The sequence below is a fragment of the Peromyscus maniculatus genome, chromosome 3 (assembly GCF_049852395.1).
Source record: "Peromyscus maniculatus bairdii isolate BWxNUB_F1_BW_parent chromosome 3, HU_Pman_BW_mat_3.1, whole genome shotgun sequence".
Classification (NCBI taxonomy): Eukaryota; Metazoa; Chordata; class Mammalia; order Rodentia; family Cricetidae; genus Peromyscus; species Peromyscus maniculatus.
In genome coordinates, this window is record NC_134854.1 from 144,348,812 (window position 1) to 144,420,867 (window position 72,056).

The 72,056-nt window shown below is 41.3% G+C and overlaps 1 protein-coding gene across 1 annotated transcript; it reads left to right on the forward strand.

Moving 5' to 3' along the window:
• Positions 1-586: 586 nt before the first annotated feature.
• Positions 587-53,992, forward strand: LOC143272504 (alpha-1-inhibitor 3-like). The gene is made up of 36 exons (XM_076567884.1): positions 587-861; positions 2,030-2,213; positions 2,923-3,082; positions 3,196-3,248; positions 10,257-10,277; positions 10,520-10,688; positions 11,061-11,145; positions 12,138-12,249; positions 19,314-19,428; positions 19,584-19,693; positions 20,343-20,504; positions 25,725-25,952; positions 26,135-26,198; positions 29,534-29,682; positions 30,789-30,938; positions 34,955-35,104; positions 36,145-36,229; positions 38,547-38,718; positions 39,337-39,565; positions 40,296-40,422; positions 40,674-40,795; positions 41,265-41,316; positions 43,593-43,676; positions 43,939-44,115; positions 44,323-44,410; positions 45,208-45,364; positions 45,597-45,671; positions 46,171-46,351; positions 47,100-47,323; positions 48,717-48,935; positions 49,083-49,210; positions 50,596-50,686; positions 51,326-51,394; positions 52,199-52,301; positions 53,493-53,534; positions 53,849-53,992. Exons 1-36 carry the CDS (start codon positions 776-778, stop codon positions 53,863-53,865), a joined length of 4,440 nt encoding a protein of 1,479 aa, XP_076423999.1. The 5' UTR covers positions 587-775; the 3' UTR covers positions 53,866-53,992.
• The last annotated feature ends 18,064 nt before the right edge of the window (positions 53,993-72,056 follow it).

Here is a 72,056-nt window from a genome sequence, read left to right on the forward strand (position 1 = left end):
GTCCTTCCAAAGGAACTGAGTTGCATCCCAAATATTGATGTATTTAAATCATTTAAAGCAATCACCTTATATTTGGCTTCCTAGTAGACCACAGAGATAAAGTTTCTCAACTGCACCTGTAGATGAGCTTGGTGAACTTCTGTTCTAACAAAGAAGGGTCAGGCATGGTAAATTGTAGTAGGTGAGTTTTTGAGCTTGCTCAGTATCCACTGTCCCCCTTTTACACACAGCACCCATGAAGGCAGATACTTGAATGACTAGAGACCGAGAACTGAAAATCTCCAACCTGAACTACTCTAGTGACTCTCGCATGAGGAAACAGAGAAACTGGAGTTGTCACCTCCCAGGGAGTGCTGCTAGATTCCAGGGGACCAGAAGCAGTGAGGTAGCAAATGTCACACAACCATAGCACAGCCACACACTGCAAAGATTTACAGGCGGGTAGTAGGAAGACTGAGAAAGTCTGCTCTAATTCAGACTAAGTAGATTCTGTGCCCTTGATCCTACACCAACACCATGCAAGATTCTCTGGCACCATTCCTGAGACTGTTGCAACTTATTTGAGTTGTGCAGAGGCCACCACTCCACTGAATACAGTGACACTAACAGAAAACTCTTGCAAAATTCCACTTGTCTGTTTGGACACCTAGAGTGGAGGTTTCTGTTTACACAGAGCACTCATAAATAAAGCACTGTGTATCGGGGATGTCTCTAAAAACCCTAACAGGGAAAAGGACATTATAGGCCCTGTCTTCTTGTCCTTCCTTCCTACACCATGTGGAAGGACAGACAGACTCTGCAATGTCTGATTTCAGTTCTTCTTGCCTTCCTGGCCTCTGCTTCCTTATCACCTGGAAAACCGTGAGTACCACCAAGATCCTCTGTGTATTGTTCCTCCTCCAATCAAAACCATCCATTTCCTTTCACAGTTTCTTCTCCCAAAACCCTCCCTATATCATTTTGCTTTTCAATTAACAAATAATAATTGTATGTATGTTTTCCAACTTTAGTATTACATGATTCTATGTTATCATTTTTTCAGTTCTAAAGCAATCTGTGTTACTAAACTGAGGTGTGATGTGATTTAGAATAGCATTCTTCTTACAACTGTACCACTAATATCTAAAATCCCAGAGACACTCTTCTGTGTTGAAACCATTTAATCTCTTTGAAGATAAGTATTTACATTGTTGGCACTTTGGGTTGGAAATGTGTAGCCTATAGTTTAACCTTGGGATGGGTAAGGATTCAGGCTCACTGCAACTCTGTGAATGTTTGTGTCTTAAAACAACACTCTTGTTAGGATCAAAGACTTTGGACTAAACTGCAAGTAGAACTTGTTATTTGGTGCCCAAATAACCACATTATCAGGATTATATTGTTGAGTGACTTTTTCTTGTCATTTTTTGATGAGAAAAATATGTTTGATGTGGTAAAAAATAAAAGCAACCTTTTGATTTTTTTTTTCATTATGTGATACAGTGGTGACAGTCTAGATTTTGGGCTGGTTTGGGTACAAAAAACTCTAATGCCAGAAAAAGGTAGAGAACAATTCCTACAGATAGCCTTTGGTACTTGTTCAAGCATAACATATGTGAATCATGCTGTTCTGAATTGCACAGTCACATTATAAGTATTAGGTTTAAGGGTACCCCCCCCCAAAAAAAAACAGGGTACTGTTATTTTTCGAGAATTAAAAATGGTGATCAAGAACAATCTTGATAAATTTTTATGAAAAGAAAAATTTATCCTCCCAGATTTTATTTAAAATATTTAAAACTTCCCAGCACTTGAATGCTCCCTGCTTCAGTGACAGTAGTGCATGCCATGTGAAGCTGCCTTGATAGATATCACTGCTGAAGCTGAGTGATTACCATTACAAACACTGATAATTGACCACTCTGGGGTATCATGCTGTCACCTGCCATCTCAGGCTGGAGAATCTTGGATGGTGATGATTATTGTGAAGAAACTACAGCCATGGACAATGATATCTGTCCCCAGCTGGGCTCAACTTTTCCCTTTCCAGGAAGTATATGGTGCTGGTCCCTTCCCAGCTCTACACTGAGACCCCTGAGAAAATCTGCTTCCATCTATATGATCTGAATGAGACAGTGACTGTCAGGGCCTTCTTGCAGTCTAGCTGGGGAACCAGAAGTCTTTCCAATGAGTTTGTGGTCGACAAGGACATGTTCCACTGTGACTCCTTCACTGTGAGTACTGGATACCTGTCCCTGTTTGTTTTCTATATTTATGTACATATGTGTGTAGATGCATTTATAATATACTTACATATTTCTAAAAGAGATTAATCTAGAAACACAGCTACTACTTCATAACAATAGACACTTAGAACATTTACCCAATAAACAAATAGCATAGATTATCCCACCCCAGACAGGGAGAGCCAATACTTGTGCATGTGCTGCTTTCCCACTGAAGTTCCTCAAAGAACCTAGTACCCAGAGAAAGAAGGATTTGCCACTGTGTAGTACTTGCTGCTAGTAAGTTATAAACTTCCAGTTAGCACTCCAGCTAATCAGAACCACATCTCCTATGTGTAATTGCTATCCTGAATAAGTGCTGGGTTTCTTCTTCTGTACCTGTCCTCAAGATGCAATTCCTACCACTATCAATGTGTTAGTTTTCACTCTACCTAAGTTCCAGAGTTCTATCTAGTTTTCAATCAAGATTATATTTACTCCATAAAAATGACTGAGTCTTTGTTCCTTCCATTGACTCATGAAATGTTGTGTTTTTCTTTTCATACTTTGTTTCTGACATACCCTCCTCACATAATACTTAAACAGAAACTGAGGGACCCTGATCTCCTTCCCATGGTGTGGAAGGACAGGAGGTAAAAAAGAAATTTAAGAATTCCAAAGATTCTGATGGTGAAGGGTCTTGTTTACCTTTTTTCAGCTCCCCAGAGTCTCAGCTTCAGATGAGAAGGTATCGCTCTCTGTCCACATCAAAGGACCGACACACGAATTCAACAAAAAGAGTATGGTGCTGGTGAAGAACAAAGAAAGTGTTGTCTTTGTCCAGACAGACAAACCTGTGTACAAACCAGGACAGTCAGGTACGAAGGTCCATCACGGACTATGGAGTCAAGAAGCCATCATGAACATGGCACAGAGAAGGCCTGGCTCTCTGGACCTCACTAGAAAATTCTCTCTCTCTCTCTTTCTCCAGTCAAGTTTCGGGTTGTCTCTATGGATAAAAACCTACGCCCCCTGAATGAGTTGGTGAGTCTTTTACATGTGGGTATTGGTGGGTTTGTGAAGACATAATGTGACTGAAATATTCTCATTTCTAGCCCCTTGCTAAGGTATGAGTTGGTCTTCTCTACTCTGCTCATTTGACTATTTCTACCCCTTGCTCAGTTACCATTGGTCATGCAATGTCTTCCCTATATCTTGCACTCCATTACTGGTGAAGCGTCTCTGGGTTTCTTTATACTTCATGGAAACTGTTACTGTACAGAACCTTTGGGCTTAGTCACATTTTTCAATCATTTATTTTGTAGTTTCTGTTACTTCAAGCCATCCTTAAGAAATCCATTTCTAGTCTAACAGGGGTATTTCCCACCTATAACTTGGTATTGAACATTTAGATCCTTCCCTAAATGGACTCCCTAAAGAATAAACTAGCAGTTCGAGTCTCTTGTCCTCTGCACTTCAACAAGTGGTGGGGTCTGTGCTAATCACCCTCTGCTGCAAGGAGAGGCTTCTCTGACAGGGGCTGAGAGATGCTTTGATCTGTGAGTATAAAGATACATCAATATCAGTTGGTTTAACACTACGTCCTTTAGCAGCAGAGTAATAATGGGTTCTCCTCTGGCATGTTTAGCCACAGATTCTTGGCCCTATAATGATGTCTAATGTGGGTTTCATCTTGGGTAGTAGGACTTAAATCCAGTCAGAGAGTGGTTAGTTCCTTCCGTGACATCTGTGCTACTACTGCACCAGTGGGCGTGTCCTGCCAGGCCAGTGGTCCTCACAGTTTATAGGGTTCACGGCTGGGTGAGATTGACGATCCCCGTCCTTCTGGTAGTGGGCATAGCACCTTCTTGCTCTGTGAAACTTATTCAGTAGTGATGGCTCCAGTCATCAGCAGCTTAACTGTAGAATGTGAAAGCCCAAATTAGACATCTAAATAACATCTTCTCCAACCAAGGAACATAGATTATTGTGTCAGAGAGGAAGAAATGACTGTAAGAGCCAGAGGTAGTGAATGAATACAAGGAGACAGTCCTCTAGACTCAGCATGGCAGTCACACATATGAACTCATAATTGTGTTAACATGCACAAACCAATGCCAGACCAGGCCAGACCGAACCTTACCATGGAGAGGGGATATGTACATGAAATCCCACCCTTAACTGAGGCGCTATTGCTAAGTGATAGCTACAGGCAGAAACTCAGTTTTCTTTAGAGTATAGATGCAGGTAAGTCAACTAAACTCCAGTGGAAGCCCACATATCCCAGAATATATAGGAAGCACAAATTAGAGTTAATGTGGAAAAAAAAGAGGGAAAACTCTAAGTCAGGTGGGTGAGGAAGGAAGGTAGTTCTGGTATGAGTTAGGGGAAGGGGTGAACATCATCAGAAAACACTGTACAAAGCTCTCAAAGAACTAGCTAAAAATTAAAACAAGCAGTAAAATAGCCATCCCATTTTACTCAATGTGTTCTATATAGATAACAATTTACAATAGACATAATTTGGTAGAGAGTAGAGATTCTATCTTACCACAATAATCTGTTATATAATTCTATCAAGGATATGTTATCTTTTTCTTTATTGTTCTCTCACACAGTATATCATGACCATATCCTCCCCTCCCTCCACTCCTTCCAGTCTCCCTCATCTAGATTCACGTCCCTTCAGAAAAGAGCAGGCCTCCCAGGGATATCAGCTGTACATGGCATAACAAGATGCAATAAGCCCAGGCACAAACTTTTCTATCAAGGCTGGGTGAGAAAACCCAGTAGAAAGAAAAAGGTCCCAAGAGCAGGCAAGTTAGTCAGAGACATGCCCACTCCAACTGTTAGGAGTCCCACAAAAACCCCAAGCAAACAACCACATCCCGCATGCAGTGGACCTAGCTCAGACCCACAGAAACCACAGGCTCTGTGATTTCTTCTTCAGTCTCTGTGAGCCCCTATGAGCCCTGCTTAGTTGATTCTGTGAGCCATGTGCTCCTGGTGACTTTGACCCCTCTGGCTCCTACCATCCTTCTTCCTGTCTTTGCGGGGTTCCCTGAGCTCTGCCTAATATTTGGTTGTGGATCTCTGCATCTGCTCCCATCAGTTTCCAGAGGAAGCCTCTCTAATGACAATTGGGCTAGGCACCAATCTTGTGAGTATAGCAGAATATCATTAGAGATCATTTCATTTATTTGTTTGTTTGTTTGTTTGTTTGTTTATTGTTTGGGGTGGTCGGTCATGTTTGATTCTACCCTAGATCTCTATCTGGCTTCCAGTTACTGGCCATCCAGACAGCGGGCCATGGGCTGCCTCTAGTATCTTTGCCCTCAAGTTAGACCAGTCATTTGTTAGGTCATTCTTTTTTTTTTTTTTTTTTTTTTTTTTTGGTTTTTTGAGACAGGGTTTCTCTGTGTAGCTTTGCGCCTTTCCTGGAGCTCACTTGGTAGCCCAGGCTGGCCTCGAACTCACAGAGATCCGCCCGGCTCTGCCTCCCGAGTGCTGGGATTAAAGGCGTGCGCCACCACCGCCCGGCTGTTGTTAGGTCATTCTTATAAGCTCTGGGCCACCATTGCCTCAGCATGTCTTGCAGGCAGGACAAGTTGTGGATTGAAGGTTTTGTGTCTAAGTAGGTGTTCCTGTCCCACAACTGGAAGCCTTGCCTCCTTATAAGACGGCCAGTTCAGACTCCATATACGTCATTACTAGGAGTCCTCAGTAGGATCGCCATCATAGGTTCCAGGAAATTTCCACTGCGCTAAGTTTCCACATTGCTCTCCAATGCCCCCTATTCCAGCTATCTCTTTCTGTACTCTCTCACTCCATTCCTCGCTCCTGACCTGATCCCTCATGCTCCCATCCCCACTGGCTGCCAGTCCACTTGTAAAATCTTCCAAGGGAGATCCATGCATCCCTCCTAGAGCCCTCCTTGCTGCTTAGCCTCTCTGGGTCTGTGGAGTGGAGTGTGATTATATTTTACTTAGCAGCTAACAGTCATTTATAAGTGAGTACATGTCATATTTGTCTTTCTGAGTCCGGGTTGCATCACTCAGGATGATTTTTTTCTAGTTCCCTCCTTCATTGTATACACACACATGTGTATGGTTCTGGTGAGCAATCTGTTCATCCCTTTACCTATCTCTGTTGTCTGTTGACACTAAAGTTTCCAGTGCAGACTGTTGATTCACTTCCTAGCTCTTTGTGTGTCTCTGTGTAATACATGTTCATTCTGTGTGTGTGTGTGTGTACATGTATGTGCTAGCCAGAAGACAATCTTAGATTTCATTTCTTGGGTGCCAACATCATGGGTTTTGAGTCAGAGTCTATGGCTGGCCTGGGGCTTGATGATCAGGCTAGGCAGCCTGTCCAGTCATCCGGTGAGAGCTGTGTGTCTCTGCTTTCCAGCTGGGACTACAGTGGGAACATGTACCTTCTTTTTGTGTGGATTCTTCAAATGGAACCCAGGTCTTTCTGCTTGAGCAGCTAGCATTTTACCAACTGCTTCTCCTTCCTGTCTTTAATCCTGGTTTCATAAGGATTACAGCACTTTCATTTTTATTTAGGTTAAATTCACTTCCTTGAATTAATCCTTGCTTCAGTATTTCAAAAACTACTCCTGGATGTTTTATTTAGATTTTACTATCAGGTTGCAGTTCTACAATCAGTCTTGGAAATGTGATTGAAATATTAATAATATATATATATATGTATATATGTATATATGTATATGATTTTGAAAGAGTATAAATCATTTCATGACAAATGTTTCTGTCTAGTGCACATATATCTACCCATTATTTTAGATTTTCTTTTATGTAGTTCATAATGGTTTGCAATGTTCTTTGTAGGCCTACTGAGTTTCTTATTTGACTTATTCCTAATATCATAGTTTTCCTTAATGAATTGTGTTTATAGAATTTATAATTTGTTGCCTTCATTTATTAAGATTTTTTCTATGTACTCTATCACTTTTTATCATATTGATCTTGCTGAATTCATTAGCAAAAATGATTTATCTAGGATTCCAATAGGTTTTGTGTACCAGTTATAAAGTGATCTTGCTACTGCTGTATAGGGATCATTTTCTCTGACAGCTAAAAATTAAAAGGCAAGAAAAATCTTGAGCACAGCAGACTGAGTCAGCCAGTAAAGAAAGGCTTTTATTAGAGTTGAGAAAACACACACCGCAGGCACATGGGTGGGAAGACACTCTGCAGAGGGAGATTGGGGAGCCCTGCCACTCTCTGGGAGCTGGGGTCTTTGAGGATCATTGTGGGGTCTTTCTTCCTTAAATTAGGGTGGATCAGCTTGAACAAAGTCAGAGAGGCAGATACAACTGCAGGGTGAACTCATCTTGGTCTTGTCCTTGAATGTATCAGGCTGGTCCATTGCAGAGGTGTCCTGGTATTAGAGGGAGAGACCTACTGTAGCCTTTAGACCGGTGTCATAGGTCAGGAGTTTGAGGAGAAAGCCAGGATTTCACTGTTTGTATTATCTGTCTGTGGCTTTTCTTCCTGTCTGTTTACCTACCAGGCTTGTCTAAGTATTAGTCCCTCAGCTGATAGAAACAATACTCCTTCTTTACTCACAGATTTTATAGCTTAGTTTCCTTTGCTGGTTGTTTAGACTAGGTCATCCAGGATGATATTAAAAGAAATCATATGTAGAACTTTTGTGAAATTTTCTTTTTTCACAACTTTTCTTACTCTGCAATGTCAATTGAGTTCTTTTTAAAAACAAACAAACAAACAAACAAACAAACAAACCCGATTTCTCCATGTAATTCTGTCTTGCTTGAAACTGTCTATGTAGACCAGGTGGGTCTCGAAATCACAGAGATCTGCCTACCTCTGCCTTCTGAGTGCTGGGATTAAAGGATGTGCTACCACTGCCTGCCTGGCCCAGTTGATGCTTTTAAAGTCTGTTAAGTCAGCAGACGGCTCTTGCTTTTCTTGGTTCATCCTGATCTTGGAAATTGAAACCGCAGTAGTTGTTTCCAAAAGGGCAGTGTCTGCACCCTCGTCTTCAGTGTTTAAATTGAAAGTGGGTGAAAATAAAGACATGGCATTTGAAAAGAACAGGAAAGAGAAGCTTTTGTCCTGAGTACCCCTTAGTTCAAAAGGTGAGGAATAAGACACACAAAGAGAGATCAGAAGAAAATGGAGAGAGCCTAGTCTCATCAACACAGGTCACAAAGCCAAGAGAAGCTTCCCTCATTCAAGCTGCGTGTAGTATTTGTCCGTGACTATTAGCATAAATTAGAAAGGCAACTTGGTACCATGACAATTCACCTAAACTGAAGAGTCATCTCTCCACTTGGACTAAGACTTCCAGAGTCATAGGCTGTTGATGGGGTTTTCAGTACCCAGTATGAATTCCGTCCTACAGAACAGGATTCAAATCTATCAGAGGCGAGTTTTATACTTGCATACAAGTTGTGCCACTCTTACACCAACGGGCACATCTTGCATGGCAGGTTGGTGTTAGACATCCTAGGGTTCTCAGATGGATGAGACTGTTGACATCTCCTCTCCTGCAGCAATCTGCACAACACCTTGTGGCAGTGTGACTGCTGATCAGCAGGGGGGATGTTAGCAGAGCACCAGCTTGATTTCTCTACACCTTCCACCAAGGTGTGTGGTGTCTTCCACACTAGAATATTATCAGCCAGTTACTGTGGGCAATCAGAAGAATGTCAAGATTCTGTATTATTTTGGGGGGTCTCTAGGTCCTCCCTGGCCAGAAACTCATAAGGCGCTATCTCATGCCTAGAACTGGGGCATTTGTTTAGAGACCCTTGACCTTCAGGAGCAGCATTATCTACACATGCACTACCTCTTCCTTTTGACTCTCCTTTTAACTTAAGTTTCTTAATAAGCTTAGAAAGCAGTAAGTTTCCACATGGCTTTTTCATGGGTCCTTAGAGTGGGTTAACCCTCCCACCCTCCCCTCTTGTCTCTCCCATCCCACACCCTCATCCCTGTTAAATGTTCTGTCCCCAAAAGTGCACCTGTGCTTTGACATCTCCTATGTCATGCTGTGTCCCCTGCCTTGAGGGATTCCCACCAGTGGTCCTCTTCTAGGTACCATGAGTCCCCAGTACTCTGGGTTTGGAGTGAGGAGCCCCACATGAGAAAGAACTTACAACAGTTATCTTTCTGAGCCTGGCTTACCATTATAATTTTTTCGAGTTTTATCTATTTGTCTACAGATTTTGTGATTTCATTTTTCATAGCTAAATAAACTTTTACCGTATACACATGAACCACAGTTTCATCATCCATTATCATGATTTATTTTTCTAGACTTTCAGAAACAAGTTCTATCTCACTAAAATTCCCTTACAACTGCCACTGACTGCTCTCTCTTCAACTGCTAGAAATGGTTATATTTTCCTCAAGCTGATACTCACCTGAGGAAATTCGCCTCTTCAGAAGGCTCAGTTATTACAGAACCTTAAAGGACCTTGTCACTGTCTGTCTTTACTGTGTTCTCCATCTGCTCGATCAGAAGCACTTTGCCTGTGAAACCTCTGAACATGCAGCCCTCGCCTTAGTCAGCAGCAATTCTCCATTGAAGTGAGAGCAGCTATTGACCCTTTCTTTCTTCGGATTTCTGGGGAATGTTTAGACAGTGGTTTGCTCTGTCGCACTACGTCCAGGAGGTGTATATTGAGTTCGTGTGCTAATGCCTTTGTGTCTCCTTAGATGAGGAGGGGAAGCTAGGGCCCTGGGTAGAGTGGCATATATAGCTTGCCCAGGACCCCCCCCCCAATTTAAGTATTTTGGCTGGATATAATATTTAAAACTAGTAACCCATTTCACTCTAAAAATTTCCTGATTTGAACAATTATTCTGTAATCTCCATACTGCAAAGGCTCAGGATGGGTCTCCATAAAATTATTTTCATTATTTCATAACTATAATTTTGTTACTGTTATGAATCATCATGTAAATACTTTTGGATATAGAAGTTTGCCAAAGTGATAATGACCCATAGGTTGAGAACCGCTGTTCTAAACTGACACTGTTTTCTCTTCTGTTTCAGTTTCCTCTGGCTTACATTGAGGTAAGAAACTTAACTGTTTCATATTCAGAGAGAAATCAATCCGCTGAAAGTAACTTGATGTTGCAATGTTGTAGTAGTACTGTGGGTCAGCAGCCTTCCACCACTGTGGATAATTGCTTCATTATATCGCACTAACCTTTATTCCTCCTTACCCTGATGCTTCCATCATGAACACATGGTCTTAGATGTGTTGATGTAATTAGAACTCTATTTACTTACAAAGTTTACAACCTGTCTCACAGGATCCAAAGACGAATCGAATTATGCAGTGGCGGGATATTAACACAGAGCATGGGCTAAAGCAGCTGTCCTTCAGCCTGTCATCAGAGCCTATTCAGGGCTCCTACAAGATAGTGATAGTGAAACAATCAGGAGTGAAGAAAGAGCACTCCTTCACTGTGGAGGAATTCGGTATGGCTTGGGAAGATTGAAAAGGGAAAGTAGATCTTGTAAGTTTCTGGTTATCATAGGATAAATTGCTTTGAACATGTTGAGTTCAATGGGTAAGGCTGAGATTCATCTGGCTATCCACCTAGCAACATGGAACTTCCAGAAAGTTCAGGGATTTTCAGAAGCAAATTACTTGGCTTTTCTTATTTAAGTAGATACCTCTGTGGTTTTCATATCCTGATACAATCTATCACCACTCAACATTCTAACTTTACTGGAGGGAGGGAGGTAACCTTAATAATGTGAAGTCACCATTTCTTGGCAGAGGATGATCATTAAGGCAACTAGAAAAGTTATTTCCCTCCTGAATTTCTCCTCTCTCTCTCCCAATAGTGCTTCCCAGATTTGAAGTTCAAGTAAAGGTCCCAAAGGTCATCTCTGTGCAAGATAAAAAAGTAAACGTGACTGTGTGTGGAGTGTGAGTACCTGTGTTTAATCTTCCATCCTTTGGAATGTACATGGACACAAAAACTACCTGGGATAACGTGTCATTGTAGAATACGTAGAAATGCTAAGGTTGTCCTTCCTCCTAGGATGTTTCCCTTATGTTGTTCATTTCTTCCTCCCGTCCCCACTGCTCTGCATCCATTACTGCTTGATCATTCATTGCATATGTTGATGATGTCAATTCTGATGACACCAGTGATAAATCAATTGTATGAGGCAGTAGAGAGTTCCTGCCTTTGGTACAGGAAGGTACCTACAAAGATCGCCCGACCCATGTGAAGAGAGCCCAGGCACTAAACACAGCATTCTGCTGACCTGTTATGGCTTGAGAGAAAGAACAGAGAAACAAGAGCTCCCAATCCGGTTGTTGTTCCAGCCTCTGCTGCCCAAGTTTAACTTTTAAACATCTCGCTTTTCTGTTTGCATTTCTGTACCTGATAAATGTGGATCCTGTGTCACAGCAACTGAAATCACTATTAAAGTCTAGAACCCCAGTAAGTCAAACCATGCTAGAAGGAATTTGCAAATGTGCCTGAATCAAACAGAAGAGACACACCTGGCTCACATCTGCTTGTCATTAAAACAAACATGCTTAAAAAATTGATAGGAAGAAGGCAAAAGATTGAGGACGTCTGTTAGAATGGTTCTGAGTCATTTCACCATGGTCTCCATTCATCACAGCCCCATCATTTACTAGCTGAGGATCCTGATTGGGTCACTTAATCTTTTCAGAACTATAAAAGGGAGAAAATCATGTCTCCTGGAGGTTCTTAACAGGGATAAATTGTTAATTTTTCTAGATAGAACATGTCAATTGGTAGTAATGGGCCCTATTTGTTGTCAGTGTGAAAATACACAGTGCCAATCTACTGTTACAGATTGACAGTGTGGACTATGGGTGGGACGACTGTGAGTCTCTGCTTTAGGATGACCCTTGGTTTCTCTGAATCTGTCTTGTAACAGATATACCTATGGGAAGCCTGTACCAGGACAGGTAAAGATGTATATATGCTGTGACTATAAGGATTCCAGTGGGAAGGGACAGGGTGTATGCCTACTACCACTCAGTTACCAGGTGAGTAAAAACTGCTCAAAGTTCCATTTTTAATATTGAGGGTTAACTAACATGGAAATACAGATAGCAAAGCTGAAAGGAAATGCACACCCAGTTACTGAAAAGAGGATGTTCTGGGACCTTGGGATGTCATGGCGTAGCTTTGTGCTGGAACACTAGCCAAGCATGTGTACAATCCCCAGCATGACCGCCCCACCCCACCCCACCCCACACCCACACAAAAGTGATAGTCCTGGGACCCACCGTTATTAAAGGTATATTTCAGCAATTTTACAGCTAAATTTGGCCACCAAATATATTTTCAGTATATATTCATTGTACAAAGTAATAGGTCTATGACATTTCATATCATATATTTTGACCATATTCCCTAGTCCCATTGCCACCTCAGCTCTCTTGTGTCCTCAGTCCTGTGCCCTTTTATTCCTGTATATCCCTCACTACTTTCATGACCTGTAGACTATTTTTTGAAATATTCTTTGAAATATAATTGGCACATAGAGGCTGTGAGTAAATTGCACAAAACACAGGCTTCTTTACAGTGTGTTCATACACGTGTATCATGTACTTGATCATCTCCTCCACTACCTACCCTGTTCTCTCCATCCGTTCTCCTGCCACACCCTTCCTCTTCCCAAAAGGAACAACATCTACTCGGCAGTGTTTCTGTTTTCCCTTACACGTGACAGAAACCGTGCCCTGCTGTGTCTCTGAGTTTGGTATTCTTTGTGAAAGGTGACATTCTCCATGCCCATTACATTCTCCGATCCAATTATGATTATCCATTCATGAGCTGATGGACTCATTTGATTGAGTCACATAAATGACCAGCATGCCTGTGAACACATGGGTTGTGTACTGACACAGATTCCTTTTATGTATCCCTGACGGATGATCATATGGTACTTTGACCTTGTAATCTATGAGGAGCTTCTTGTGCAGTGCCTGTACTAGGTTGTAGGTTCACCCACAGTGTATGAGGTGTAGAGAGCACAAGGTCCTTGTGCTCATAGATAAGCATTAGGGAAACCAGGAATGTTAATCATGAAAGGGTTGTCTCCTAAGTGGAGGAGGTGTTTACCTGTTTTCCACCCAAAAAGCTGGGAATGGATATAGTTAAAATTCTGGTGATCTGTGTTATCTGTAGGGCCAGGACACACCTGAATCTCCCAGACTACTACATTCATCCCAGACTCTTCCTCTCTAGACCTTTATCTTGAGCCTTACTTCTCAGTCTATGGAACCCATCCTTATGGACGATGTCATGTGGACTTTACAACACCCTAGGTGACCTCTGTGCTATCTGTAGGGCCAGGCCACTCCTGACTCCCACAGACACTTATGTTTGCCTCATTCATTCTCCCCAGACCCTTAGCTGAGCATTGTTTTTCAGTCAATAGAACCCATCTTTATGGGAGATGTCCACATACTTAAGAAATGAGCAGAGCCTAGGTGACCTCTGTGCTACCTGTAGGGCAGGTCACACTTGACTCCACAGACTTTATGTTTACCTCCCTCATTCTCCCCAGACCTTTATCTTGGGCATTTTTTTTTTCAGTCAGTAGAACTCATCTTTATGGAAGGGGTCCCATGTACTTTGTGAAGAGTTTCAAAGTAAACATGTTTGAAGCTTTGTTGTATGCACATGAGATTGAGTTAATTTCATCAGGAAAGTTTTTTTCCCCAAAATTATGCTGTGTTTAAATATGCCTAAAATAAACTGTCCAGTATCAGGCTCTAGCAGTTTGAGCCAATGGGGCTACTGAGTCATGTTAAACTGGATTTCCTTCTTGCCTCACACAGATTGTTACTCTGATGGTCCTGGTGTTTACAGAGACTCCCACATTGAGGTTTTACTCCTCACAACATCACCAGCATTGAATTTTGCTTTCTTTACAGTAGTCACTCTGTCTATGATGAGGAAGATCTCTGTAGTTTGAGGGTTGCATTTTCCTGTGTCTATAGATGTTAGATTCATTTTTTCATCTATTTTAAGAGGTTCATATTGCTTTTGCAAACTGTTTCTTCAAATCACATCATTTGCCATGGAATGAATTTGTTTTATTGGTTTTAGATATTTTAGTTTTTATATACATTTTTCTTAATTTTTAAATATTTTTGAACATTTCATAGGAAATGTGTTTATGTCATTTATGCCTCTCTTTCCCCCTCTCCAAGGCCTCCCAGATCTCCCCCAACTCTCTCTGAAATTCATGACCTCTTATTCTGGAACTATTATTGTTACACATTTAAATAAATTGTGTGTGTGTGTGTGTGTGTGTGTGTGTGTGTGTGTGTGTGTGTGCGCGCGCGCGCGCATACAATCAACCTGCCCAGTCCATTTAGGATTGCTGCTATGAACATGTACATAAGGATGGCCATGTGGGATTATATGACCTACCCCCAGAATCCTTGGAGAAGAATGGTTTTCTCTCTCAGCAGCCATTGATCACCTCTTGCTCTTGATCTTGGAGTGGGCCTTTATGAAATTACCCCATCCTCCCCATGTTGTGTTAACTGGTGTTACCATTATGTAAGTCTTGTTTAGGCAGTCACATTCTTGAGATTTTTATGCATGTGTTTTCCCTGTTGTGTCTGGATAACACTGTTTTGCAAGAGGCATTCTGGTCTTTTACAATCTTTTTATTATTATTATTATTATATTTTATTTTACAATACTATTCAGTTCTACATAACAGCCACAGATTCCCTTGTTCTCCCCCTTCCTGCCCCCTCCACTTCCCCCCAGCTCACCCCCCCATTCCTATCTCCTTCAGAGCAAGGTCTCCCCCAAGGACTGAGATCGACCTGATAGACTCAGTCCAGGCAGGTCCAGTCCCCTCCTCCCAGATTGAGCCTGCATAAGTCCCAGGTTTCAAACAGCTAACTCATGCAATGAGCCCAGGACCTGGTACCACTGCCTAGATGACTCCCAAACAGATCAAGTCTCACCTATTCAGAGGGCCTGATCAGTTGGGGGCCCCTCAGCCTTTGGTTCATAGTTCATGTGTTTCCATTCGTTTGGCTATTTGTCCCTGTGCTTTATCCAACCTTGGTTTCATCAATTCTTGCTCATATAAACCCTCCTCTTTCTCGCTAATTAGACTCCCGGCGCTCCACCCGGGGCCTGGCCATGGATGTCTGGAGAGATGGCTCAGAGGTTAAGAACACTGGCTGTTCTTCCAGAGGTCCAGAGTTCAATTCCCAGCAACCACATGCTCACAACCATCTGTAAAGGGTGTCTTTTACAATCTTTCTGATCCTTGCTCCATGATTTTTCCTGATCCTTTGACACAGAGGTTATTTTGGAGTTATATCAGGTGGGGTTCAGCACATCATAGGCGTTTATTTTCTGCATGTTGGTAAGTTGTGAATCTCTATAATGGGCTCTATATATTGAAAAATATGATTATTTGATAGGGGGTGAGATCTAGACTTATCTGTAAGGTTAAGTCTTTGGATTATAATAAGGAACTCTATTGGTTTAGGTAAATGGCGGTGGTGACTTTGCCCCCTAGAGCCTATGTGACTGTTGAAGTTGTCCATTTCTTATTGGTTTAACATTAGTGTTTTGGATGAATATAGAAATTTATCTGTGTGTTTTAGGTTTTGTAAATAATTAATGCAGTACAGGTTTTTAAAGTGTTTCTTTGTAATATCACATATTACTCTAATGTCTGTATAATGTTTCCCTGTAAATTTCTGATTCGCTCAATTTGGGTAATTTCTTTCTTTCTTTGGTGAATTGTGCCAAAGGTCTGTTGATATTATCTTCTTAAATAACCATCTCTTGGACTCATTGATTCTTTGTATTCTTTATTTCTGTTCCACTCATTTCTGTACCAGTCTTATTACTTACCATTACTAATATTGTGTTTGACTTGATTTTTCTTTTTCCAAATCCTTGACTTGTATCATTGAGTTATTTATTTGTGTTATTTCTTTTCTTTCTTATATCAATACTCAAACTTGTAAATGTCCCTCTTAGGACTGCTTTGAATGCGTTCTAGAGGTTTTGTTGTGGTGTGTTTTCATTTTCACTTAATTTCAGGATTTAATTTTTTTTTTCCTTTCTTGATTTGTTCTTTGATTCATTAATTATTCAGTATTGGACTGTTTAATTTCCATGACTTTGTGTAATTTCTAGAAATTCTTTTGTTGTTGATTCTAAGAATTATTGCATTGTGGTCAGATAGGACACACTTGGTTATTTCAACTTTCAACAATTATGTTTGTTCAGATTTGTTTTGTGTCCAAGTATTTTGTTTATTTTAGAGATATTTCCATTTGTTACTTCAAAGAATAAATATTCTTTGGTGTTTAGGTGGAGTATTCTAAAGATATATGTTAGCTTCATTTAATGTATGATGTCATTTAGTTCTGATGATTCTGTCCACATGCCCTGTTGGAGAAATTAGGGTTCAGAAACCAACTGTAATTCTATAATTACTGAATTGTTTTCATCTGTGTCTTGAAGTTCAGTAGTATGTTTTTATGAAAGTGTGTGTGCTAGAGTTTGGTTCATATATGTTTCGAATTGTAGTGTCTTCTCAGTTAATTGTCCCCTTGATAAGAATAAAGAGTTCCTCTTTATCTCTTCTGATTAATTTTGGTTTTAAATCAATTGTGTCAGACATCAGAATATCAATTTCTGCTTGCTTTCTGGTCATTTACTTTGAATACTTTTTTTCCATCCTTTCATTGTAAGGTCGTGCCTATCCTTGAAGACAAAATGAGTTGCTCGTGAACAACAAAAAGACTGATTTTGTAACCCATTCAACTATCCTGAGTCTTTTGATTGGAGAGTTGAGGCCATTAATATTTAAAGTTATCTCTGAAAGATGTGTATTGATTACTATCACTTTATTATTTTGTTACTATTTCTGTTTAATCCTCTCATGTGTCTATTATTATAGCTTTATTTTTTTCTTTCTGTAGCCTCTTATTATGCATATTCTCCTCCTCAGTCCAAAGTATTGTTTCTGTTATTCTCTCTATGGCTGGTTTGGTGGACATGAATTCTTTTAGCCTATTTGTCACCTTATAATCTTATCAGTTTTAGGAACTTCTTGAGACTTGTGAGTTGTTTAATTCCTGAGCCTTGTAAGTCTTGTATATGTCCTGAGTCTTAGTGAGTCTCCTTACAGATGAAATGTTTAAATTCAGATGAAATTCTTATATAACACTCTGGAAATTATTATATTTTTGTCCAGATGGGCAATTAATGAGTGTGGAGTACTAAAGTCACCCATTATTACTTCATCTGAACCTATGTATCCTTTCATTAGTATTATTTCTTTCATGAAATTGGATGCATTGACATGTTTATTCAGTACTCTTTTTTGGTTTATTCACTTCACTAATAGGTAGTGATATTTTATTTCCTGTAACTAACTTTGGACTGAAGTCTATTTTATCAGATATAAGTATTGATACTTCTGCTTCTTATCAGCTTTGGATTTTCTTGATCTATCCTTTCCTATCTACCTTAGTTAGGGTTTTTATTGCTGTGGAGAGACACCATGACCACGACAGCCCCTATAAAGGAAAACATTTAATTGGGTGACTTACAGTTCAGAGGTTCAGTCCATTATCATCATGGTGGGGCCTGGCAGTATGCAGGCAGACCTGGTGCTGGAGAGGTAGCTGAGAGTTCTACATCTAGTGCAGGCAACAGGAAGTGGTCAACAACAGTGGGTGTGGCTTGACCATATAAAGATTCAAAGTCTGCCTCCACAGTGACACACTTCCTCCAATAAGGCTGCTCTTACTCCAACAAAGCCACACCGCCCAATAGTGCCACTCCCTATGAGCTTATGGGGGCCAAGTACATTCAAACTACCACACTATCCTTTCATTTTTGTAGTCTAATTAGTTGTCCCATGTCTCTTATTAAGAGAGTTAACATCATTTATATTTAAGTCTGTTTGTTGATAATCATTTATTTATTTATTTCCTATGATTTTTTGGATGTTCTGGTTAATTCACATGTCATTTATCTTTTATTAACCATGTCATCTATTACTGACTTTCTCATTCTTATCCTGACTTGATACCATCATCTGCTTGTTTGAATCCTCTTTGAGGTCACTAGTCATTTCCAAAACTAGACAATTAGATAATTTGTCCAGCATCACCACAATTTCAGAATTCTGGGGTTTATAGTGATGAGTCGTACCCTTATGTAATTCTCACACTGCCTAGTGTCATGTTTCCTGTGTTTCTACATTGTGATCTACAAATCTCTTGTGATAGATCTCTCACCAGTTTTATTTAGGGGTCTTCTTAGGAAGCAGTTTTCACTTAACAGCTCATTCACCTCTAGCTTTCAGTGATAAAATAAAACAAAACGAAACAAAATGCAATAACACCAGAAAACCAAGGATGATAGAGCAACACAATTTAAATAAAATAAAGCACACTACGATGCCAGCCATCAGGGTACAAAAGAGAATGGCACACAGTGTAAAGTAAGCAGTGAAGTTAAAACTGAATTAAGAACAAAGTAATGTGATTCTAGTGATTCTTCTCTTTCACATTTCAGAATAATGTCAGTTATTTCTTATGAGGACTTTTCTCATTCACAGAACCACACAGAGGTAGCTCCTAAGGCCCATTACTCTCTGGAAATAGATTTCACTTTATCTATTTACTGGTACTCGGTATCAAGCCAACAGTTTGATGTCTACTAGTGAAATGTACCATTGGGCTACATCCAAGCCTGTGGTTGATATTTTAAATAATGCAAAGTGATTATTAAGTCCTAGTGGCACACAAGTAAGTGTTCTGATTACATTTAATTGTGAATTTACTTAATTCTCCTAATGTGTTATGAAGATAATCATTATTTTTATAGATGACTACGTCAACACAACTTTGTGACTGGCTCATGCTCATGGCCCACAGCAGCTCATTGTATGAGCCAAGTCCCATGATTAGGACCAGAATGTCATACTGTTTAGCGCTAAGTACTCATTTTTCTCAAAGTAGTCCTCGTGTGGGTTTGAGTCGACTGTCAATATAAACAGGGTACCATGTGACCTTATTTTTATCCTGCATAACAGCTAGACCACAATGGCTGCATCACACAAGAAGAAAACATCCCTGTGCTTCCTTTAAGGGAAAGACATGAAGCCCATCGTCTCTTTGTGAGTGCAAGGATTATAGAAGAAGGGACAGGTATGTGAGTAAATTGAGAATATAAAAAAAGAGCTGTGATAATTCACACCTGTTCATGTCAGTGGTGGTTTGAACAATACAGAAAAAGGATGTAGAAAACAAGGAAATCTTGACTAACTGTCTTGGGCTTCCATTGTTGCTAATTTCTTTTTCAGGATTTGAGTTCATAGGATCTGGGACATCTAAAATTGAAAGAACCACAACCAAACTCATATTTGTGAAAGCAGATTCACACTTTAAACGTGGGATTCCATTCGTAGTGAAAGTAAAGTACTTTTTTTATTCATAAGTAGTTGGGCTGTATTGTGATACCTCAACCTAGGCCATTCTGCTGTGTTAAACTTGTCTAATATCAGTGGTTCCAGTACAAAAATTTAGCATAGTGGCATACTATGTTATCAAGTTACAATGTTATAAGTTATCAAGAAGCCCCAAGCCTAAAGCATATGGATCAAAATTTTTATTTATAATTACTGTCCTTGAAAATTTTAAACCCCTAAGTGTCACTGTGTTTCAACAATGAAGCAAGATATGCTACATATTCATAACCAACCCCACTCTCCGTTAGCCTCAGTGTCCTCGCTAGATTTTATTTTGCCTGTGTCAGTGCATCTGCCTCCCTTAGTTCACACAATGAATTCTTCGATGGTTTCTTGTGAATAGCAGCTAAGTATGAAGCATCTATTATGGAGTCATTTTAAGAATATGACACCTTCAGCCTCTGGCTTTCACAGCACAGCCAGTCCTACTGGTATAGATCTTAAAGTGTTAGATATTTGTAAAATGTCTTACACATACTGAATTAGTTGGTGCATCTTTTGTGATATTTATAATATTTTGAAACAAGTTTTTCTCTTCTATTCTGTATGGTATCATCATACCTACACCATACTTTTCTTCCTTGTTCAATTTAGGTCCGCCTAGTGGATATCAAAGGATCTCCCATGCCAAATGAGCAAGTCTTCATCAATGCACTTGAACTTGACTACACCAATGTCACTACCTCTGATCAGCATGGCCTGGCAGAGTTCTCCATCAACACCACCAACATCGAGGGGTCTTCCCTCACTATCAAAGTAAGTCAGAAATGAGGGCATAAGACACATGGTGAAGCTTTCTAACAGCTTGAACTCAATAATGTGTAGCTTGATGAAAAATATTCCCATGCCAAATTTTCTTATTTTAGGGCAAAACATAAAAGGTTTCTGATCAGTAATAAATGTATGAGCAAAGGGCTAGAGAAGTAAGTACACACATTATGAATACATTCTTTTAAATACAATATTTTCATAGACTCTTTTATTTTGTTTGTCTTCTATATATCTTAAGTCAGGACTTTCAATCAAAAATGATTAAAAGTATATTTTTATCTATTCAGTCAAGAACAGGTGCTGTGTATTCTCAAGTTCATTATCCAAATATGCTGTGCCCATTTTCTCAAACAAGAGGCAGTTAATGTGTAACTGAATATGATTGATGCTACACTAGTTCCTGCTTTAGGCAGGCATACACACACACACACACACACACACACACACACACACACACACACACACACACACACTGAGAGGGTTCCTCTGATGTAAGGAGAAACTCAGCCAGTCAGAAGATAGGTTTAGCTGGCGAGATCACACGTAGCTCACACTGTCATTACTTAACAGACCCCCACACGAGCACATACATAGACTCAGTGACCAGAAGTCAGCCCTGCAGTGCTTCAGACATTGTCTTAGCTCAGCTGGTGGCTCAGGCTGGGACTTACTCTTCTGATGGCCTGTCTACCTGGTTCTTCTTATGGCCCATCTAACCTGCTCTTCTGTTTCCCATCTACCTAGCTCTTCTGATGTCCTGTCTACCTTGATCTGATGGCCTCTCTACCTTGCTCTCCTGATGGTGTGTCTACCTTGCTCTTCTGATGGCCTGTCTGAGTTGATATGATGGCAGTCTACCTTGCTCTTCTGATGGCCTGTCTACCTTGCTCTCCTGATGGCCTGTCTACCTTGCTCTTCTGATGGCCTGTCTGAGTTGATATGATGGCCTGTCTACCTTGCTCTTCTGATGGATGTCTACCTTGCTCTCCTGATGGTGTGTCTATCTTGCTCTCCTGATGGCCTGTCTGAGTTGATATGATGGCCATCTACCTTGCTCTTCTGATGGATGTCTACCTTGATCTGCTTGACTGGGGCTCAGATGGAACAAGTCACTTCCCTGCCCTCTTTTCTCGTATTTCTGGTGGATCCTCGAAATAAGGCCTTAGGAAAGATTCATCTCTACCTAAGTCACAAGAATTAGATTTCCTTTATTCTTTCCTGGTTTTACTTCAGACTTTTCTTCCTTCTCACCCTCCTGCCCACCCCACTTCTCCTTTCCCCCTCCTCCTCTGAGTTTGTTGTTTCTGTTTGATTTTAATTAGCATAGAAAGTAACAGGTTTCACTATGCATTTTTATACATTTTTTTCTTGACCCTCCTCCCCAGTTATCTCTCCAACGCTCCCCCAACTCTTACACTTCTGCCCCAGTAGTCTTCTTTCCATTCACGACACACTTCAGGCTTCTAGTGTGTTGTTCCTGGATTTTATTTCTCAGACTTGGGCCCCCTTTCCTTTCTCTCTGATCTTGCTTCTTTTTTCCTTTCCCCAGACTCCCTTTTTGCTACTTTAATAATGAAATTTACCTCAATTTCTTTTTGCATTAAAAAAAAACTTTTAATTGATTCTTAGTGGATTTCACATCATGCATCCCAATCCCACCCGTCTCTCCACCCCCTCACTTCTGCCCTCTGACCTTGCAATACCCACCCCCCAAAAACCCTCAAAATTTAAAAGTAAAACAAAATCAAAACAGAAAAAACACTAAAAACCAAAAGCATATTGTCGATGTATCCAACCGTCTTATTAAATAAGAAACACAGAAACAATGTAAAAGAGAAAGCCGAGAGGTCAGAGCTCAGAGCTAAAATCTCACCCTTCCGCCTGCGGTGTCCCAGCTTCCCGAAAGAGAGCTACTTCCTGTCTGTACGACTTTTTTATAGTATTATTGTTCTGCCTTTTCATTGGTTGTAAACCCAAACACGTGACTGCCTCGTCACTGTCTGAATGTACAGCCCTCTAGGTCTTAAAGGCGTATGTCTCCAATGCTGGCTGTATCCCTGAACACACAGAGATCTATGGGATTAAAGGCGTGTGCCACCACCGCCACACTCTGTCTATGGCTCTAATAGCTCTGACCCCCAGGCAACTTTATTTATTAACATACAATCAAAATCACATTTCAGTACAATTAGAATACCACCACAGCATATCAATGTAGAAGCTGTTGTCTGTCCCAGTGAGTCACACAATATACACTTTAGTCCACACATCTTTACTTGTAAGTGTTCACTGCATGTGGTGGGTCAACCTGTTGAATACTAGTTTTTACCTGCTGTATACACCATGGCCTCAGGTAAAGCCATTGCTACCAGCAGCTCTCAGCAGGAGGGGGTTGGGCAGTTCTGTGCTCATATCCACAGACCTGGCTCACCTCTGACCCCTGCCAACAGGGTCAGCTCTAGTGTGCTGCCCAGGCAAAGTGCAAGGCCTGCTCTCCTGTGAGCTGCAGCTGGTGAGGGGCAGGCCCGGGTTCCCACTCTCATGACCCTGGGGACAGCTCTCTCACCTGCCTCAGGTGGCAAGGGGCAAATAGGGAGGACATTTTCCTCAGGCAGGCCACCACATGGCATATGGGGAGGGTCAGTGCTCTTGCTCCTATGCCCTCCAGACCAGCTCACCTGCACCACCACCCACAGGGTCAGCTCTCTTGTGCTGTCAGGGCTAGGTACAGGGACCACTCACCCAAATGCTGTGGCTGCTGAGGGGCAGGATCAGCTCTCCCACTCTCATGACCCCAGGACCAGCTTTTCTTGCCTGCAGTGGGTGGTGAGAGGTGAGTGATGAGGGGCAGGTGGAAATATCTCCCTTCCCCATGCCATCACGTGACAGACGATGAGGCTAGCTCTCCCACTCTGACTTCTTCAGGGCCAGATCTCCCACACCCCCACCAGCAGGGACTGCTCTACTGTATGCCCTGGGGAGGTACAAGGCCCACTCTCCTGAGCGCTGCAGTCAGTCAGGGCCAAGGCCAGTTCTTCCAGTCCTGTAGCCGAGGAGGGGCTGGACCAATTCTGAGCAACCCTATCCTCACTGCTGTCAATGATAACAGGAGCCATGGACATCAACTCAGACTGTGGCTGCAGCAGGGCCACAGGTCCAGACATGACTCTTAGCACCAGCCCAGGTCCAGACAACAAACACCATGGCCCAGGGTGGCAGTAAGGGTTACTCAGATCTGTATGGCCCAATCAGAGGCTCAGTTCTTGGACACTAAAATGGCCCTAGGTGGTGGCCCAGACCTCTGATATCTGTGTGGCCCTTGGTGACAATACAGGCCACATAAATCCATACCAACCCCAGCTGTGGTTGGACCACTGACCCAAGACATGATCCCTGGCAGCAGCCTGGGCCCAGATATCACCATAGCCCTAGCTGACATTGCACCTCACCCAGATCAGCATCTCCCCAGAAGCAGCATGGACCACAAACACCAACATGTCCCCAGGTGGCAGGCAATCCCTCTGGCATCTACTCAGGCTTTGATGGTAACAGGAGCCATGGACATCAACCCAGGCTCAGGCTCTGGTAGGGTCACAGAGCTAGACATGGCCCATGCCCACAGATTGGGTCCTGATGATACCATGACCTTGGGTGGCAGCACAGGCCACCCCAGTCTGTAAGACCCTGGCAGCAGCTTGACCTTTAAAGACCAACATGACCTCAGGTGTTAGCCCAGACTGTAGGGCTCTGCATGGCCCTTCAGGACAACAGGAGCCACAGATGTCAACTCAGAGTTAGGCCACAGCAGTGTTACAGCCCCAGACATGGCCCCTAGCAGCAGTCTCAATACTCCAGGGTGCCAGGGTGGTAGCATAGGCCTCTTTGTTTGGCATGGCTCCTGTGGGGGCACATCCCTTGGTTGTGGACATAGTCACAGGTGGTGGCTTGGGCCATCCTCAGTGGTAACAGAAGCCATGGACATCAATACAGACCCACAAGGCTACATCAGGACCATGGACCAAGTTCATGGCCCTTGGCAGCAGCCCAGCTGGAACACCACCAAGGCCCTCTGTGGCAAGCAGGCCATCTACATCAGCCTGTTCCTCACTGCCCTCTTCAGATCTGCCTCTCTCCCTAACACATCTCTCTCTCTCTCTCTCTCTCTCTCTCTCTCTCTCTCTCTCTCTCTCTCTCTCTCTCTCTCTCTCCCATTTCCCCACCTGGTATTCCCTCACCATAATGGTGGTGCCCAGCAGGCTCATGGTTGATTTCTTCCTGCTCCAAGTCTAGATGCCTGGGGTGGACCTGTGACTGTGCTCAGTGAGACCACCAGACCTGGAAGTGCCAAGAGGCTACTCTCTCTATTTTTTAACCTAAGTGTTTGACTTCAGTGTATTTTCCCTTTCTGTTCATTGGAATTGGGTTATAGTAGGTATTTGTAGACAAATTTCTAAGCGGTCTTATTAAATAAAAAACATGGAGCCAATATGGGGTGAAAGCCTGAGAGGTCAGGGAAATAAGATTAGGCACCAGATATTGTTTCCTGACCATACTGCAGCTTCCAAATGTGAGCCACCTCCTGCCTACCCTTGTCCTTACTTCCTTGTCACTGCCTATCTGTACAGCCCTCCAGCTCTCTATGGTTGGTACTGGGATTAAAGGCATGTGTCACCATGCTTGGCTCTGTTCCCTAGTGTGTCCTTGAACACACAGAGACCCTGCCTGATAAGTAATAGGATTAATGGCATGTGCTACCACTGCCTGACTTTTGTGTTTACTTAAAATGGCTCTCTATTTCCTCTGATCTCCAGGCAAACTTTATTCATTAACATGCAAATAAAATATCACCACAGGTATTTTTAGTTGTTTTGAGTGATATTCATACATCTACTTTACTTTGGTGTTGATGAACTTTTTGAAATTTCCTCCATGCTCCTGAGGATTATTGGAGATCAAGCCTTTCAAAGAAGGCTATTCATTAAGAAAATTTGCTTTTAATAGTAGATGTCCTATATTCATCCTCACAAATGTGCAAATTTCAACATCAAAATAGAAATATGAAAAACAAAACAATAAAACTTATTCCAAATCCCCCAATTTTCCAGTAACTGGATTCAAACTTATTGAAGCATATGCATGTTATATAAATAATTTTATACATCTAATTTTTAAAATGATTAATGACAAAATTTGTTGTTTCTCCAGGTATACCACAAGGAGGAAAATTCATGCATCCATCATCCTTGTACAGCAGAAGAGCATGCAGAGATACATCATATGGCTCACAGTGTGTACTCCTTCAGCAGGAGCTACGTCCACCTGGAGACAGAGGCTGGTGTCTTGCTCTGCAATCAGAATCACATGGTTCAGGCACATTTTATTCTGCAGGGGCCGCTCTTAAGAGTGATGGGAGAGCTTATCTTCTATTACCTGGTGAGTTCTACCTCCATGTTGAGAACTACAAAGAGTCATTCATCTCTTGACCATGTCTCTCCTTCTGACATGTTGGGTTCTAGGCTGAGTATTTCTGTCTGGGTCTCAAACAATAGATATGTCAATTAGAAGAAAGCTTTGTAAAATATAGATGTAAGCTTGGAAAATGCTTTCTATTTTAGGTCATGGCCAAGGGCAGCATTATCCAGACTGGAAACCTTACTCACCACATGGAGCCAGGAGAATGTGAGTGTTTCCCACTCGCACAATAACACGTCTCCAACTGAGTTCCCCACATACTCACCAGCCAGATCTCACCATTGAGCAACTAAGGATGCCATGGTGTTTGTGTGTCACCATAAACACTCTCCACAGCAGTAAGTCAAGGTTCTGCCATCTAATGTAGGATATCACTCATACCAGGACCTTCAGGATGGAAAAGTCTCAGACTTCCAAACTGGGTATCATTCAACATGGGGAACTATCTGTTCTGAAGATGTAACATCTGAAAACACAAAATACTCCAAGTGATGAATCTATGCATTCACACACAGATTATCACCAAGGCAAAATATGTTATCTTAGTGTCCATCCAAAATAATATGAAGGGTGACATCACTGATCTTTAAAACACTCTAGGTACACCAATTGGATTCATTTTTATATTTTTAAATTGTGTGTGCATGTGCGTGCGTGTGTGTGTGTGTGTGTGTGTGTGTGTGTGTGTGTGTGTGTGTAAGTATGTGTGTATCAGTGTAGGTGCCCCCAAAGTCATGGCATCAGATCCCCTGAAGCTGGAGTTACAGGCTTCTGAACAGCCTGAGTGGGTGCTAGAAATCAACTTGGTCCTCTACAAGAACGTCAAGTGATCTTAACTCTGAGCTATATTTCCAGTCCTTTGTTTTTACTTTTAAAGACATTTTATTTATTCTTTGAAAGTTACATATATTTGTACAATGTACTTTTTAATTTCTTTATTTTACATCCTAACTGCAGTTTCTCCTCCCTCCTCTGCTCCCACCGCCTCCTCCCACTCCCCAGTCCACTCCTCCTGTGTCTGTTAAACAGGCCTCCCATGGCTATTAAAAAAGCATGCACATCAGATTGCGGTAAGACTAAGTTCCTCCCCTTGGGTTCAGGCTGGACAAGGCAATCCAGTATGAGGAACAGGTTCCTGAGAGCCAGGCAAAGCGCGTTAGGGACAGTCATTGCTCCTTTTGTAATGAGTCTTCCAACTAAACCAAACTATACAACTGTCACATATGTACAGAAGGACTAGGTTGGACCCATGCAGGATCCCTAGTTATTGGTCTAGACTCTGTGAGTTCCTATAAGTCAGGTTAGCTGATTCTGTGGTTTCTGTTCTTTTGATGTCCTAGAGCCCTCTGGCTCCTACAATCCTTCCTCCCTTTCTTCAGCCTAATGTTTGGTTGTGGATCTCTGCATCTGTTTCCATCAGTTACTGAAGGAAGACTCTCTGATGACCATTAGGGTATTCCCCAATCTGATTACAAGAGAAAGCCAGTTCAGGCTACATATCCACTATTGCTAAAAGTCTTACCTGGGGTCATTCTTGTTGATTCCTAGGAATTTCCTTTGCATCAGGTTTCAACCTGACTCTAAAATATGCCCCATTTCCAGTCATCTCTTTCAGTACTCTCCCCCTCCATTCACCTCCCAACATGATCCCTCAAGTTCCCATCCCCACATGCCCTGTCCACCTGCAAGATCTTTTCTATTTCCTCTTCTCAGGGAAATTTATGTATCCCATCTAGCTTTGGGGCCTTCTTGTTACCTAGTCTCTCTGTGTCTGTGCATTATAGCATGGTTATCCTATAGTTTACAGTTAATATCCACTTATGAGTTAATATATACTATATTTGTCATTCTGGGTCTGGGTTACCTAACTCAGGATGATTTTTTTTCTAGTTCCACCCATTTACATTTTTTTTTCTTTTTTGTGGTACACACCTTTTATCCTACCAATCAAGAGGCAGATACAACCTGTGAGTTGGAGGTCAGCCTAGTCTACATAGAGTTTCAAGACAGCCATTACTACATAATACATTTACTTTTTCTTGATGTCATTGTTTGTAACAGCTTAGTAATACTCCATTGTGTAAATGTACAACATATTCTTTATCTATTCTTCAGTTGAGGAGCATCTAGGTTGTTTCCAAGATCTGAGTATTATGGATAAAGCTGTTATGAATGTAGTTGAGCAAGTGCCCTTGTAGTATGGTTAATCATCCTTTGGGTATATGCCCAAGAGTGATATAACTGGGTCCTGAGGTAGATCAATTCCCAGTTTTCTGAGAAAAAAACCATATTGATTTCCAAAGTGGCTGTACAAGTTTGCACTCCCAGTAGCAATGGAGGAGTGTTCCTCTTGCTCTATATCCTCTTCAGCATAAGACGTCATTTGTGGTTTTGATCTTAACTATTCTGACAGGTATAAGATAGAATCTCAAAGTCATTTTGATTTGCCTTTCCCTGATGACTAAGGATGTTGAACATTACTTTAAGCGTTTCTCTGCCAGTTGAGATTCTTCTGTTGAGAATTCTCTGCTTAGTCGGTACCCTATTTTTAAATTGAATTATTTAATTTCTCTTCATTACAGTATCGACTGCATGAAACACATAAATTTGTGTATGTAGTTTCATAGAAGTCTTCCAAGTGATTTCTAGAAGTGATAGGGACTTGCTAGATGCTCAACAAACTTACAGAAGAAGGGCTTCCTTGTCAGTTATAAAAACTATTTAGCGGGCTGGAGAGATGGCTCAGAGGTTAAGAGCACTGACTGCTCTTCCAAAGGTCCTGAGTTCAATTCCCAGCAACCATATGGTGGCTCGCAACCATCTGTAATGAGATCTGGTGCCCTCTTCTGGCCTGTAGACATATAGGCACTGTATACATTAATTAATTAATAAATAAATAAATAAATAAAACTATTTAGCTATTTAATAAAATATCCAGTTAGTTCTTCTACAAACATTAAACAGGATTCATAGCACTCATCTTGAGAAGGTTTATGAATCACCTCGTGTTCACCAGAAATAATACAAGAGACTTCTAAAATTGCATAATTTTCTTTCAAGAAATATAAATATAGTAAACATTTTATTGACTACAAATATATGCTTATTGTTTTCAAATGTAGCTGAGATAATCATTAAAGATCAGCTCCTTGAGTACCAGGTTGTCATCTATATTTTTCATCTATATTATTATCTAAATAATAAATGAAACATTAGTCAAGGTTGTTTCACCCATTTTTATAACAAGAGTATCTAACAGATCCTGTTTAGAATGTTAAGGTGTAATAGAGATAAGAGGTTAGTATATGATTAGCTATAAATCACCAATATAACTTTCCATGGTGAACATCTTGGTGGAAGGTATCTTGCTGTGAGCATCCCATACCCTCCTGACATAATTAGCATACAAACAATTAACCACAGAACAGCCCAGATGTAAGAAGTCTTCCGCCTACAGACTGTCCACCAGACCCCTGTGTTTAGTTATTTGAGTTTTCCTGTCAGTATTCTGACCCATAACTGTCTCTTCCCATTCCCTCCAGCTCCAGTGAAAGGCGACTTTACCCTGGAGATCCCTGTGGACTTGAGCATGGCTCCTGAGGCTAAAGTACTGGTCTACACCATCTTGCCTGATAGAGAAATGGTTGCAGATTCTGCAAAATTTGAAGTTGAAAAGTGTCTTCTCAACAAAGTGAGTGATTTATTTCTTTAAATTTCTATTTGAAAAGAGAAAAAATGGCTTAAGGATACAGATTTCAGATACACTAACCCTGGTAATTGGTATGTGCCTCAGTGGCAGAAATATAAACAGTACCAGAGTGCCAGATTTCTGTTCACAAACCCCCAGAATGGCTGGAGGGTGACAAGAAAGAAAGCAAGGAAGTGGAGCAGGAGAGGGAACTGAGTGATTAATAACTGGCCAACGAGTCCCAAGTCCTGTAACTTAAAAATCATTATATTTATGCCATGTGCACGTGCACATGAGTGCACACATGTGGGGGAAAGAGAACCATGTTCACATGTCTGTCTCCTCCAACATGAGTCCAGGAGACCAAAGTCAGGTCATGAGGTCAACAGCAAATGCCTTTACCCACTGAGCAATCTCATAGTCCCTAATGTCACATCACTTTATGCAAGACCAGTAATAGAATCCAGGCCTATCAATGGATAATGTATTTAGTTTCCTTCTAATTTTTCATTATGATTTTCCTATGTGTGTGATAAGGACACACAGATAAGAGAGCTTTGCTGTTATTAAATGTTATGATACATCACTGTTAAATGTGTGCTGAATCATAGATCCCAGCACTCATGTAAAAAGCCAGGCATGACTGGAAGCTTCTACAACACCACTGCTGTGGAGGCCAGAGGCAGGAGAATTGCTGGAACTTTCCACCGGCCAGTGTAGCTCCAACTTCATGAGAGACAGTCTCAAGTCTATAAGATAGAGAGTGAGAGCAGGACACACACACACCCTCCTCTGGCCTCTGCTGGGTGCATGAATACATGCACCTGCACACATGTGTGCATTACACCACACTCACATACCAAAAATGAGCTATTAACAAGAATTTCAGGGAGCTGAAATAGTTGTGTGTTGCTTCAGAGTCTGACTGACACATCTCCTGTCTTCCTAACTCAATCCCAGTGGTGAAAAGGAAGCAAAGAGCCTTGGCTGAGTTCTGACAGTCATAATCTGGTAAACAATGTGCATGCAAAGTTACAGGGTGATTCACATGGCAGGTTTCTTGGCTGCAAGAGCAGGAAGCTGGCTAAGCTTGATTTCCCTTCCCACAGGTGGACCTGACCTTCACCCCAGCCCAAAGTCTTCCCGCCTCACAGGCCCATCTGCGTGTTACAGCTTCTCCTCAGTCCCTCTGTGGCCTAAGAGCTGTGGACCAAAGCATGCTGCTCCTGAGGCCTGAAGCTGAGGTTTCCCCTTCCTGGGTGAGTCCCCATCATCCTGTCCAAGAAAGGCCTGTGGTGAGGCTCTGAGATGATGGTTCTGATAAAAGAGTGGTCATTCAGACACTAGGGCTCTCTACCGTAAAAATATCACATTTAATGCTAAAGGCATCACTAAGGGAGCTCTTCATCATAAACTCCCAAGGAAAAGCTCTGAAAACTCAGCCAATAAACTCAAGACAAAGCCTGAAGTCCAGCACTCAGTGAGTTGTAAAGCTTGTGTGTGACCCAGGCATTCTGGGTTCTTACTGTGCCTCTCCTACCCCAGGAGTGGCTAGTCCCCTAACACGCTCATGATGGAGCTTTTCAGAGAGATGCTGTCTGGGGGAGCCAAATGAAACGATTTACACAAATGGAATCTTATACATCTCAAGAGTTCCTCAAATAAGGAAAAGACAGAATGCTATAAAATTTAAAAGCAGAGTACAAGGAGGTACTCAATTTATTTTGAAAATTCTCAGAAGCGTAACTCAAGCCATAAACTATTTACTGGAGTCTCAGCCAAGTTAAGGAGATCAAAACTCTTCTTCCTATCATATTAAGAATGATGTTTATTAGGAAAAATTACATCATCACTGTAATAGTTTTAAACATTATTATTGCCACTGGCTAATACCATATTTTAAAATGTATGTAAGGTGCTTACGCAATTTAAAAACAGTAAGTGTTACTTCAGATAATGCTAGGAACTACCCAGTTTTCAACTAATGTGTAAGTTAAACCAGCATTTAAGTTTGTGTTAGTGATGAAGGTTTTGATGCACATGCAAAAAATGCTTAGGAAAGTATATGATCAATACGGTTTTCTTTCAGATTTCGACTTTTTCCAAATCCATTAAATAAGAGATTTCTTGAGCCATTGTTTGAGCCAAGAAATACAGGCAATTAGTTAACAAACAAAAAAAAAACCAAACTCATGTACTGCCCAGAGAGTTATAAGAAAAAACATGAACAGAGTTCCCTTTCTCCCACCACCCTGCCCTATCCATGCTTTGGCTGCTTGTACAGTCAATGATCACAGCTATTCCTTTACTGTTTTATTCCACATTCTCTATCAGTCGTGGAGAGTATTGGCCTTTATTCATTATTGTCATCATCTATTCATTCTTACTAAAAAGCAGCATATTAAAGCTGATTATGCAGACCCTTCTGATCTTCACCTTGCCTACAAATCTATATGATTACTGTGTGAAATCCTTAGACAGTTTTCATTTCTATAACCAACACATGTGGCTCCTTATGAAGTCAGACAGTGAGCTGTGCTCATATTTCCTCTCATTTGTGTTCCTCTGTCCTGACATTTAATTGTTGCTTCTTATATTTACTTCAAGGCCATCCTCCTCCTCACCTGATTTCAGCTCTCCAGCATCTGTGGCAGTGCTCAGTTTGCTGCTGTCGCCAGCAGAGCCCTCTGTCACCCTGCTATCACCTGGCTGACTTCTGAAACACAGGTGTTCACCCCTATTTTGGGGAATCCCTTCAAAATCCCCACATTTGGTTCACTGTTTTCTGACTTCTGTGACTTCTTCTCAGGTTGCTGCCTCCCTTGGGGCACTAAGCATGTGCTGGTGCTGTTCTGAGGAAGAGGGAATCAGTGACAAACTTCTTTTGCACCTATCAGTAGCTATACTTACGGTGATAATTAGTACTTGGAAATGGGCAAATTGTTAGCTAAGAAATCATGTTCCCTCAGAACTCTGGAGACATTGGGTAGATGGATTCATCTTCCTAAGTTAGTGCTAAGATGCTCAATACCATTAATTCTGCATTATTCTATTTGTTCAGTATTTTCTCTCTGGAATTTTTTTAAGATCTTTTATTTATATCAGATATTCAGAATATTCACAAGCATCTGAGGCCGTGGGTTCTTACTGTGTCCTGGTGAGCCTGTGTATCATTTCTGACATACTGTTTTTAAATGCATGAGATAAAATATGTAAGAATACCAGAAAGAAGAATTGAAAAAAAACTATGCCCTGTATGAAATAACAGTCCAAATAAGCTACAATATCAATACAAATCATCACTGAGCAAGTTAAAACCAGAAAGGGCTGAAGCAGAGATTGCATAAACACTCCTATGTTTACTATGGGCTGTCTTAACTCACATCCTTCCACACACTGGCTGTCAACCAAGTATAGTAGGGAACAGTGGAGCCCACCTCCAGCCGGGGCCTCTGCACTGAGAAAATAGGAGTTCCCTGTTCAGAAGCTGAGGGTTCCTGAATACCAATTGTGCAAAGGTTGCCCTGTTCTGCCATGTGGATCAAGCTGGCCATCTTTTAATCCACTCAAGTCCTGACAAATGATGATACAGACAGCATTTCAGGCTACCTGAATAAACCAAATATAATGTGAAAACATCTCTGATATTGCATGAGGTCAAATTTCATAATCTTCCTAATACGTGTGTATGTGGCTGCTTATTGATTCATAAGTCAGGCAATGTTAAATTTCTGTTATATACCTAAGAAAGTAAGGATATGAATTTTCCTACCCAAATATTCAGATTCCTAAATTCTCAGTCCTTTGAGAACATGGGGATTCCAAGTTAAAAACCTTGATGGAAAGGTTAATTTGCTTCTTTTCTAAGATTTTTTTTTCAATTCTTATCTATTTCTCTCTCAGTCTATTGCTCTTATTAGGCAGATGGTGAGTGTCTTGAGGAAATTGTCTAACATTGTCTTTCTTTTACCCCAGTTGCCCTTGGGATTTCTACTTTCTGAGCATTTCCTTCAGATGTACCTGACATATTTTGAAATATTTTGTCGCAAATTAGTTTTATGTCTAAACCTATTTTTTCCTGCTCTAGATTTGAAAAAATCTTGAGTTTACTGCATGGATACAATGTACCCCACCTCTGTGAGAATTTTATAGTTTTTGTTTGTTTGTTTTCTTCTTTTCTTTTTACTTTGGAGGTTTTCATTTTATTATTTGGTTTCTAACTACCATTTTTCCTCAACTCTCCTATCTTTGATCATGTTGGTTTCTGTCATTATCACTGGAAATCTGTAGAAGAATTGCAAGTTGATTCATTGGGAACTGAAGCTGGTCTTGTGGTCTGGGCTTGGGTGATGCTATCTGTCACATGACTGGCTGTGTTGCTACTTTAGAGCAAGCCAGTATGTTCTTTGGAGGAGCCACCAAAGGCAAAAGCCAGTTCGTGAGCTTTGTTCCCCAGAATCACCACCCATCCCAAGAACAAGTTCATGTCTCAGAGTCACAGGTTCAGAGCATCCTGGGTTGACAAGACTTTGTTTCTTGTCTTCCTCACACATTCCCCTAGCCTTGCCTTCTAGGGACTCCTGACCTCCAGTGTCAGGCTGGGTCGGGTGCAGTCTGGCAAACTTGCTTGTACATCATCAGCTTCTCCTGTGGCTGCTACCATGATGCCCTTGCATTTGGACATGACCTGCAGTCCCTCTCCCTCTTTCTAATTCCACACACTACAGTTTGGAGTGTTGAATACATCCTTCTGTCAAAGATGGAGGTGGCTTGGGTTTATTTGTTTTGTTTTGAAAATTTTCCCCCAAATTTTAGGAAAAAAAATATGTAGAGAAATCTTCATTCAGATCTCTTCAGGCTATTTGCGAACTGACCAACTCAATTTTTGTTTTGTTTGTTTTTATAGTGTACCAGTAAGCGGAAATATACAACCTTGTATTTTATATTTATTGAATGGTTTATGTAGTGTAAATATATTTCTAAGTGTTTGATATATTTTTATTAAATTATATTAAAATTACATTATTCTCAAATATAATATGCAGGATTTACATTCATATTTTTTAAATATGTGAAGTATTTTTAGTCTTTTTCTAAATGTTGTGAACACTTTCAGAATAAAGCAATCTTCAACAGAAAATATTCAGAAAATTCTGTTAGGGGATCATTGAGAAACTGAGAAATGATTTGCAGTGATCACACTGATTCTTTTCATTTTGTGTGAATCTTCCAAGAAAGCCCAAGAAAGAGGCTCCCTGTCTCCTGTTTCTTACAGATATACAATCTGCCAGATATGCAGTCCGGCAATGCCATCCCAGGTTCACACCAACTATTAGAAGATAGACAAATGTGTTGGTGGGGTGGAGGTAATGGTGGACTCCCACCCTTACGGCCAGACGAGAGGGATGTCTACAGTTACGTGAAGGTAAGCAGTGTTACCCATTAACAGGCTGCTCTAGGAGTTATTTAGGTTTCATGAAATGCTATAAATGGTAAAGAATTTTAGAGTCAGGCCAGGGATGTGAATAACTAGCAGACCAGCCACCTTACCTGTGGTGGTTCATGGATTCCATCCCAAGCACTATAAAAACTGCATCTTGGAAAGTGTCCAGTCTAGGCACAGAGTGGAGGAATGGCATTTCCTTAATTCTGGGTGTTTTTTTTTTTTGTTGTTTTTTTTTTTTTTGAAACAGAGTGCCACTATGTAGTTCTGGCTGTCCTGGCACTCACTCTTTAGATCAGGCTGGCCTCAGACTTACATGATTTGAAACAAGTCTTTGTCTGTCCCACCAGCCAGCTCCCAAGTAAAGACACAGAGTTGCTTATTAATTGTAAATGTTCAGCCTTAGCTTAGGCTTGTCCCACTAGCTCTTATATCTTAATTTATCCTGTTTCTATTCATGTGCATTTTGCCTTGGGGCTTTTGACCTTTATTTCATTCTTTATGTCCTCCTTTCCTGCTTCCTCTGGCTAGCAGTCTGGCTAGCTGGACCCTGGCATCTCTTTCTCTTTCTCCCCCCATCCCATTTTAAATTCCTCTTCCTACTTGCTCTCCCTTTCTGGAAGTCCCGCCTATTCTCCCTGGCTAGCTATTGGCCATTTAACTTTTTATTAAACCAGTCACAGTGACATATCTTTACGCAATGCTATCAAGTTTCTCGCAACAGAGATCTACCAGCCTCTGCTTCCAGAGTGCTAGGATTAAAGGCATGCACCACTGTGCGTGGCTGTAAGTGACATTTAAAATAACAGTGCTTTGTATCAGAAAGAAGACCAGCCTGTATGCCTCACTACGAAGTCTGTGTACCTCACCACACTCTCTAAAGAACATGAAAATATTATTTGAGTAGGAATTCTACTTGAACATGTGAACCTATATCTGAATCAGTTACTATAATTTTTATACACATTGAGTTTTTTTCAAAATTTTGAGATATTTTGCTTGATTACTAATTTTCTTTCCAGGACATGGGCTTAAAGGCATTCACCAACTTGAAGATCAAACATCCTAGACTATGTGTTTTATATGGTAGATTTCCTCCAATAGCAGGTAAAACAACAAATCAGCATTTATTTTTAGAATAAAATAAATGTGAATTATTTACCAAAGGTGATAAAATATAATTATAGAGCATGTATAGTATCAAAATAAAGGAGAAGGAGCCCAAACTTACCTGAGCAATTTGTGTCCAAATGCATGCTGGTACTACAAGGAAGTTAGAGATTGGAGACTCTTCCTTCAATGTTAAAGGGACAGATAAGACAAAGTGATAATAGAGAATCATGTGAAGTATGAAGAACTTTTGTAGACATGAGAGAGGGGAAGAGAATTTCCTAAGTATTAGAGATGAAGAAGAGAAGGAAAAAGCCGGGCATTGCTAATAGAGGAGAGGATGGAAGAAGCAAAGCACTCAGGTCAAAGGTCACGCTCACTCTCTTCAACCAATACCAACCACGCATAACCTTTCCCTCCTCCTTCATGGGAGCCACTTCCAGAGTGGCTGCGCCAGTTTGCATTCCCACCATCAGCAAGAGAGAGTTTCCCTTTCCCGTTCTTCTCCAAGTGGTTTAAAGTTCTCAAAGTTGTTTTAATTTAGATTTCCTGAATTACCAGCATGATGAACACTTTTTAAAGATTTTTCTTAGACATGTTTTTAAAACTGTGTTTAGATCCCATTTGTAAATTGGGCTGTTTTCGTGACTCTTTGTTTTTGAGTTCTTTATATACTGTGGATATTTACCCTCTATCATATGTATAGGTAGCAAAGATTTTTCTCCCACTCTGCGGACTTCCATTTCACTCTATTGATTGTTTCCTAAGCTGTGTAGAAACATGTTAGTTTTGTGAGGTCCCATTTGTCAATTATTGACCTTAATTTCTAAGTGAATGGATCTTATTTAAAAAGTTCTTTCCTGAACATCTGTTTTGGAGGGTTACTGCTTATGTTTCCTTTCTAGCAGTTTGAGATTTCACATTGAGGTCCTTGATCCTTTTGGAGTAGATTTTGTGTGGGGCCATTGATGTAGGTCTATTTTCATTCTTCTATATGTGAGCAGCCAGTTTTCAGAGCACCATGTGTTGAAAATGCTGCCTTTCCTCTAGTGTGTGTTTTTTTGCATCTATGTCAACTATCAGATGATCTGTGTTTGGATCTTGAATTTTGTTCCATTGATCTACATGTCTATTTTTGTGCCAGTACCATACTGGTTTTATTACTACACCTTGCAATATAACTTGAAATCATTAATCCCTATCTTCATTATTATTCATATTCTAAATACTAAAATTTATTTTTACATGTGTGTTAACATAAAATAAAACATAATTCTGACTGGACTGTATTAATTTTCCTCATACTGATTTGAAAAGTAATAGAAATATCATCACAAGCAACAGGACCTAACACAGTGACTACTCTAGACTGTGGATAAATAGGGCAATTATCCTTGTAGATGCTTAAGGCAATGAACGAAAAACATACTTGATAGAAAACACCAAATAATTAAAGGCAAATAGAAAGACAGGTGTGAAGTTGTGGCCATCAAAGAGAAGGACCTCTAGAAATGAGTCTGACTGTGTGTCTATGTATTTAATATTGGGAGATATCCAAAGCTGAGATTCAGTTGGGAAATACTTAGATGAAGCCCTAACTAAATCTGCATGTATACTTGTTCTTGGAAGAAGCAGAGCACAGGACCTCTGTTGCCACCTTCAAATCTTGCATTTCTTGCCAGTATAAGCCCAATCCAATGCTATAATTTTTGAGTTATAAAGTTTCTTTGCATCACCAAAAAAAAGAAAAGAAAACATAACCTTGATATGGACTTTTCTATTGTATGTATTTCTGTTCTAAGAGTTTGTACCTATACCTCTTTCAGTTTTTATATAAATGGAAACCTATGAAAATATTGCATTAATCCTACAAATCTAGATATCTAGAGAAAGAAAAAGCATTCCAAGAACTTCTGCTGATAATGTAGCCATCACTCAGCTCTGGTCTAGAGTGATGCTCATTGTAGCCACAGGATCTGTTGCCTGGGAGATAGTATTATGGATCTTCAATCCTCCTAGGGGTAACGTTATATTTGTAAGCATTCCCTGACTATCCAACCCAAGAAAATATGCACCATGGTTCCTTCAAATCAAACTACATTAGGTGATGTTTTCTCCAGGATTTCATAATTTCTGTTTTTGACAGAGGTGTTACCACTCTCCCCCAAAGTGAGAGGTTCAATGTATCATTTCCAGTGTCATTTTGATAGCATTTAACAGTCAAGAAGAAACTGAAAATTAGCTACATTTACCCTGTACATTGTATCCCATTGTACTCAGAACTATGTCCATGTATTCTATTGTAACCTCATAGTGCCTGCTAAGGCATATGATGATGGGACTAACAGAGAACATGAAGAAATCATGAAAATACCAGTACATAAAGATCCACCACCAAAGAAAGATCCACCACGTGAAGATCCACCTGCTGAGACAATTAGAAAATACTTCCCTGAAACCTGGATCTGGGATTTAGTCACAGTAAAGTAAGTAATATCTATTTGTAAGATTCGGGCTAGGTATGAAAATTTTATTTCTTTGTTTTCTAGTAATTTTCTAATTAATTTCTATCAGAAATATCAGAAATTATTTAGAAGACCATTACATATCAATCCATCAATTATAAAATATATTTATTTCCATCACTCTTAGAAAATTCACATAAAAATTTATCATCTACTTTCCGATGCTTAGAACCATTCAGGAACGCTGTATTGAGTAGGAAGAGAGGCAGTCCTACATGGAGTAGACTACTAGACTGCTACATGGAGTGGACCATATAAGTTACAAATTGTCCTATGGTATTGTGGAGATGGGAGTTCAGAGACAACTTCAAATCTATGTTCAAATTTCCACTAACATAGAGACTAGAGGTGTCATGAGGCCATGATTTGAGCTGGGTAAACAAGGCTTCAAAAAAACCCTTATTCTTCCACCTGGAGTCCTGTTTACACTGTTTACTTCCTATGACTCTTTTAAAATCTCAAAATGGGGGCTTGAAGTCACTCTCATTGGTGATAGCGTTAGATCACAAAATAGTGACCATCTCAGAAATAACTCGTTCACGTGCTCACTTTCTGGGCCTCACATTCTCACTCTCCCAGCTCATCAGGAGTAGCTGAAGTGGAAGTGACAGTCCCTGACACCATCACTGAGTGGAAGGCCGGAGCCCTCTGCCTGTCCAGTGACACTGGACTTGGCCTCTCCCCTGCGGTATCTCTTCAAGCCTTCCAGCCCTTCTTTGTGGAGCTCACGATGCCCTACTCTGTGATCCGTGGAGAAGCCTTCACGCTCAAGGCCACCGTGCTGAACTACCTCCCTACATGCATCCGGGTGAAGATCTTTCTGAATAAAGCATGACCAGAGGGGAAGAGGGAAATTAGTGTGTGAACTTTACTTAACAAAGGAAAAGAGGGGATAAAGGGAGGAAGGGGTTGTATTGGGCCTGTCAGCACTGGTTCTGAATGCTTAAGAATTCCCAGACTCTAGCAACATATACAACAAAGGGTTGTTCAATAATATACACACTACATAAAGCGTATTAGGTGATTTTGCCGTTCCTGAAATAGTACATACTGTACTGACAGACACAGGATATTCTGTATGGTCTCTGGATACCATCAAAAGATATGGTCCACAAAGATGTACTGGGCTGTTTTCACGATAAAATGGCATATTGTTCTACAATGGATTTTCTTTTGTTAGAGGTAGATGTATACCAACACACAGTAGTTAAAAATATACTCCAGTAAATACATCTTTGCCATCAATATAAAGCAATCATGAATAGATAAATATATAGTTCACTCTCTACTTATTTGTGTAGATAATGCATAGATGATAGCTAAATAAAATTCTATACATGTATGTGCAGATGAAATACATGCAAGCCTCTGTGTCACCTTATGTGACATTTTAGGCACATGAGTTTCAAAAACACCGCTCCTACTCTGTTTTTAACACAAATCCCCTCCACACCCTTTCACCTACATCCATCCACACATAATGGGTTGTCCTCCTGTGGTGACATCTTTGCCATTTCTTCGCCCATGTGGGGCCACAGGTCGGTGTGCTGCTGGAAGACTCCCCCGATTTCACAGCTGTCCCAGTGTCAAAAGACGAAGATTCTTACTGCCTCTGTGCCAACGGGAGGCACACCACATCCTGGTTGGTAACTCCCAAATCATTAGGTGAGTGGAGACTCTGTAAGGGACTCTGTGCAGAAAAACTGAATGCAGGAAGGGTTCTGAAGTTACTTTCTTCTCATTGGGCCCTCAAGCTCTGGGTCATGGCTTCTTCTGGCCCATGCTTACCACCTTCTTAAACACAGGACAAGCCCTTGAACTGCTCATAGAACTGAGGAACTTTGCAGATCTTGGGGTTTGGAGGATGCCAAGTTCCTGGCACATCTGAGCTCAGCTCTGTGGACCGTGTGTTTCAGGGAATGTGAATTTCTCTGTGACTGCAGAAGCACGACAGTCCCCAGAGCCTTGTGGTTCTGAGGTGGCCACAGTTCCTGAAACTGGGAAGAAGGACACAGTTGTCAAAGTCCTGATAGTGGAGGTGAGTGACCTCCCTTGATTGACCTTGTGCTGAGAATGGAGCGAGGTCGACTGTGTTTAGATGAAAAATAGAAGATAATAATATGTGATCTTAGGATACCTCACAGCAAGTGGCAAGCTCAGGCTTAAAATCAGTGTGTTCTGTCTTCTTTCTTCCTACTATTGTCTTAACTGGAGCATGGAGGGGATGGGCTATGCCAGTTTATCTGCTTAAGCTTGAGCTCTGTCTTCTGATGCTATATTTTTTCTTTATTATCTTTCCTTGTTACCTTCTTTTTGACCTGGCATCCACAAATTCTCAAATGTTCATGCCATTCCTGAAATGGTGGAAAATTAGACCATCTAATTCCAGTCTGGACCAAAAGTAGAGATGCTGTCTCCCCTCACGACCATTAAAAAATATCACCAGCATCTTTGTATTTGCACACTCAGTAATTTCTCATGTCTGAACTTTCTATCTTTTTGTCAAGCCCGAAGGAATTAAGAAAGAACACACCTTCAGTTCACTGCTCTGTGCCTCAGGTGAGAATCCTTCAAAACAGCAATAAGATAACAACTTAGATCATTGACTTAGATCTTTTGAAATAATTCTATAAGAAAACCGGGATAGTTAAGTAGCTTGGTCTGTTTGTGAGGCTCCTAGCAGTGGGATCAGGACCTGTCCCTGGTACATGAGCTGGGTTTTTGGAACGTATTTCCCAAAATACGGATGTCTTGCCCAGCCTTGATGCCAGGGAAGGAGCGTGTTCCTGCCTGAACTTGATATGCCATGCTTTGTTGACACCCAAGGATGCCTGTACCTTTCTGAATAGGGGAGGAGTGGCTGGGGGGTAGATTGGAGGTGGGAGGAAGGAACTGGAAAAGAGAAGGGAGGGGAAACTGTGGTTGGTAGGTAAAATAAATGAAAGAATTAATTAAAGAAAACAAGGATACTGTATACCTTATAACCACTAAAATAAATAACCAAATTGAGTCACACAAACTTTCAAGATCTTTACTCACCTGATAAAGCTATCAAGAGTACAGTCATAGTTCTCTCTAGGACTTCAGAGGTCATTGTGGCTCTTTTCTCTAGAACACAGAAACCTTTTCATCTAGCCTATCTCAGTACTTAGAAAATTACAGCTAGGGAATAGCTAAGAAGAGATCACAACCAAACTTTTCCGAAAGGAAAGAAAGAAAGAAAGAAAGAAAGAAAGAAAGAAAGAAAGAAAGAAAGAAAGAAAGAAAGAAAGAAAGAAAGAAAGGGAAAGGAAAACACAGAAAATATCTTGGGAAGGACCATGCTTCTTTTACATTAGATTGTAAATAAAAACAGAGGATTTTATGGCTGAATAAATTCCATACATAAGCCAAGCTACATCGTGATTCATACCAAACATAATATTTCTCTGTAATAGTTGTTTCTATGACTTGTTCTTTTATCCATGCTCCTCACTGGATACACTATTGCAAAAGAAATACAGCACTGTGTCACCCAAGGGGAGCTCACTGTCCCCTGTGAGGGACAGGCACAAAGGCAGAGACTGTCCACTCACAGGAATGACCACATGACCAGCACCTGCACTAGTGATTGGAGGAGTCCAAAATATATTTGTCAAAAGAATAAAGAAATTAGAATTAGTTTAAATTTAATGTGAAATCAATTATTATATGAAAATTAGCAAAAGAGGTGAAATAAAGCAAATTTCTTTGTAAAAGGGATAAACTAATGTAACAGTGACTAATACAGTGTGTAGAAGAAAAATCATCATATAATGCTAAAGTCCTTTAAATGTTTTCCATGGAAGGAAGTGAATGAATGAGGTTACTGGAGATTAATTTTTAAAAAAACAAGGAAAATGTAACAAAAACCCTCTTCTTCCCATTGATTAATTCTGGATCTTCTGATATTTATTTATTACACAACAATCTGGCCATCACCCTTACCATAGGAAAGCCTTCCATGAGGGCAGCACGGGAGTGATCGGTGAAACCTCCTAAGGCCACTCAGGGGGAACCAGGAATACCAAAGGCCAGTTCAGAATTTATCCATTTACTTATTCTGACATACTGGAGGTTTATTCAAACATTGCCTTATTTTAGGTTTCCAGGGCTAAGGTAAAACACCATGACCAAAAGCACCTTGGAGAGGAGAGGTTTATTCATCTTACACAGTCAAGTCCATCATGAGAGAAGCGAGGACAGGAACCTGCAGGCAGGAACTGAAACAGAGCTGTGGGGGATGCTGCTCACTGGCTGGCCTTCCCTGACTTGCTCAGTTTGCTTCCTTATACACCTGACAGGACCACCTGCTCTGATGAGGACCACCCACACTGGGCTAGGCCCTGCCACATCCATCATTAAAAAGAAAATGCCCCAAGACCTGCCAATGGGCTGATTTTAGGGAGGCATTTTCTCAGTTGAGATCCCTATTTCCCGAAAACACAAACTTATATCAAAGTTCACACATGCACAAAACAAAGAGAAAAAAACAAAGCAGAATATACCCAAACCACAATTAAATGAATAAACATATTTCCATGTGTCTATTAAATAATTAGCTAAGGCATCGATAGGAGTCTCAGAAAGTCCTTTTGGAAATGCTTTGCTTCAATACAATCAGTGATAAAAGCAGAAGCAATAGAGCTTGGCAAGCCAGTACTACCAGGAAATGTAGATTTGTGATATTTACAACAAGATCATTATTCTAGAGAGACAAGAATCAAAACTTAAGACACAGTTCTAAGCAACTGGCCTTAGGGCACCCTAGAAGTTCTGAGAAGAGAGATAATCATCTACCTGTTTGTTTTATTAAGATGCAGGCATATCTGAAAAATTGTCCCTGATGCTCCCACCAGCAGTAGTGAAAGATTCAGCCAGAGCCCATTTCTCTGTGTTGGGTGAGTCATTTCATCCTTGGAGGACTTGGGACAATAGTCACTACCACTGCCCTGTGTCCACCGTGATTCCAAATGTAGCTTCTGAACTATTACACTTGAACTCTGGCATCTTTCCGTCTCTACCCCTCAATATTCACTGGGTTCCCCACACACCGCACCCTTGAAATTCCTTCACATCATTGAGAAGTGATTCTATTAGAGATGTTATTTTGTTCTTGAAGATAATGGCTGTTATGTCTGATGTTGGATCTCTCACTTCCAGGTGATATCTTGAGTTCAGCCATAAAAAACACACAGAATCTTCTTGCAATGCCTTTTGGCTGTGGGGAGCAGAACATGGTCCTTTTTGCTCCTAACATCTACGTACTGAAATATCTGAATGAGACCCAACAGCTGACTGAGAAGATCAAGTCAAAGGCCATTGGTTACCTCAATGCTGGTCAGTAAGGCTTAGAAAGTGCAGTTTGTTCTTATGAATGGTCTCTCTAGAAACGGGCTTAGCCTTGGAGGGGGGAAGCTGAGCAGGGTGCCCATTTGGTCAGTCCTATAAGCCAGAGTATGTGAGGGCCTCTCTGGCTTCAGACTGACATCCTATCGTTCTTTGAGCATCAGTTTCTTCAAAACACACCCAAGCCTTCCATTCCAGGCTATCAGAGGGAGCTGAACTACAAACACAAGGATGGCTCCTACAGCGCATTCGGGGATCAGGGCGGCCAGAGTCAAGGAAGCACTTGGTAAGGAAAGTCCACTATGTGTGAGGCTTGCTCCACTCTTGGTCCTCATGGCAACTCTACATGTGTCTTATGTCATGGGAATACAGTGGATGCCTGGGCTGGGAATGAACATTTCCGAGTTAGCAGGAATCCTACATTCAGAACTGAAACTGTCTCAAGGCTCATCTGCCTTGAATCTATACGACCTGTTTTACTCAATTCAGTACGCTGGCTTTTTCATTCCTCCACAAGATTTTTCATCATAAATACCCAGCTACATATTGCTGAGCATCCAAAGATGCTCGTAACTGAGTCTTAAAAAGCTGATACCATTCTTCATGTGGTCCTGCATTGCATAAGAATGTGTTCTTGGGATAAAACACACAGACATTACAGGTGACAAATGACACAGAAATGGACAGAACCAGGAAGTAAGCCAAGGAGAGGGATGGACATTGTGAGGTGGAAAACATGTTACAGGGGTTGTAGGAGAGAAGGTTTTTCTGATCTACAAAAGAAAATCATCTGACTGGAAAAGGCTTAGATGAGGGTGTAGGTGTTAGGGAAACAGGAGAGTGAGTGATGGAGAAGCAGTGAGAAGCAGAGCAGGAAGCAGCTGGACCACACTGTGGTGTCCACATCCAAGAGGACCAGGGATGGAAGACTGCTTTGAAAGAGGAAGAGAAACTGTCAGCTTCATGTGCTCAGAGAAACTTAGGCTGATTGCTCATGAGTGTGGTCCAGACCCCAGAAACCCGTGTGTGAAGTGCTGCATCAGAACACAAGCCCTCATCTCCCCACTCTCCCTCCCCGATCAGGCTCACAGCCTTTGTGCTCAAGTCTTTTGCCCAAGCTCGAGCCTTCATCTTCATCGATGAAACACACATCACCCACGCCTTCACCTGGCTCTCCCAGCAGCAGCAGGACAATGGCTGTTTCAGGAGCTCTGGATCGCTGTTCAACAATGCCATGAAGGTGACCTATTCGGAACTACTTATAAGTATGGTGGCCTAATAATAACATCCGAAAGTCGGGCCATACTCCTTACCGCTGAAACAAACCAGCCTTCAGGCTGAGAATTACTTTTTCATAATGGGGGTGTAAATGAGAACTTCCATTGAATGCGAAGGATGATTACAAGCAGGGAAGGCATATTTAGTGCATTGCTTGCTGTATACTTTACCTACTTCATTCCTTTTGTTTACAGGGTGGAGTAGAAGACGAAGTGACTCTCTCCGCCTATATAACCATTGCCCTTCTGGAGAGTTCACTTCCAGACACAGTAGGTGACACATTGCTTCTCCATCTTCCCAAACTAGTGTAAAATATGTGGCTTCCTATCCTCTCTAAAGCCAAATGGCAGCTTTTTAAAACAAGATTTTTACATTTGTAATATTCCATTAATGAGCATCCACCTGCTCAATGAAATCCTGACTATGTTCCAAAAATCAAGACAAAAACGTGTCCTCTAATACTGTCTTTATTAGTCTGTATTTAAATGGAATTTAGTTTATAAAAGAAATGGCTCCAAAAGATGGAGGATAGACAGATGATCAATGACAGAAGATAGGAAAGAAAGAAGGAAAGGAGGGAGAGAAGGAAGGAGAGAAGGAGAGAGGGAGGGATAGAAGAAAAGAGGTAGGGAGAAAGGAAAAAAAGAAGAGTGGAGGAGAATGGAAAGATTCATTTGAAAAGCATCAATGTCTCCATCCTCCATGTTTCTTCCAAGGCCTGCTAGGACACTTTTTCACAATGCTCAGGATTCACTCTTCTGCCAACAGCAACCTGTTGTCTCCAAAGCGATGACCTGCCTGGAGTCATCCTGGAAGTCAATGGAGCACAGGGGAGATGGCAGCTCTGTGTACACCAAGGCACTGCTGGCCTACGCTTTCGCTCTGGCAGGGAACCAGGACAAGAGAAGTGAAATCCTAAAATCACTTGATACTGAAGCTGTAAAGGAAGGTAGGAATGTGTGTTATCGTGTTTGTCTCCATCCAGTTCCAGTGACGGGAAACGGGAGCAGACGATGTGTGGAAATAGTATTACATTTTAGTTCGTCCCCATGGCACTCTGAGGTTTCTCCTTGGACTGACACATTAGGAAATTAGCCTTTCTTCTACACGCAACACATTCTCTTCAGTGCTTTCTCCTAGTGTACCCAAGTAAACAAATGTAATATCACAATAGAATGCACACAGTTCAACTACCGTTACAAAGGGAAATGTAGCTAAAGCTTAACTTTCCTCTCTGATACACATACACCTGTCAGGAGGAGGCAACACTATAAAGAACAGGAAAAAAGAACCGATGCTCAAGGTTTTGCTCTTTCAACTGCAATTCTGAAACCAATGGGAAACTTCCCTGAGTCATTTGGACTGAACACTGAACTAGTGATGTTTTGTAGGGTGTGAGGGAATTAATGAGTGAAAGAATCATGTCTGCTCTTGTCTTCTCACCAACTCTGCTAGAACATCACTGGGGGTGCAGTTTAGTTAACAGCTTACAAATTTCTGTCTTCATATCTTTCTCAGTCCTACCCTATCATACCAGCAGCAGATGTTTTTACTGCTAATAATAAATCTGGGATTATTCTGAGCGAAAACTTTAAAACCCGCTACAACTTTCTTATATATCCTTCTTTCTAGATAGAGACATACAGTCATTCATTGGCTACTCACACTTCTAGTTATTTCTCTATTTTTACCCTAAGACAACTCCGTCCATTGGGAAAGACCTCAGAAACCCAGGAATTCAGAGAGGTATCTGTACAAACCCCAGGCTCCCTCTGCTGAAGTGGAGATGAATGCCTATGTCCTCCTCACTCTCCTCACTGCCCAGCCAGCCCCAGCACCTGAGGACCTGGCTTTGGCAGTTCGCATCGTGAAGTGGATCACAAAGCAGCAGAATTCCCATGGCGGCTTCTCTTCTACACAGGTCGGTGACTTTCCTTCAGAGTCCCATGCAGTGAGGGGATTTGAACAAGAGATGCAGGAACAAGAAAAAAGGGAAGAGGAGGGAAAAAAACAAGGGCATGTTCCTCATGGGTATTTTGAGTCTATAGGAAGTGAGGGATGATACATTCCATAATGAATTTTCCTAGTTCCTATGTTCAGACACAAGAGGTCTCTTCATACCACATTTAGTGAAACAGGCCTAAGTTGCTGAGGACTTCTGACCCAGACCCAAAACTTGATAGAAAACAATGGCAAAAACCCTGAAGTGTCCATAATCCTTATATAATTGGTCAAGCTGGAATAGCACAATGAGTACCTAAGAGATGCTAACTGGACCAAACTGCATCTTTATCATCGTGCTGCTCTTAGGTGAGGCCATTCCCCTTCTCCTGACAGACTCTCCCAATCTTATGTATGGAGAGATTGCCCTCAGGTTTTCCCCAAGCTAGTAGAACTCCTGCAGGCCTGCTTTACCTCAGGACAGTTAGATCCAATCAAGGCTGTAAACCATTTGCTTTATCATCTAGTCAGTATAATTCTCATGAGGTAATAGTTTCCAAAAATATACATCTACCATAGTGTCTATAAATGATGCTCCTATATTCAGGGCATATATGGCAGAGTTAATCTCCAGAGAGGTATAGTGAGAAGGTCAGTTCCTCTAAAGGAGAACAATGTACCAACAGGAACCTTCCATGACATTAGCCACCCTGTTTGCATTCAATTCTTTCAGTCTTTTACCTCAACAGGAAGTCTGCATTGTAAATACAGTAAAACCCTCACTGCATGTTTCTGTTCTCTTTTTGGGCTCTGCAGTCAGGATAGCATCTGGAGCTGACTTGGGATAAGGAGGGATCCTGTGGGAGAGATCCTCTCTAGAGCATGGAGTACATCCCCACAGAGTATGCTGCTGAGGAGCAAGGCGAGGAAGGACAGCACTAGATCACAGTTTTTCCTTTATTTGATAAGATTGGATCGTGACTGGCACTTGGCCATGATGTTGATGTGTCTTGAGTGTTCCTCAGTGCAGAAGAAAGTTTGGTGGTGAGAGCAAGAACGTGATTTTGTCGACAGATGCTCGGCATCTTCACGGGAATCAAGGACAAAGGAAGAAAAACAGTAAATGCTAGAAGAAAAATCTAATTTGGATTTATTCTTTGTACTGGTTTGGGGGAAATCTGCATATGCCAGGGTGCTCTGTGTAAGGAGGGAAATTAAGTGGATGTTTTTGGTTCTCAGATATTTCCTAAATTAAAGTCTAGAGATCAAATAACTAAAGACAAAACCTCAGGACACTTTTGTCACAGCCTCAGGAAGAGCCTGAGCCCATCCATACTGATGCTAAACTGAACTTTTACACTCATCCCTCACAGGACACTGTGGTGGCCCTCCATGCTTTGTCCAAGTATGGAGCGGTTACTTTTTCTAGAAGTCAGAAAACTCCTCTGGTGACCATCCAGTCTTCAGGGACATTTTCTAGAGAGTTCCAAATAGAGAACAGCAATCGCCTGTTGCTGCAGCAGGCCCCACTACCAGACGTCCCTGGGGACTATGACATCAAGGTGTCAGGGGAAGGATGTGTGTATGCTCAGGTAAGATTCTGGGACAGCTGGGAACGTCCTTCCCCAAAATGGAAAGTATCCCTTTGCCTACCTGCACACATCATGCTCAAATTGGGAGAAATTGATCCAAGGATCCGGTGCAATGGAGGTAAAGTATTTCTATTCACTACTTGTCAGACAACGCTAAGATACAATGTGCACTTGGAGAAACAGGAGTCTGCATTCACTCTGCGGGTACAGACAGAACCTCTGACTTGTGATAACCCCAAAGGCCACAACAGCTTCCAGATCTCACTAGAAATCAGGTATGAGCCTCTGTCTCTCTTGCCTACTACAGTGTTGTGCTCCTGGATCTCTTCACAGAATGGGTTCAGAGATATCCAAAGCAAGGCTTCGTTAGGATTTTGCTCTGTCAAAAAAAAAAAAAGAAAGAAATACTTGACTCCAGCAAAGTGAACAATGAAGAATTATAGAATTATAATCTCTAATTAGTCTACCTTTCGAGTTCCTTTCTCACCCACTATCATAGTAAAATAATAGATTGTTCTTTTCTCTATGATACTTTAACGTGGCCTATTCTTCTTCACCAACAAAGGCAAACCTTCTTGGTCTTTTAAGATTCCATTTTTCTAGAGGGAAAAAAGATATTCTGTTCTTCTGACACGTGTCAAAAACTTCGTATAAACTGTAACCAGCAGTGGGTGCTAACTGCAAAAAGTGAAGGGATCTTGGATGGAAAGGAGACTTCCATAGTGTGGCCTATCATCTTGTTTCCCAGTGTGGTGGGGTGTAGATTGTTGTTTTACTCTTTGGGAGACTACCACCCTGCTCCCTAATAAATACATGGAGACTTATTCTTACTTTGTGAATGCCCAGCCTTAGCTTGGCTTGTTTCTAACCAGCATTTCTAACTTCACTTAAATTATCCCACTTCTCTTTAACTATGTTTTGCACCTGGGCTTTTTACCTTTCTTTATTCTATGTATCTTGCTTTTCTTCTTATTCCGTGGCTGGCTGTGTGGCTGGTGGCTTGGACCCTGGCTCTAGTCCTCCTCCCCTCCTTTTCTTGCCCCTCACTTTTCTTCTTGAGCCTAGATTTCTCCTCCTATATATTCTCTCTGCCCGCCAGCCCCACCTATCCCCCTCTCCTTCCTAGTCATTGGGCATTCCCCTTTTTATTAGTCCAATCAGGTGCTTCAGGCAGACAAAGTAACACAGCTTTGCAGAGTTAAACAAATGCAACATAAAAGAGTGCAACACATCTTTGCATTATTAAACTAATATTCCACAACAGTGGTGTGTGTGCATGTGTGTGAGAGAGAGAAAGAGACAGAGACACAGAGAGAGACAGAGACAGCGACAAAAACAGAAACAGGACAATCTCTTCTCTCAGTCCTCAGCTTCCATATGCATTAGGTTTTTGAGATGCGGTTTCTTACTGCCCCAGGCTTGTTAAGAAGACTATGCTGGCTGGCCAGTACACTGCATGGATGCCTCTATTTTTAATCAACTCCCAGTTGACATTGTTATGCAGTCTATTTTGAGAATTATTTATATTGACTGTAAAGTCCATATATTTTAAAGTATGAAAAAATAGCACAGGGCATGTCAGGAATTGCTGCTTGAGCTCCAAGGAGGCAAGATTCAAAGCATTAAAAATATTCCTTCCATTCACTTCTCTGGTCTGCAGTTATACAGGGAGCCGTCCAGCCTCCAACATGGTGATTGTTGATGTGAAGATGGTGTCTGGTTTCATTCCATTGAAACCAACAGTGAAAAGGGTAGGTGGACCAGATGTTTGGATTTCTGTATCCTCAGACGAGAAACTTGCCAACATCATCATAATCATGCCATCCTGAACCAAAACTAATTTAACAAAATTTGATTTATATAATTCTAAGTATAGGTTTGGACTGTGATAGCAGTCAGCAGAAAAAAATATAACAATGGTGTTTGAGTTTATTGAGTTTACAATCTAGCTAACAATAATTTTTAAAGCATAATGAACTTGGTCAATAATGATTAATGGGAAAATATTATTAAATACCAAAATTGTAGATGTGGTGTTTTAAGAACTTTGAAAATTAACAGCAAGCTAAGATCAATAGCAGAGTACAGAGAAAGATACTTGCACAGAGAATGTGAGGTAAGTGAGTACTATCGAATGCAGGACCACTTCACCTTCAAACAAAAGTCAAAAATACCGATTACTAAGTCAGGTCATATTCTGCCAGGCCTCTAGTGGAGTGGCATTAACAGTCTTATTCATGTATTTTCATTCTTATTGGAAAGTATCTTCCAACTCCTTTTAATGAATTGGTGACATCTCTTTCTATCATCTCCCATCCCTCAGTTCATTTGCCTTCTTCACCCCCAAGGCCTTTGCCTTTTCAGTAACACAGTGTTTTCTCTCATTCCAGCTTGAAAGATCAAAGCATGTGAGCAGAACAGAAGTGAGCAACAACAATGTCTTATTATATGTGGATCAGGTGAGAGTCCTTCCTGCCTCCCTAACTGTGTCTAGGTGGACAGTCCTTGGTTTATGTAGGTCAGGTGAGGGTCCTTCCTGCCTCCCCAGACATGTCTAGTGGACAGTCCTTGATCTATGTAAATCAGGTGAACATCTTTTCTGCCTCCCCATACATGTCTAGGTGGGTCTTTGTGGGAATTGTAAAGCAGGAGAAAAGCAGGTGTCTAGGAAGTCTTTAGGGGAGGCACCTTCCTCTGCTCATACTAGATGATATTTTAAATTGTCATTCCTGGCTTGGAGACGTGGCTCAGCAGTTAAGAGCACTAACTAACTCAGAATTGTCTGTAACTCCAGTTGCAGGAGATCTGATTCTCACTTTTGGCCTCTACTAGTATATGCATGCACACATATACAATAATAATAATAATAATAATAATAATAACAATACAAACCTTTAAATTCCCTTTCCTCATTGCTGGCTTTCCTGGGACTTATCATGGGCTCCCAAGTCAGCAGGTCAAAGGGCTTAACTGTCACCCTGAACAAAGCCCTACATCACACACTGGGGAGGAATATGGATTTTTGGATTGGTTTAATAGACTAGAAAAGTCTCATATACTCCCAGGAGCCTCTCCTTCAGTTCCTCTCGTCTCTACTCTAAAATCCAATCACCATCCACATATGTGAGCAATTATAAACACAGTGACTGAGAGGTTAAATGCTACCCATGCATAACTGTTTCTCAAATACGAGGGACTGAGTGATGCTGAAGAAAAACAGTGGCCACCGCTGTGATTCTGGATTACTTTTCTCTCTTTGCCAGGTAACCAATCAGACACTGGCCTTTTCCTTCGTCATTCAACAAGACATCCCAGTGAGGAACCTGCAGCCTGCCATTGTGAAAGTCTATGACTACTATGAGACAGGTGAGCAAGGGATTAGGAAGCGCCCCGAAGCAACTTGAAGTTTTCCATTTTTTTCCTCTTCTATCGTTTTTTTTTTTTTTTTTTTTTTTTTTGTTGTTGTTGTTGTTGTTTTTAAGACAGTTTCTCAATATGCAGCCCAGGCTGACCTCAAACTCTCAATCCTGACTCAGTCTCCAAATGCAGATATTACTTGTGTATACCATTGCACCCAGTGTTGAAAACAACTATTTTACACATAGTGACACATTATATAGGCCAGACTGGCAAATCTGCTCTTAATAAAAGAATGTGAGTATGACAAACGTTTATAAGATTTCAATTTATTCAGCCACTGATGTCTTGTTCCTGCTTGTTTGTCCAAACAATCATATGTGACCAAACATGTCTAAATAACCTAATGGACCATCCGTTTGACAAAGAAGTATCTATTGGTGGAAAGACACACAAATCTACTTCTGAATATAGCAACACAAAGATGAAGAATTATACAAAGAATTATAGTAGGAATAAAAAAATGAGTGAGAATTATAGCCTGAGTGGTCATTGATGAGAGAGAGAGAGAGAGAGAGAGAGAGAGAGAGAGAGAGAGAGAGAGAGAGAGAGAGAGAGAGAGAAGCCAGAGTTGGGGAATAAAATGGGGATTTTCTGTGCCAAATGTTTCAGAATAGATGAGTTCCAGAAATACTGAAGGAAAAAAATCAGAAATATAGAAATGCATCTGAGAGGACACATGTCTCCACGGATCACTCCCTGTATTCTGCTCAAACACTGTAGAATAAGCACACTTCGATATTCTCACTTGGGTGAATTATTCTGGTGCTGTTGCCCATTTGCTTACTTATGTCTTGAGAGGGAGGCATGCCACGATGCCTGTGGAGGTCACAGGGCAATGAGGAGAAACGGTTCCTCGCCCTCTGCCCTGTGGATCCTGAGGACTGAACTCACTGTGGTCACTAGGCATGGCAACAAGCGCCTTTCCCCACTGAGCCATCTTGCTGGCCCAGGATAAACGTGTCAACCAGTGGCTTCAAGGGGATATTTTCTTTGCTTGGTTTGTCCTCAGAGAGACGACTTTTCAGTAACCATTCAGGTTCTGATGAAGGAAATTGGTCAGTCCCAACACATCAACTGTGCTCCACAAAATGCTGTAGCATCAAACTCCCATTCTCATTTTTTTTCCATGTCTTTCAGATGAAGTGGTTTTTGCTGAATACAGCGCCCCCTGCAGCTCAGGTGAGCTCCTAACACTCCTTGCAAAAAGCCTTCCTCTGACCTCTTCTCCTTCAAAACTACCCAGAACTTTTGTTTGATGAGCTCAGAACCATCTCATCCTGTGAAAACACTGCATGGTACACCATGGGATTGGTGCACTAACCCTGGAAGACTCCTCTAACTTCTTTACCAAAGTATATCATAGCTTATGGTAGAAAATCCAATGGATCCTATTTCCCTCCATGGTCAGTTTACTTTCCTGCAGAAAACCCTGCTGTCCGTACTCAGTTCGAACACTCATCTGATGTGCTGCTTTCTTCTCTCCACATACACAGATAAACAAAATTCTTGAAACTCATATTTGAGGACAAGACATTGCTGGAATCCCCGAACCCAGGAACCTTCAGGATGGTGATTTTTGTTGCCTCTGCAATACAAATACTGAACAAGCGTGATAAATAAATGCATACTTCTAGAGAGTCTCTGTCTTTGATGCTTTCTTTACTTAATCCAAATTTGCCTCATGCTCACTTAGTGCCTTGCTCTATACCCCACATTTGCAATGAACAGAAATGACATTCAAACAGAAGAACGTGGGTTGTGAAAATGGGGAACCCTTTACAACTGCTCAATAGTACAGACCTCAGAGCATGAAGAGTAACACATGGCAACCTTTCCTCCATAAGAAAAAGCACGATGGGTATGCTAGTGACCCAAGACTATTAACCAAGCAAGAAGTGGTGACTCAAGTCTGCATTCAAAGCATTTCTGGAGGCTGAAGCAGGAGGATTGAACATTTGAGAGCAACAGAGGCTACCTAGCAATTCCAGGTGAGTCTGGGCTTCATAACCAGACTCTGTCTCAAAACATCAAAAGGCAGGGATTATACAGCTCAATGGTGGAATATTTGACCAGAATTTTCTTCTCTTTTTCGTAAATTTTTTCTTTTTTATTGAAAATATAAAACTTTTTTGCCTCATACTGATTAGTGTTTGCCCTCTCTCTACTTCTCCCAGTACACACATACACACACACACACACACACACACACACACACACACACACACACCTCCTCCCCCATCTGGATCCACCTCATTTCTGTCTCTCATTAGAAAACATACAGCAGCCAGGCAGTGATGGTGCACGCTTTTAATCCCAGCACTCAGGAGACAGAGGGAAGCAGATCTCTTTGAGTTCCAGGCCAGCCTGGTCTATAGAGCTAGTTCTAGGACAACCAGGGTTACCCAGAGAAACCCTGTCTCAAGAGAGAGGGGGGGAGGGAGGGAGGGAGGGATGGAGGGAGAGGGAGAGGGAGAGGGAGAGGGAGGGAGAACAAGCAGGCTTGTAAGGATAATTGTAATATATAATATAATATGACATGGTGATAAAGCAAAATCAACACATCGGAATAAGACAAAACAAACAGAAGGAAGTGAGCCAAGGAGAAGCATAAGAAACAGCTATAGACACAGAGACCCCTTGTTCACACACTCAGGAATCCCATAAAACAGCACAGAGGAAGACGTGATGGATACACAAAGGACCTGTAGGGTCCATTATCATCCTGACAGGCAGATGTGGTGCTGGAGCTGAGAGTGCTACATCTTGCAGGCAACAGGAGTCAACTGACTGTCACACTGAGTGAAGGTTGAGAAAAGAGACCTCAAAGCCCACCCTCATAGTGACACACTTTCTCCAACAAGGCCACACTTCCTATGGTGCCATTCCCTTTGGGGGCCATTTTCTTCCAAACTACCACATTTAACCTGTTGTTCTGAAACCTGTGGCAAGGGAGCATGTCACAGGGGAAAGCCCCTCCCTTCAGGGGTGGCATTCAAAGGAGAGAAAGAAAAGGACATAAACCCCTCAGCAACCTTTATGCTCTCATTGGTCAACCACTTCTAAAAGTCCCCCAAACTTCCCAAATGCACCTCAGGCTGAGGGCCTGTGCTCTCAAGGCCTCAGCTCCTAATGTGGCCCTGTGGGAGGTGATGGGAATCTTAAGAACTTGATGGTGTCCTCCTAGGGCTGGTGGGACCTGGCTCCTACTCACTGGCTTCCTTTTTCTTTCATTCCCATGAGGTAGTACTTTACTTAGCTTTGCTGTGGTTTGTTATGCACTGTGACCTCTGTGCTCCCTCACCACAGGATAGAAAGGGCAGGACAATCGATGAGTCAGAATGAAAAGTCCCCTCTCTAAGTTGATCGTGGCAGACAACTGGTACAGTAACAAGTCTGTCTTAACGAAAACACGATGGCAGTGTTTATTTATGCCACTATGAGACTGCAGATATGAGTTGAGAATAATGTATCAAGAGTGTTATTTTATTGTAGAAGCTGGTGGGATCATATAAAAACAATGGTTATGAGACTCATGGTGGCCCATGCTTTAAGTCTCTCAGGAGGCAGAGGCAGGTGGATCTCTGTGTTTGAGACCAAACTGGTCTAAATGGTGAGATCCAGAACAGCTAAGGCTACACAGAGAAACCCTGTCTCAAACAAACAAACAAACAAACCAAACCAAACCAAACCCAACAACAAAAACCAATGGTTGTGTAACCAGATATGGTGTAGGATAACAACAAATGGATGCTGGAGCTGTGGTGAAAAGGTCACAACAGTTCTGTCTCAAGTAAACTTCTACTTCTTAAAACATTTTTATTTAATTTTAGGGAAATCCAAAATTGTTTGGGACATAACAAGTAGTTCTAGAACAAAATGAAATTCTCCTGAGAGATTTTAACAACGGGAATGTCTCTGGAGATTAGACCCAGCTGCCTATGCAATTTTTTTTTCTGTAATTCACTTCAGTAAAGAGACAGGGTTAACAATGTATTTCCAGAGTCATTCTGTATCTTACTTTGAGGTGGAATTAGGAATCAAGACTATTCAAATTAGGCTATGTTCAGTCAAATGGGATTTTAAAGATTGAATGCTATTATGAGACACACATGAGCAATGCTGGATGCATGGCTCAGGTTCTTTGCACCTTGTTGTAGTTTAGTGTGTGTTCCCTGTTTGCTCTTGTTCTGGTCACAGTAGCCGAATCCTTTTTCCCCCAGTACATTAATAAAAGATTACCAGATTACCACAGGGTGGCAGCAAAGGTTAAAATATAAGTACTGCTCTTTCATTAACACCACACAAGAAAGTAAGAAATGAACAACATGCTCCAGTGGACGGCCCTACACCCACATGCAGACGTACAGCTCTAACTGGACTCAGTGGACTATAAAAGAGGAAAATCAAGAGGAAGAGGAGGAAGAGGAGAAGATGAAGTTGGGAGAGGAACATGAGGTGGATGATATGATCAAAATATATTGTATAAATATATGAAATTCTCAAAAAATGAATAAAATAAAATGGCCAAAAGGAAGAGAGACAAGGAAAGGAAAATAAGTGTGGAACGGTAAAATGATAGAAATACAGCAATAAAGTATCTAGTGTAATATTTGATTCTCTTTAACCTACCAAAGCTGCAGGGCAGACTCATGTGGACAGAGGGACTAAATTCCACACTGGAACAGTGGTCCAGCCCATGGCATTGCTGAACAGGAGTCAGGTCCCATATCTTCAGAAAATGTTCCTTCCCACTCCATCACTTTTGCTGACTAGATGATCTGCTGAAATCATTGTTTTCAAATTAAGTCCCTGGACTTTTCCTAAAAGGTCACTGATTATGTGGTGAAAGCTCTTCCCTCATGATCTAATAATTGCCCAAAGGCCTCCATCTCTTGATACCATCATGTTTGGAATTGGGACTTCCAAATATTGAAGGCTCACAACCATTGAATCTGTGACAGTGTGGGGATCATAATCAACAGCAGAGTCACAGTGACTGTATGTTTATTTTATAAGTGGGCTAAGGGACCTGCAGAGAAAACTCTCTAGCTACAGTTGACATCCTTGAGGAAACACCATGGTTACACCAAACATGGACACAGTTCCTCCCCTAAAAGGACCTCAGATCTTTAGCAGGGTAAATGAACACTGAGGAGCAAGCAATAAATAGATCCTTAGAGAACAACTGGACACAGACTTTAATATGATACTAATTCCAAGAAACATAAAATATCACTGTAGCCCTCTAGTAAAAGGAGGGGTATTTGGGTGTGGGGGATGATAATTAGGAATTGAATTAAAAGACTGAACTCCAGTAAACTGGAAAGTCAAGAGGAAATAATAAATTTCTAAGCATGTACATGACTGATAAAGTATATACATTTCTAGGCATATATAGGACTTACCAAGGCAACATCAACAATGTACACAGATCTAATGAAATGATCCACAGGGGATAATTATTGACAACCACGCTAATTGTGCTGATTAAAATATATGAATCCTTTTATTAGTGGGTGACCAAGACTAGACTCATGCCTCAAAGTCCCTTGGTGCCAAAGCTCAGAGTGCAGCATTTTTAAAGACAAAAAACACAATTACATCAGTGTCTGAGTGGGGGTTAGAGCAACATCTGTCTTGTTGCAGGACTTAGTGAAATCTTCCAGACACCACATGACAATTATTTTTGACTTACACTTCCTCTTAGTTATTTTAGTTTTATGTTTTAGCCTGCTCATACTTCAATTATTTTGGTTAATAGGGCTGGACCATGGTCAGGGTCACAGACAGTCTCAAAATCATAACCAAGAAGGATGTGGCCATAGAAGGTGGGAGGACAAGGTAGAAGACTGAGGGGTGTGGAGACAGAAAAATACTAGTCAGGACAAGACAGCATCACCTTAGCCATTTCACTATAATGAACAATGAAACTGAAGTATAATAATCCCCTAACAAGAATAACTAAAGTCTAATTGGATATACTTTTGAATTCTATAAAACCTTTTAGAAAAGGACTAACAAATATCTTTCACTGTTCCATAAAATAGAGAAGGAAGGAATGCTTCTTAACTCCTGTGAATTGAAGGAAATGCTCATATAAAACACTTCTACAATCAGTAATACCCTGACACCAAAACCACATAAGGACACATGCAAAAAAGCGACTATTTCTTTTGTGACCATAAATACAAAAGTCCTAAAAAATTCACAGATTTAATTTCACTTTAGAAAGATCATGCACTCAGATTAAGTTGTCTCTTGTTCTCAAATGCAATGATGGCTGGACAAATTAGTAAATGTTCTGAAGCACATGATCATTTCAATCTATGTAAAAAGTGACTGACAAAATCAGGTCTTTCTCCATCATAAGAAGAACTGAAGAAACTAAGTATAGAAAGAACATATCTCAGTGTAATAAAGTCTGTGTACAACATCCTGTAGGCATCATTCTGTTGAATAGAGAAAAGCTGAAAACAATTTACCTAATATCAAGAATGAGACAAAGACTCAATTCTGGCCATTATTATTGGATAAAATGTTTGAACTCCACTGGGTGTGATGGAGAATGCCTTTAATTCCAGCACTCAGGAGGCAGAGATCAGTAATCTCTGTATTTTTGAGTCAGCCTGGTCTACATGGTGAGACCCTATCTTGAAAAGAAAGGAAGAGAGGAGGAGAGAAGAGGAGAGGAGAGGAGAGGAGAGGAGAGGAGAGGAGAGGAGAGGAGAGGAGAGGAGAGGAGAGGAGAGGAGAGGAGAGAAGAGAAGAGAAGAGAAGAGAAGAGAAGAGAAGAGAAGAGAAGAGAAGAGAAGAGAAGAGAAGAGAAGAGAAAAGGTCCTTGAAATTTTAGCCTGAGAAAATAAAAGGAGTCAAGTAGAGACCAAATGGATTACCCTTTTTGCAGATGATAATGGTCTTAAAAGACCCTAAGACTCTACCAGATGACTCTTATATCTGATAAATATTGTCAAAAAGCAGTAGGATGAAAACTCAAGGTATAAATATTGCGTTCATAATAACCTCAAATAATGAAAAACCTGAGTATAAACCTAATCAAAGGCATTAAGAACCTCTCTGAAGAAAACTGTAAATCCTAAAGGAAGAAACTGAAGAAGACTCTGAAAGGTAGAATGACCTCCCATGTCCAAGAATTAACAAAATATTGTGAAAATCACCATATTTTTAGAAATTATTGAGAAATCTAATACATTCCTTCCACTTACCCTCCTCGCAGAAATGGAAAAGAAGCTAAACATTATAGAGAAACACACACATACACATGCAAACAGAGAGGGGGAGAGAAAGCACTCAAGAGAGACAAAGAGAAATAGCCAAAGATCCTGAATGAAAAGAGCCATACTGAATGTATTGCAACAGCTGATGTCAAAATGCACTACTGAGCCATAGAAATAAAGCCATCGGCTACAATCATCAGATTCTCCATAAAGGTGCCAAAAGCATACACTGAGAAACTGTATTAACAAGTGCTGCTGAAAAAACTGGAATCCTACATCTAAAAGACTGAAAACCACATCCCTATCCCTCACCCTATTAAAAAATCAGCTCATGATAGATCGAGGTCCTTAATGTAAGACTCACTTTTAAACTTCTATAAGAAGACAAAGGGAAACATATAAAGATTTTAATAGGACTCTAATATCTCAGGAAATAATATCAAGTGTTGACAGACAGGGTTCCATGAAGTGAAGAAAGGTACTGAACAGCAAAGGAACTAACTCCTAACAGGGTAAGAAACAGACTAAAGGAATGAAAAAAATCTTTTCCAGTTATTCATCTAACAGGCAATTGATTCAAGAAAAAAAACAGAGAGGGTATGTATATATATATATATATATATATATATATATATATATATATATATCTGGAAAATATAAAGTATATGACCCCTAAAGTTATGCTCCTGGCTCCAGCTCTCAGGAGCCAGAGAAAGGAAAGCATGAGTTAAGCTGGGCTATCCTGGGCTACATAACAAGTTCATGGTCTACTCAAGCTGCAGAGCATGCCTGATTTTTTTTTTTAAAGAAGAAAGGAAGGAAGGGAACCCCCCAAAAAATAACACCAAAGTGCCTGATTGATTTTTTTTAGAAAGAAAGAAAAAGAACTCACACCCTAAAAAAACAGCAAAGTACCAAGCAATCCCATTAATAAACAGAAAAATTAACAGAACACATTTTAGATTATGTGAGAAAATGTTCACCATATTCACCCACTAAGGAAATGGAAATCAAAAAGTAACCTGGAATGTTAACTCTCCCAGTCTTAATGGCTACTGTGAAAAAATAAATGCAATGGATATTGGTTAGGATGTGGGGGAAATGGGACCCTGCACTGTTGGTGAGAATTTAATTAGTCTGGTCAGGCCCCCTCTCCACTACTGCTAGGAGTCTTAGCTGGGGTCATCCTTGAAGATTCCAGGGAGTTTCCCTGGCTCCAGGCTTCTCCCTAGCCCCATTATAGCCCCCTCTATCAAGTTATCTCTTTGGTTGTTCTCACTCTCTGTCCCTCCCACAACTCAACCAATCTGATCCCATATGTTCCCATCTCCTGCTTCTTCCTCTCCTGTCCCCAGTTTACCCAGGAGAGCTCATCTATTTCCCCTTCCCAAGGCTATCCAGGGGTGTCCATCTTAAGGTCCTCCTTGTTACCTAATTTCTCTAGGGCTGTGGTTTGTAGCCTGATTATCCTTTGTTTTACATCTACTATCCACTTATGAGTGAATACATACTGTGTTTGTGTTTCTGGGTCAAGCTTACCTCCCTCAGGATGATTTTTTATAGTTCCATCCATTTGCCTGCAAATTTCATGATGTCATTGTTTTTTACTGCCGAGTAATACTCCATTGTGTAAATTTACCACATTTTCTTTATCCATTCTTTGGTTGAGGGCATCTAGGTTGTTTCCAGGTTCCGGCTGTTAGGAATAATGTAGATGATTTTCTAAATGGTCTTATTAAATAAAAAATAAAAAATAAAAAAAAAACAGAGCCAAACATAGGGATGAAAGCCTGAGAGAGATCAGGGAAACAGGGAAAGCCATAAAGCTAACCTTACCTCACCAACTTGGCAGCTTCCAAATGTGAGTTACTTCCTGTTTACCCACATCTATACACCTTGCTGTTCTGCCATCTGATTTGCTCTCTCCATTCAGTTACATCACTTCCTCTTCCTGCACAGCTCTGTCACTTCCTGTCTGTCTGTACAGACCTCAAGACCTCCAAGGTTAACTAGTTTTGGAATTTAATGTGTTTGCCATCACACCTGGCTCTGCTTTCAGTGTGGCCTTGAAAACACAGATGTCCTGCTGGCCAAGTGATAAGATTAGAGGGGTGTGCTACCACTGCTTGGCTTCTTTGTTTACTTATACTGGCTCGCCTTTTCCCTCTGATCTCCAGGCAAGCTTTATTTATTAAAGTACAAATAAAATATCACCACAGAATAATGCTGCTATGAACATAGTTGAGCAAGTGTCCTTCTGGTATGATTGAGAATCCTTTGGGTATATGTCCAAGAGTGGTATCACTGCGTCTTGAGGTAGATTGATATCCAATTTTCCGAGAAAACGCCTTACTGGTTTCCAAAGTGACTATACAAGTTTGCACTCCCAGTAGTGGAGGAGTATTCCAGGGAAAAAATTTTTGCAACATAAGTGTGTGTGTGTGTGTGTGTGTGTGTGAGTGAGTGTTTAAAAATAAAATAATAAAATATGTTTAAACTGTGTGTAAGAGGTGGACAGAAAATGAGGTCTCATTCATTGCTGGTACGAGCTTGTTACAGAGAACAACTTAGCAGTGTTTACAAGCACTAAAAATAAACAAAACTACATCTTGGAAAATTGAGTCCTAACAAACATTTTTGTACAGGCAAAAGAGGAAAAGACCTATGCCTATAATGAGAAACAAACAGATTGTAAAGCCATAAAATACACTCAATCCAGCTACATAAATGAATTAGCAAGGCAGCCAGGCATAGTGACACAGTATTATACTCCCACTTACATGGGAAGCTAGGGTAGAGGAATATCTTGAGGCCAAGAGACCAGCCTGGGGAATATAGATAGACTCCATTGCAAAGGGACAAAACAAAATGAAATAGGGCCATTTTAATAATTATGAACATAGAAAAATATCCTGACAAATTTTCAAGAATCTATACAGTGCATGCATATAGATAGTTTTATAGATGTTAACCATTTTGCAGCAGGTTTGGTTGTTTGTTGGTTTTTATTTTAAGGCTTTTGTTTTGTTTTGTAGGATGAGTATTGAACTCATGACCTCCACAAGCTATATTGTCACTGAGCTATATTGCCAATCCCTCCTCCAAAGACTCCCTTAGTTAACCCAATATGGTGTTGACCACACTATGTTCCTGGTGCTCTCCAAAAAGGGACAATGCATTTTCTCGAGAAAACTCAAGAAATTAACAAATTCATATATAAAAGTAAACAAAAAATTGAATAGTCATGTGTCACTTAGAGATGGGGACATATTATGAGAACTACACCATTGGCTGGCTTTGATTTCATCCTTGTACAAACATTACAGGGTATATTTATGTGTGTGAGCCCACAACTGACTCAGTTTCCCAGTTTAATCTGAAGTCTATTCTGAGTCCATGGAGTTCATTTTGCTTGCTCCAGGGCTATGAGAATGTCCTGATTAGCCTGTAGAGGGTCTCTGAATGGCTGTGAGAAAGTCTTGATTAGTCCATGAGAAGGAACATACTATCTAGCTAGACACAGGCTGCTGATACCAGCCGGAGGCACATTGAGATAGAAAAGGAAACTGCCTGCTCCTTGACACAAGGCAGGATAGATAGAGGTTGAATGCCTGTGCTGTGCATTGTTCTACTTCTGTCCTTCAAGACTGCATATAAGCTGGCTGTGAAATAAACTCAGGGCTGCCCAGCATTGACTGGCAGTTCTCTCAACTCTTTTCTGTCTTCTTCATTGTCTCTAGAATCTGCATGCCTCTACCCAGCTACCCAGCTGACTGGTCGGCGGGCTCCAACCCTTATGCAAATGCCCATGTTATAGGTCAATTGTTTTTTGTGGTCTCTCTAATTATAATTGTCAATGCATGTTAATTGTACAAATTAGTAGGATCATACCCACACATGCTGTTTCTACCCTCCTTCCTTCTCTACCCCCTCTGCACAGCCTCCTTTTTTGGGCTCTTAGAGTCCATCTTTTACTTCCAGCCCCCCGTGGATTTTTCTTTATCTTCCACATATGAAAAGAAACACATCACAGTTGTATTTCTGCATCTGGCTTATTGCACTTTCCATCATGACCTTCAGTTTTACCCATTTTCCCTCAAGTCACAGGATTTCATTCCTCTTCATTACAGAACAGCATGTGTGTGTGTGTGTGTGTGTGAGAGAGAGAGAGAGAGAGAGAGAGAGAGAGAGAGAGAGAGAGAGAGAGAGAGAGAGAGAGAGAACACATCACAGTTGTATTTATGCATCCGGCTTATTGTACTTTCCATCATGATCTTCAAGTTTTACTCATTTTCCTGTAAGTCACAGGATTTCATGGCTGAATAGCCCGTGTGTGTGTGTGTGTGTGTGTGTGTGTGTGTGTGTGTGTGTTGTATTTTCTTTACTTATTTGTGATGGCATCTAGGCAGGTTCTTTATTTTGGCCTTTATTAATGGTGCAATAATATGGACTGGAGAGTGTGGTGGTATTGTGTTCCCTGAAATATTGTGCACACTAATAAACTTATCTGGGGTCAGAGACAGAACAGCCACAATATTAAACATAGATGAGAGGCAGTGGTAGCACACGCCTTTAATCCTAGCATTCTAGAGGCAGAAATCCATCTTGCATCTAAGCTGTTTACACCAAATGCAGGATACACAAACAAAGAACCTCTGGTGAGCATTCAGGAGGAAGGAAACTGGCAAGGAATCATCATAGTGAGGACATCTGGTCAAGGTCAGCAAGCAATGCAACAACTACCCAAAAATGGGGCCAGGGCCCAACAGGTCCCCCCTTTTTACTAAAAAGTGAGCTTCTGACTTAGGTTGCATGGGACATCAGCATGTCACCTTACCAGTCATGGAGACACCTGCCCAGGCCACACAGGCTCTCTGTATTAGGTCAGTGAGTGCCCCCCAGGCATTACCCATCACTGAATACTCATTATCATACAGGTTCAACCATGTATGACCTGTAGAGTTAACTGCTGCCAAAGATCTCAAAGTGGCTCTGGCCTTGCAATCTGTGCATTCAACACAGAAAAGACCAACAGAAGTCCTAACCCACCCATAGCCAGTAGGCTAAAGGCAATTGAGCCATTCCCTTCCTTAATGAACCTTACAGCAAACTGGAGTCCTCATAAGATGGTATCCCAAAATTCAAGTGGAACTTGAATTTTATAAACTTTATAACTTTCAAAGCCAATCGAAATGTATATAACTGCTGAATTAAATTTATCATACCCAATAGAATGAAGGATTAATTAACTATAGTAGCTACTTTTGCTGCCAGGGTCTCCACTGTGCTAGCTGTAGTAACCAATTGTGAAAAAGCAATCCCAAAAACAGTAGCAGCAGTGGCCACCACTGCTATAATAGCAACAATAGCAGCAGCGATATCAAATTCTCTTCTGGAGCGTGTGAGCACCATCTGTGTCTTACTGCCATGGTCCACTGGCATGGACACAACTCCAGGCACATGAACCACCAAGGCCCATTTTTCTTTATCCCAGAATGACTTACACTGGCAGCTCTGCAAAAGAACAACTGAGAACCATAAAGAAAAACAGACAGCACATAAGGAGCAGAACTAATGGTCTCATAATGGCTACATTCAGGCTCACAAATTTTAAGATATCTTCAAAGAGGCTAGATGAATTTCAGGAGGCCAATAAATGTTGCACAGAGCCACTCCTGAAAAGGTAGGTGCTACACCAGCTTGAGGAGGATTGTGAAAATGAAAAGGCTAAGCTGGCATGCTACTGTTAACAAATGGAGGTCAGTGACCTTCAGGGTTATCCTTAATTTCCAAGGTGCCTGGGTAACAGGTTCTCAAACATACTTGAAAAAGCAGTCACCATACATTACCTTCTGGAGAATCCAACCGCATGGCTACAGTTCCTAGGCTTACGTTAATGCTTGCCAAGGCCGGACATATTGGGCTCTCAATCCCCACTGGCATCAGAAGGGGAGAGTTTTTCACCAAGGCCCAATAGGTCTCTGCCATGTTGGGATTTGGCAGCAGCCACAAGGTGCACACAGTGCTCAGGAACACAAAGAAGAACCTCATTGTCCTGCAGAAAGACACAAACAGAACCCCAGGCCCACACCAACACCGGATCAGGTCCCCTCCAAGTGCCAGTAGAAAAATTCTTCCATCACACCAGAGGATGATTTGCAACAGGAGCCCTCCAGTGCTTATCTGCAGTGGATATTCCAGTAGAATCCACCGATAAAAAATTTTAAATATATAAAACAAGGGAAAGAATAGAATGTGGAGAGGAGAGATGAGCCCCTAGCTCCCCCCTTTTTACTTTAGCAATATAAGTTTTTAAGGTACAATGGCAGTGTTCTACTATAGCCTGTCCTTGAGGATTATAAGGAATACCAGTCTTATTAACAATAGAATAATCTTGGCAGAATTTTGAAAATCCCGTACTGCTGTAGGTGGGACCATTATCAGTCTTTATGCATTTTGGCACTCCCATATAAGCAAAAGCATGAAGACAATGATTCTTTACATCCTTAACCTTTTCACCTGAATGGGCAGAGACAAAAATTAGAGAGGAATATGTATCAATAGATACATAGACATAATGTAATTTTCCAAAGGAAGGCATATGTGTGACGTCCATCTGCCACACATGATTAGGTAAAAGTCCTCGGGGATTAACTCCCAAATGAGGAACAGGTAAAAATTCAACACAAAATAGGGCATGACACCATGGAGCAGTCACCATGTGCTGGGTTGGAGGTCACCGCTCAGCCGCTGGGGGACTCAGGCACCCCGGCTGCAAGAAGCTTGGCCCTGAGAGCCCCTTCCCCGGTGCGGGCTGAGGCTGTGGCTGAGGCTTTGGCTCTCACTCTACCCAGTGCTTAGGTTCTAGCACTGGTGCTCCATGGCCGGCTTGCGGCTCTGCTTCCTGCCAGGGTGTACCGGCCTGCCCACCACACAGGCACTCCCGCGTGCACTCCCAGCCGGTGCTCCATCTACCTGAACCTCTACTAATATAGCTTTAGCTTTAGTTAAACTTGAACTTTGACATTATCACTAAACAATACATCTTTAACCAAGCACCACAAAGAGAAAGTAGCCAAGGGTATGGAATCAGGCCCTTCTCTATGCAGGCATACTAGAAGTTGGGCCCGTTTAAACTTCCTTTTTCTCCCATGAAGGGACTACTAATAAAGAGTTATTCCCACCATAAGGGAAAAACAGAAAACATTTCCCATGAAGGGATCCTAAATATTGAATTATTCCCACTCTGAGGGAAAAATAAAAAACATTTAAACCAAAGTTAAGCAAACAGACAACAAAATTTTAAGCTCTGGGCTTGCTTGCTTAGTCAGCCAGCAGCAGTGAAGCCCACCCGCTGACTCTTTGTAACCCAGACACTGCCCATCTGTGCTGGCAGGCAGAAAGAGCTCAGAGCTTCAGCCAGCCTGAAGCTTCTATATCAGAAAGAGCCCCCTCTTCCTCCATTACCCCTGGGAAGAGGCTTTTCTCTTTCCTTCATCCTTCCTCTACAGGGCCCCAAAATCTTGAGTCCTAGTTTCAATATTTTTCCCCTTTTTACTGGGAAAATCCTTTTTTCTTGATTAAAATGTTCTCCCTTTTCTATTGGGAAATTTCCTTTCCTTCCCTCTTCTCTATTGGGAAGATTTCCTTTTTTATTTACTTTCTTTCCCTTTGATCTGGTATATTAAATCCCCCCAGAGACCAGAACATTTTGGAGGATCTGAATGAAATCTTTAGCTGTCCTGCTCTTAACAGCGGTGCCCTGCTGCTTTAGTAGTCCCATTAACTGTTCCTTGAGGAACAACTGCGAGCTAGCTGCACCCACGACAATTCATAACAAGTCACTTTTCCTTTTCTTTGAAATGCTGGCCAGCCTTACTTCAGGTGTCCATCATTGACGTCCCTTCTTTCTCAGATCTCGGTGGAACCTCCACTTGTAGCAGTAACGCCCACACTACCACCACCCGTTCACCATGACCAAGCAAGGGACAGCGGAACAAAAAGGGAGACAAAAACAGCGAATCATTTGTCTCAGCAGAATGCGGAATGCCATTTATTGAAGGAAGGAGGAGGCCTTAAATACAGGCTTACAGCACAATGAAAGAACCCCAGAGGGCAGAAGATCACTACCAATGTTTTACATTCTTGCATCTAAGCTGTTTACACCAAATGCAGGATACACAAACAAAGAACCTCTGGGTGAGCGTTCAGGAGGAAGGAAACTGGCAGGGAATCATCATAGTGAGGACATCTGGTCAAGGTCAGCAAGCAACTCAACAGCTACCCAGAAACGGAGGGCCAGGGCCCCAACACAAGAACTCTTTGACTTGAAGTGTTCTCTTCAATGATTCCCTCCAGCAGATTCAAACTCTCAGGTCCTACATTCAAATCTTTGGTGCATTATGTTTGATTTCCTGCATGGAGGGAGAAGTACTTTCTGCATTCTGCATGTGGATATTCAGCTTTCCTCCCCACATTCATTCACTGAAGAGACTGTCCTTAATGCAAAGTATACTTTTGAAAACTTTATTGAGTTTGTTGAAATCTGTTGGCATTATGTCTAAGTCTTCAGTCCTATTGGTCCATGGGTCCATTTTTATCATTCTGGTTTTGTTTCTATGGTTCTGTATTGTCCTGAAGTCAGCATTATAATGCATCTAGATTTATTGGTTTTCTTCAAAATACATGAGCATATTGGAGGTCTTTGTGCTTTTGTACGAATTTTAGGGTTGGTTATTCTTTCCAGTCTGTGAAAAATGTCATTAATATATATGTCAATGGTATTTCTATGTAGATCATTATCTGTAATATTATTGAGTAGTATGGATTTTTAAATAGGTTTAATTTATCTTTGACCATAACATATGTATATAAACTGTTTTAACCATATCAAAGTCCCCCATTAATGTGGCGTAATCATTTTGTACACTGTGAAGATCTGTCTTTGCATAGGCACCTACTGATTGGTTTGATATAGAGCTGAATGGCCAATAGCTAGGCACAAGAGGATAGGAGGAATTTCTGGGGAAAGAGAGAGAAAGAGGAGGGGCAATCTAGGTGTGTGGATTTCCAGCAGACTCTGGTCAAGTTGGATATGTTGTACTGTGGAGAGGTAACCAAGCTATATAGCAGAAGATAGACTAAAAATATAGGTAAAATAAGTTATAAGAGCTACTTGGAAACAAGCCTAAGCTAAAGACCAAGTTTTCATAATGAATAATAAGCCTACATGTCATTATTGGGACCTAGTAGTCCCACAAAGGGAAGCCTGACCACATTTGAGAAAGATTACTACACCCTGTTACCCTCTCTTATCCTCTCCCATTCATTCCTAGACTCCTTCCATTCCCAAAAAATATCCTCCTACTTCCATGTCTCTCACCTATTTTTAATGATCCATTTAATTTAATTAAGGTCGCCTGTATGAGCATGGGTGTAGGGTTATCTACTGCAGCATAGTAACTCACCAGTGGCTCCCAAAGAAAAATTAGTCTCCCTCCATAGCAGCTTTAAAACTCTTATTGCTCTCAATCCATGAACATGGGAAGCCTTTCCTCCGTTAGTATTTTCTTCAGTTTCTTTCTTCAGTGTCACATAGTTGTCATTGCAGGAGACTTTTATGTTCTTGGCAATGTTTATTCCCAGAAATTAATTGTAGCTATGAATGTGACTGATTTTCTATTTCTTTCTCAGTGAGCTAGGAGTATATTGAAAAGCTACTTATTTAATAGATTGATTATGTGTCCATCTGGATTGATCTACCAGTTCTAATAGACTCAGTAGAGTTCTGTGGCTTTTATATGTGCAGAAGCATTGCATCTACAAACAGGGATCATTTAACTTCTTCAAATCTTTTTTATTGTCTAATTGTTCTGCATTATATTTCTAGAACTGTGTTGAATAAGAACAGCAATAGAAAATGTCACAGTTGCACTGTGTTCAAGTGGTGGCATAAATCTTCCTGGCTGTTTTTATCAGATCTGTAGTAGCTTGACCAGTTCTGCATGCCCAGCTCCAGGTGACCAGAGCAAGCAGAACCACCTGACTCCAGCAGAGCACAGCAGTGCTGGTATTTACACAAGGCCCCAGATCCCTGTACTTCTCCTTAGCCTGGTATGTGGAGACACAGTCTCACCTCCACCACAGACCACTGCTGGCCAGGGTTCCTGGTGTGTGATGACCTCAGACATCAGTCAACACTGCTGCTCCAGAGCTGCAGGCAGCTGTGCAGATTTCCACCTGCTGTGGCCTGGCCATCTGTGACCAGAAAGTGGCTATTCTGAACTCTGTAGTTTCCTTCTCAGTGCAGGTCATACAGAACCTAAAAGCAGACCCCAAGGAACCTCTCACCAGCTAGAGAAAAACTGACAAGAGGCTTTCACCAAACTGCTTGGAAATACTGATGACAGGAGTCTGAAAGAAATTGCTAAAAAATATTAACTGAAAGAAGCTAAAGGTGAAACAGAGAACACTGCACAAGAAATCATGATGGGGAAATCTACAGAGACAACTGAACCAAGTCATAGGAACTCGCGAGCATTAGACTGACAGCTGTGGAACCTGCATGGGACTGGATCAGAACCTCTGCATACGGGAGAGAGATGTGTAGCTGAGTCTGTCGGAGGGGCCCCTGGCAGTGTGATCAGGATCTATCCCCAGTGCCTTAGCTGGCATTCTGGATCCCATTACCTGTGGATGGACACTTTACTCACCCTTGATGCAGTGAGGAGGGGCTTGGTCCTGCCTCAGCTGAATGTACCAGGCTTAGCTGTGCCCCATGGGAGAACTTACCCTTTTGGAGGAGGGGAGAAGGGCTAGGTTGAAGGGGTAGGCAGGTGTGAGCAGGAGGAGGGATAAGAGGGGAGATCAGTGGTTGGTATGTAAAATGAATAAATTGATTTTAAAAAGAAAAGAGAATATAAATCTAGGAAATGAGTAATTAAAAAAAAAGAAATCAATGTACTGCCAGTGTAGCGGTCTATATGTGTGGATTCCATCTGATGGATACTAATTTGTAGAGAATAATGAAAAATCTTGATGGAGGATCTATAGAAACTGGTTTCTAGATCATATCGCTACCTCATTAAGAAAAATACCTAAAGGACATTAACAAAAGAAAGTCCATTGAGGTGTTAAAGTGGTCAGTGTTCTACTTCATCAACACAGAAGTGAAGCTGGATAACTTGGGAATGGCTGGTCAGCTGGCAGCTACCCAGATGGAAAGGAAAACATTCTTGGACACATCCTTCCGGTATGGTACCCTGAGGTCATCAAGACCAGAAGGCAGACATCGGGTCCCTGGGCACAGCAGCTACAGAACTAGCAAAGGGGGTGGGGTGCCTCTTTCTGCATTGCATGCCATGAAGATTTTATTTTCATTCCTGAAAGAATCCTCAAATACTTATAAAAGGATTCCAAAGAAATCTCAAGAACGGAGATTTCAGCCACTATATTTGAAAAGCAAAGAAAGAAATCCCAACAAGGCCTTCCTCTCCTGGTTTATTGGCAATAATTTCTCCCCTGTTTGCAGAGCTGAAGGAGATGAGGCAGACATGTGGAGTCCAGAGGAGAGCTGGGAAGGACCATCTCTCTGGTGGAAGAGTCATACTCCTTCGTCCCCTATACCATGGAGGGACCATGAGGGGCCACCGCCACACCAAAGCCACCAGTGCCTATCCAGGGACACACACAGTCCTAACTCTGACACAGTCAGGTGAAGTCTATCTGATGGGGTGGGAATGGTGTAATTATGCATGCCTGTAGTACCATCATGCCAGAGGGAGGCAGTATAATCATGAGGTCCACACTATCCTATATAAAGCCCATGTTTTTATGTGAATATTTGAGAGTAAATTGTAGGAAAGCAGTCCTGGAAATTGAGAGTATACAAGTTGACATTGACTTTATCTCTTAACTTTCTCTTGTCTCCATGCTGGCTGTGGCTTGTTTGAGAGGATCCCGAGGTGGTGTTCACCTGCCTCAAGTTTCTGGAGGCTTGTTACATACTCTTCCTCCTGGATACCCCAAGGAGAGCCTTAGGAAATAGAGAGCTTAGGTGCTGCTGTATTGAGGAGCCAGGGTATCCGGTTATCATGTAGTGGCCATGGTTTCAAGCTCTAGATTTGACATCTGGTCACATATGTGATGATAAGGGAAGTGATGGCTCCTCCTGAAACACAGAAACTCTCTGCACACGTTTCTAAGAAATGCTGATTTTAGACTTTTGATTATCCACTAGCAATCCATGTGTTTACCAGGTCAGATTCCATCCTGCTCTGAACCCAAGCTGTCATTTTGGGAGTTGGACATTGGACCTAACAGTGAGATGGTGCTAGCTACCAAGACTGATGACCCAGCTTCAATATCTGGGACCCACAGAACTGGAGAGAACTGACACTTTCAAGTTGTTCTCTGACCTCCATATATATTCTATGGTGTGATTCCACAAATCAGTGTAAAAGCCAAA

What these genes read in the sequence shown, in the direction of transcription:
- LOC143272504 (XM_076567884.1), top strand. Translation starts at nt 776, where the DNA reads ATGTGGAAGGACAGACAGACTCTGCAATGTCTGATTTCAGTTCTTCTT. An exon ending in TACGCCCCCTGAATGAGTTG is followed by an intron (nt 3,249 to 10,256) that starts GTGAGTCTTTTA and finishes CTTCTGTTTCAG; the next exon opens with TTTCCTCTGGCTTACATTGA. An exon ending in TGGGATTTAGTCACAGTAAA is followed by an intron (nt 38,719 to 39,336) that starts GTAAGTAATATC and finishes TCACTCTCCCAG; the next exon opens with CTCATCAGGAGTAGCTGAAG.